Source organism: Arachis ipaensis, chromosome B5, assembly GCF_059453495.1.
Source record: "Arachis ipaensis isolate K30076 ecotype BB chromosome B5, ASM5945349v1, whole genome shotgun sequence".
NCBI lineage: Eukaryota > Viridiplantae > Streptophyta > Magnoliopsida > Fabales > Fabaceae > Arachis > Arachis ipaensis.
The window spans coordinates 18253317-18324652 of NC_142440.1; the positions used below are offsets into that span (position 1 = coordinate 18253317).

Here is a 71336-nt window from a genome sequence, read left to right on the forward strand (position 1 = left end):
ATTAAGAGGAGACACTTGAGTTGGAATGCTCAAGTGATTAGTTAAATTGGAAATTGTTGGCTAATTCTATATTTACTAACGCTAGACCTTCCCACGGGAGAGGACTAGAATTTGCGAATAAGAGTTAGCTCAATCACTTGACTTTTCATTATTTAGTAAGGGTTAACTAAGTGAAAACAACAACCTCTTTATACTACACTTGAGAGAATTCCAACAAGGACAGAACTTCCAATTAATCATTCCCCCAGTCAAGGCTTTTTAATTAGAATATATTTCTTTTTTTAAATTACAATTATTTATTTTCTGTTACTCAACTCTCAAAATTCTCGGAAAACTCCTGATTAATAAATTAGCACCCTTTCTAGCAACTCGTTGGGAGACGACCTGGGACTCATACTCCCAGTATTTTTATTCTAAACTTTTGTGACAACCTTTTCTAAATTGGTGAGGTGGATTTTTGCTGGTTAAGAGCTATACTCGCAACGCTGTTCTTATATTATAATCTCTTAATTGGTCTAATTTCTGCCACGCATCATGGAGCTTGACATCGGTGGAGCGCAACAGAGAGCAAGACAACAACGAGACGGTAAGCGGCAACACGACGGTGAGCAGCTCGAACAGAAAAGCCGCAGGAGGATGGACACCGAGCAGAGCTAGAACAGAGGGTTTGGTCTCAGAAACTTGGCAAAGAGGGAAGCCGTGGAGGTGCCTACAACCACGGACGGCGGCGGTGGAACCGTTGAAGAAGCTAGGGTTTTGGTTTTGGGTTTTTGTCTTTTTGAACTTTGAAAAAGGAGGGTTCTTTGCTGAGTGAGAGTGACAAACGCACGAATGAGGGGGTTAGGGAAGGGGCGTGACTCATGTGTTGTTTTTTTTTTAAATATTCAAAACGACGTAGTTTAGAAAGAATCGGCTGGTTTTTGGGCCGGTTTGACAATTTTTTAGCGGTTCCTCTAATTAGCTGTTTTACTTATAGGACCGGACTGTTTTCATCGCCAGTTTCTGGTTGGACCGGCTGGTTCGGTCTAGTTTTCAGAATCATGCTCCTATGCTTGTCGTTTTTCTGGCTTGATCTCCGATATGAACTTCTTCAGTCTTTCCCTTAAGTTGTGGCCTCAATTCTTCTCGTGTTCGGACACCAACCGAGCACGATGGTATTGACTTCTTTTTCTTTTGTACATCCACGTAGGTTCATGCTTTCATTGTAGTATTTTCTTACCAATTTTTGATCTCCTCTAACGGTGGCTATTCCTGAGGTTAGAAATTTTATACAAAGATGAGGGATGGAGACGACCGCAGCAAGTCGGTTTAATGTTGTCCGACCTACGTTAACTACAATGTAGTCTATACTCAAAGTTCTGGACTTCATACCTTTACCAAAAGTGGTGTGTAATGGAATGAAGCCAAAAGGTCGGATGGGCGTATATCACTATATCCCAACCCAAAAAGAGTGTCGGGGTATGCCATAAGTTCCTTTTTTTCCAACCCTAGCTTGTCGAAGGCAGGTTTAAACAAGATATCAGCCGAGCTTCCTTGGTCCACCAAAGTCCTATGGAGATTTTATATTAGCAAGTATCATTGTGATCACGACAGGATCATCATGCCCCAGTATTATCCCTTGCGCATCTTCTTTCATGGAGGAAATAGTGGGCAAATCGGGGGGGCTTCGACCTCCTCCCCGACTTGATAGACTTCTTTCAAATGCCTTTTGTGAGAAGACTTAGTTATTCCGTCTCTTGCAAATCCTCCAGCTATCATGTGGATGTGTCTATTAGGAGTTTGTGGTGGTCGATCTCGTCGACCCTTATCTTCCTCCTCTCTTTTCCTTTTCCCTGCTCGTCCAATCTTTCTACCAAGTATCTTTCTAACTGACCTTCTCTAACCAGTTTTTCTATCATATTTATCAAGTCGTAGCAATCGTTGGTAGAAATATCCATATATTTTGTGATATTTGTAGTATTCCGTCTGACTTCCACCATTCTTTTTTTTGATGGGCTGAGGAGGTGGAAGCTTTTCGGTATGTGATGAGCAAATAATTTATACGCTTTTTGGCATTGTTTTTAAGTAGTTTTTAGTATAATTTGATTAGTTCTTAGTATATTTTTATTAGTTTTTAAATAAAAATCACATTTCTGGACTTTACTACGAGTTTGTGTGTTTTTCTGTGATTTCAGGTAATTTCTGGCTGAAATTGAGGGACTTGAGCAAAAATCTGATTCAGAGGCTGAAGAAGGACTGCATATGCTGTTGGATTCTGACCTCCCTGCACTCGAAATGGATTTTATGGAGCTACAGAAACCCAATTGGAGCACTCTCAATTGCGTTGGAAATTAGACATCCAGAGCTTTCCAGAAATATATAATAGTCCATACTTTGCCCGAGTTTTGACGACGCAAACTGGCGTTCAAACGCCAACTTCCTGCCCTATTCTGAAGTTAAACACCAGAAACAGGTTGCAAATCAGAGTTAAACGCCAGAAACAGGCTACAACCTGGCGTTTAACTCCAAAAAGAGTCTCTACACATGAAAGCTCAATGCTCAGCCCAAGCACACACCAAGTGGGCCCGAAAGTGGATTTTTACATCAATTACTTATTTTCTATAACCCTAGCTACTAGTTTAGTATAAAAACTACTTTCAGTGATTTATTTCGAATCTTTGGATCATTTTTGAGACTATCTTTGTATCACTTTTGATCATTGATCACGTTTAGGGGGCTGGCCATTCGGCCATGCCTGGACCATTATCACTTATGTAATTTTCAACGGTGGAGTTTCTACACACCATAGATTAAGGTGTGGAGCTCTGCTGCTCCTCATGAATTAATGCAAAGTACTATTGTTTTTCTATTCAATTCAAGCTTATTCCTATTCTAAGATATTCGCTTGCACTTCAACATGATGAATATGATGATCCGTGACACTCATCACTATTCTCAACCTATGAACGCGTGCCTGACAACCACTTCCGTTCTACCTTAGATCGAGTGTGTATCTCTTAGCCTCCAGTCCGAAAGATCGGAGTCTTCGTGGTATAAGCTAGAATTATTGGCGGCCATTCCGGAGATTCGAAAAGTCTAAACCTTGTCTGTGGTATTCCGAGTAGGATCTGGGAAGGGATGACTGTGACGAACTTCAAACTCGCGAGTGTTGGGCGTAGTGACAGACGCAAAAGGATCAATGGATCCTATTCCAACATGTTCGAGAACCGATAGATGATTAGCCGTGCGGTGACAGCGCATTTGGACCATTTTCACTAAGAGGATGGAAAGTAGCCATTGACAACAGTGATGCCCAATATACAACTTGCCATGGAAAATAGTATGAATGATTGAATGAAGGCAGTAGAAAATCAGAGATTCAGAAGGAGCAAAGCATCTCCATACGCTTATCTGAAATTCTCACCAATGAATTACATAAGTATCTCTATCTTATTTTATATTCTATTTATATTTTAATTATCAAATCTCCATAACCATTTGAATCTGTCTGACTGAGATTTACAAGATGACCATAGCTTGCTTCAGCCGACAATCTCCGTGGGATCGACCCTTACTCACGTAAGATTTATTACTTGGACGACCCAATGCACTTGCTGGTTAGTTGTGCGGAGTTGTGAAAAAGAATTTAGATTATGAACGTGCGTACCAAGTTTTTGGCGCCGTTGCTGGGGAATGAACAATCACGATTTCGTGCACCAAGTTTTTGGCGCCGTTGCCGAGGATTGTTCGAGTTTGGACAACTGACGGTTCATCTTCTTGCTCAGATTAGGTAACTTTATTTTAATTTTAAGCTTTTTTTTTGTTATTTTATTTTCGAAAAAAAAATATTTTTATTCTGTTCTTCAAAATTTTTAAGAATGAATTCTAGAGTTTCATGATGATTTGTTGAAGTCTGGCTGGCTCTGAAGCCATGTCTAATTCCTGGACCGGAGCTTTAGACTAACATTGCATGATTCCTGGAATTCTTATTAAAAATTTTGAAATCCTTATTTCTCTTTTTCCAATTAATTTTCGAAAAATACAAAAAAATTTAACAAAATCATAAAAACCAAAAATTATTTTCTGTTTCTTGTGAGTCTTGTGTCAAATTTTAAGTTTGGTGTCAATTGCATCTTTTTTATTTCTTTAAATTTTATAAAACCCATGCATGATGTTCTTCATGATCTTCAAGTTGTTCTTGATGAACTTCTTTGTTTGATCTTTGCATTTTCATGTTTTGTGTCTTTTCTTGTTTTTCTTATGCATTTTCAATTTGTTAGTGTCTAAAGTTTGAAAATTTCTAAGTTTGGTGCCTTGCATGTTTTTCTTTTCTTAAAAATTTTCAAAAATAAGTTCTTGGTGTTCATCTTGACATTCAAAGTGTTCTTGCATGCATCATGTGTTTTGATCTTGAATTTTTATGTTTTGTGTCAATTTTGTGTTTTTCTCTCTCCTCATTAAAAATTCAAAAATAAAAAAAAATATCTTTCTCTTATTCTTCTCATAAATTTCGAAAATTTGAATTGATTTAGTTATAAAGTTTTAAAATTTAATTGTTTCTTATGAATCAAGTCAAATTTTCAATTTAAAAATTCTATCTTTTTTAAATCTTTCTCAAAAATCAAATCTTTTTTATTTTTTCTTTCATATTTTTGAAAATTTCAAATTGATTTTCAAAAATCTTTTTCTTATTTTGTTTCATATTTTTGAATTCATTACTAGCATTTAATATTTTGATTCAAAAAATTTTTAAGTTGTTACTTGCCTATTAAGAAATGTTCAATATTTGAATTTTAAAATCATATCTTTTAGTTTCTTGTTAGTCAAGTAATCAACTTTAATTTCAAAATCAAATCTCTTTAAATTTCCTTTTCAAATATTTTTCAAATTAAATTGCAAATCATATCTTTTTCAAAATCAATTTCAAAATCTTTTCTAACTTCTTATCTTTTCAAAATTGATTTTCAAATCCTTTTCAATTAACTAATTGAATTTTTGTTTGATTTTAAAAGCTTTTTATTTCAATCATATCTTTTTCAAAACCACCTAACTAATTTTCTCTCTCTAATTTTCGAAAGCTCCTCCCTACTTTTTCAAATTTCCTTTTAATTAACTAATTGTTTTAAATTCTAATTTAATTTTATTTCTATTTTTAATTTTCGAATTCTAACTAATATTTAAAATAAAAACAAAAATATTTTTTTTTATTTTACGTAATTTTTGAATTCTTCTCTCTCTCATCTCCTTCTATTTATTTATTTATCTACTAATATTCCTCTTTTACTCATCATTCGAACCACCTCTTCTCCTCTGTGTTCGAGTTCTTCTCTTCTCCTTCTTCTATTCTTCTCTTCTTCTACTCACATAAAGGAATCTCTATACTGTGACATAGAAAATTCCTCTTCTTTTCTGTTCTCTTCTTTTTCATATGAGCAGGAACAAGGATAAGAACATTCTTGTTGAAGCCGACCCTGAACCTGAAAGGACTCTGAAGAGGAAGCTAAGGGAAGCTAAGGCACAACCCTCTGGAGAGGATCTGACAGAAATTTTCGAAAAAGAAAGAGACATGGCCGAACCCAATAACAATGCTAACAATGCAAGGAAGATGCTTTGTGACTTTATTACACCTTCTTCTGACTTCTGTGGAAGAAGCATCTCAATTCCTTCAATTGGAGCAAACAACTTTGAGCTTAAGCCTCAATTAGTTTCTCTAATGCAGCAGAATTGCAAGTTTCATGGACTTCCAATGGAAGATCCTCATTAGTTTTTAGCTGAATTCTTGCAAATTTGTGACATTGTCAAGACCAATGGAGTTGATCCCGAGGTCTACAGGCTTATGCTTTTTCCTTTTGCTGTAAGAGACAGAGCTAGAACATGGTTGGATTCACAACCTAAGGATAGCCTGAACTCTTGGGATAAGCTGGTCAGTGCTTTTCTGGCCAAATTCTTTTCACCTCAAAAGATGAGCAAGCTTAGAGTGGAAATCCAAACCTTCCGACAGAAGGAAGGAGAATCCCTCTATGAAGCTTGGGAAAGATATAAGCAGCTGATAAAAAGGTGTCCTACTAACATGCTTCCAGAATGGAGCATCATATGTATATTCTATGATGGTCTGTCTGAGTTGTCAAAAATGTCATTGGACCATTCTACAGGAGGATCTCTTCATCTGAAAACCCCTACAGAAGCTCAGGAACTCATTGAAATGGTTGCAAATAACCAATTCATGTACACCTCTGAGAGGAATCCTGTGAACAATGGGACGCCTCAGAAGAAGGGAGTTCTTGAAATTGATACTCTGAATGCCATATTGGCTCAGAACAAAATATTAACTCAGCAAGTCAATATGATTTCTCAGAGTCTGAATGGATTGCAAGCTGCATCCAACAGTACTAAAGAAACATCTTCTGAAGAAGAAGCTTATGATCCTGAGAATCCTGCGATGGCAGAAGTGAATTATATGGGAGAACCCTATGGAAACACCTATAATCCTTCATGGAGAAATCATCCAAATCTCTCATGGAAGGATCAAAAGAAGCCTAATCAAGGCTTTAATAATAATAATGGTGGAAGAAATAGGTTTAGCAATAGCAAGCCTTTTCCATCATCTTCTCAACAACAGACAGAGAATTCTGAACAGAGCCATTCTGGCCTGGCAACCATAGTCTCTGATCTATCCAAGACCACACTAAGTTTCATGAATGAAACAAGGTCCTCCATTAGAAATTTGGAGGCACAGGTGGGTCAGCTGAGTAAGAAGATTACTGAAACTCCTCCCAGTACTCTCCCAAGCAATACAGAAGAAAATCCCAAGAGAGAGTGCAAGGCCATAACAATGACCAACATGGCCGAACCTGGAGAGAGTGAGGAGGACGTGAGTCCTAGTGAGAAAAGCCTCATGGGACGTCCTCTGGACAGAAAGGAGTTTCCCTTTGAGGAACTAAAGGAATCTGAGGCTCATACAGAGACCATAGAGATTCCATTGAACTTCCTTCTACCTTTCATGAGCTTTGATGAATATTCTTCCTCTGAAGAGGATGAAGATACCATTGAAGAGCATGTTGCTAAATATCTAGGAGCAATCATGAAACTGAATGCCAAGTTATTTGGTACTGAGACTTGGGAGGATGAACTCCCATTGTTTACCAATGAACTGAGTGCATTAATGAGACAGACATTACCTCAGAAGAAACTAGATCCCGAAAAATTCTTCATATTTTGTACCATAGGCATCATGACCTTTGAAAAAGCTCTGTGTGACCTGGGGTCAGGGATAAACCTCATGCCACTCTCTGTAATGGAAAAACTGGGAATCTTTGAGGTACAAGCTATAAGAATCTCACTAGAGATGGCAGATAAATCCATGAAACAGGCTTATGGACTACTAGAGGAAGTGCTAGTGAAGGTTGAAGACCTTTACATCCCTGTTGATTTCATAATCCTAGACACTAGGAAGGATGAGGATGAATCCATCATCCTTGGCAGACCCTTCCTAGCCACAGCAAAAGCTGTGATTGATGTTGATAGAGGAGAGTTGGTCCTTCAGTTGAATGAGGACTACCTTGTATTCAAGACTCAATGTTTTCCTTCTGTAACCATAGAGAGGAAGCATGAGAAGCTTCTCTCAATACAGAGTCAAACAAAACCCCCACATTCAAACTCTAAGTTTGGTGTTGGGAGGCCACAACCAAACTCTAAGTTTGGTGTTGGGAGGCCACAACCAAACTCTAAGTTTAGTGTTGAGAGGCCCCAAACCTACTCTGATTATCTGTGAGGCTCCATGAGAGCTCATTGTCAAGCTATTGACATTAAAGAAGCGCTTGTTGGGAGGCAACCCAATGTTATTTAATTATATCTATTTATTTTCCATTGCTATTTTATGTTTTCTTTAGGTTGATGATCATATAAAGTCACAAAAATAACTGAAAAATCAAAAACAGAATCAAAAACAACATGAAAAATAGCTCACCCTGGAGGAAGAGCTTACTGGCGTTTAAACGCCAGTAAAAGTAGTAGAATGGGCGTTAAACTCCCAGTCTGGCACCATTTTGGGCGTTTAACGCCAAAAACAGGCACTAGACTGGCGTTTAACGCCAGAACAGAGCATCTACTTGGCATTTAACGCCAAAAATGGGAGAAAAGCTGGCGTTAAACGCCAGAAACAAGCACCAGATTGGCGTTTAACGCCAGGAGTGCACTCAAAGGGCGTTTTGCACGCCTAAAAGGAGCAGGGATGCTAAGTCCTTGACCCCTCAGGATCTGTGGACCCCACAAGATCCCCACCTATCCCACCTCTTCTTCTTTCCTCTTCACACCCTTTCATAACACTCTTCCTCAAATACCCCTCACCAATCACATCCATAACTCTTCCCCAAATACCCTTCACCATTCACATCCATCCACTTTTCCCTAAAAACCTCACCTACCTCCAAATTCAAAATCCTTTCCCTCCCAAAACCCAACCCTAATACACGAAACCTAACCCTTCCCCCATCCCTATAAACCCTCAACTCTACCTCATTTTCACACATTACAAATACTTCTTTCCCCCCTTGGCCGAATACACACTTCCCCTCTATCTCCTCCATTTTCTTCTTCTTCTACTATTTTCCTTCTTTTTTTGCTCGAGGGCGAGCAAACATTTTAAGTTTGGTGTGGTAAAAGTGTTGCTTTTTGTTTTTCCATAACCATTAATGGCACCTAAGGCCAGAGAAACCTCAAGAAAGAGGAAAGGGAAGGCAATTGCTTCCACCTCTGAGTCATGGGAGATGGAGAGATTCATCTCAAAGGTCCATCAAGACCACTTCTATGAAGTTGTGGTCAAGAAGAAGGTGATCCCTGAGGTCCCTTTCAAACTCAAAAGGAGTGAGTATCCAGAGATCCGACATGAGATTAGAAGAAGAGGATGGGAAGTTCTCTCCAATCCTATTCAACAAGTCGGAATCTTAATGGTTCAAGAGTTCTATGCAAACGCATGGATCACTAAGAACCATGATCAAAGTATGAACCCGAATCCAAAAAATTGGCTTACAATGGTTCGGGGAAAATACTTAGATTTCAGTCTGGAAAATGTAAGGTTGGCGTTTAACTTGCCAATGATGCAAGAAAATGCACGCCCCTACACTAGAAGGGTCAACTTTGATCAAAGGTTGGACCAAGTCCTCATAGACATATGTGAGGAAGGAGCTCAATGGAAAATTGACTCAAGAGGCAAGCCAGTTCAACTAAGAAGGCATGACCTCAAGCCAGTGGCTAGGGGATGGTTGGAGTTCATCCAACGCTCAATCATTCTCACTAGAAACCGGTCTGAAGTTACTATAGATCGGGCCATCATGATCCATAGTATCATGATTGGGAAGGAAGTGGAAGTTCATGAGATTATACCTCAAGAACTTTACAAGGTGGCTGACAAGTCCTCCATTTTGGCAAGGTTAGCCTTCCCTCACCTCATTTGTCACCTTTGCAATTCGGCTGGAATTGACATAGAGGGAGACATCCTCATTGAAGAGGACAAGCCCATCACTAAAAAGAGGATGGAGCAAACAAGAGAGCCCACTCATGGACCTCAATAAGAGCATGAGGAAATTCCTCATCATGAAATCCCTGAGATGCCTCAAGGGATGCACTTTCTTCCACAAAACTATTGGGAACAAATCAACACCTCCCTAGGAGAATTAAGTTCCAACATGGGACAACTAAGGGTGGAGCACCAAGAGCACTCCATCATTCTCCATGAGATTAGAGAAGATCAAAGAGCCATGAGGGAGGAGCAACAAAGGCAAGGAAGAGACATAGAGGAGCTCAAGAACACCATTGGTTCTTCAAGAGGAAGAAGACACCACCCTCACTAAGGTGGACCCGTTCCTTAATCTTCTTGTCTATTTAATTTTTCTGTTTTTTTTATTTTTGAGCCTTATGTTTTATTTATGTTCGTGTCTTTACTATACGATCATTAGTGTTTAAGTGTCTATGTCTTAAAGCTATGAATGTCCTATGAATCCATCACCTCTCTTAAATAAAAAAATGTTCTAAAAACAAAAGAACAAGAAGTACATGATTTCGAATTCATCCTTGAAATTAGTTTAATTATTTTGATGTGGTGACAATACTTTTTGTTTTCTGAATGAATGCTTGAACAGTGCATATTTTTGAATTTGTTGTTTATGAATCTTAAAATTGTTGGCTCTTGAAAGAATAATGAAAAAGGAGAAATGTTATTTGATAATCTAAAAAATCAAAAAATTGATTCTTGAAGCAAGAAAAAGCAGTGAAGAACAAAGCTTGCGAAAAAAAATATGGCGAAAATAAAAGAAAAAAAAAGAGAAAGAAAAAGCAAGCAGAAAAAGCCAAGAGCTCTTTAAACCAAAAGGCAAGGGCAAAAAGGATCCAAGGCTTTGAGCATTAATGGATAGGAGGGCCTAAAGAAATAAAATCATGGCCTAAGCGGCTAAACCAAGCTGTCCCTAACCATGTGCTTGTGGCGTGAAGGTGTCAAGTGAAAAGCTTGAGACTGAGGGGTTAAAGTCGTGATCCAAAGCAAAAAGAGTGTGCTTAAGAACCCTGGACACCTCTAATTGGGGACTCTAGCAAAGCTAAGTCACAATCTAAAAAAGGTTCACCCAGTTATGTGTCTGTGGCATTTATGTATCCGATGGTAATACTGGAAAACAAAGTGCTTAGGGCCACGGCCAAGACTCACAAAGTAGCTGTGTTCAAGAATCAACATACTGAACTAGGAGAATCAATAACACTATCTAAATTCTGAGTTCCTATAGATGCCAATCATTCTGAACTTCAAAGGATAAAGTGAGACGCCGAAACTATTCAGAGGCAAAAAGCTACTAGTCCCGCTCATCTAATTGGAGCTAAGTTTCATTGATATTTTGGAATTTATAGTATATTCTCTTATTTTTATCCTATTTGATTTTCAGTTGCTTGGGGACAAGCAACAATTTATGTTTGGTATTGTGCATAGTTTTTAGTATATTTTTATTAGTTTTTAAATAAAAATCACATTTCTGGACTTTACTATGAGTTTGTGTGTTTTTCTATGATTTCAGGTAATTTCTGGCTGAAATTGAGGGACTTGAGCAAAAATCTGATTCAGAGGCTGAAGAAGGACTGCATATGCTGTTGGATTCTGACCTCCCTGCACTCGAAATAGATTTTCTGGAGCTACAGAAACCCAATTGGCGCGCTCTCAATTGCGTTGGAAAGTAGACATCCAGGGCTTTCTAGAAATATATAATAGTCCATACTTTGCCCGAGTTTTGACGATGCAAACTGGCATTCAAACGCCAACTTCCTGCCCTATTCTGAAGTTAAACGCAAGAAACAGGTTGCAAATCAGAGTTAAATGCCAGAAACAGGCTACAACCTGGTGTTTAACTCCAAAAAGAGTCTCTACACATGAAAGCTCAATGCTCAGCCCAAGCACACACCAAGTGGGCCCGAAAGTGAATTTCTGCATCAATTACTTATTTTCTGTAACCCTTGCTACTAGTTTAGTATAAAAACTACTTTCAGTGATTTATTTCGAATCTTTGGATCATTTTTGAGACTATCTTTGTATCACTTTTGATCATTGATCACGTTTAGGGGGCTGGCCATTCGGCCATGCCTGGACCATTATCACTTATGTAATTTTCAACGGTGGAGTTTCTACACACCATAGATTAAGGTGTGGAGCTCTGCTGCTCCTCATGAATTAATGCAAAGTACTATTGTTTTTCTATTCAATTCAAGCTTATTCCTATTCTAAGATATTCGCTTGCACTTCAACATGATGAATATGATGATCCGTGACACTCATCACTATTCTCAACCTATGAACGCGTGCCTGACAACCACTTCCGTTCTACCTTAGATCGAGTGTGTATCTCTTAGCCTCCAGTCCGAAAGATCGGAGTCTTCGTGGTATAAGCTAGAATTATTGGCGGCCATTCCGGAGATTCGAAAAGTCTAAACCTTGTCTGTGGTATTCCGAGTAGGATCTGGGAAGGGATGACTGTGACGAACTTCAAACTCGCGAGTGTTGGGCGTAGTGACAGACGCAAAAGGATCAATGGATCCTATTCCAACATGATCGAGAACCGACAGATGATTAGCCGTGCGGTGACAGCGCATTTGGACCATTTTCACTGAGAGGATGGAAAGTAGCCATTGACAACAGTGATGCCCAATATACAACTTGCCATGGAAAATAGTATGAATGATTGAATGAAGGCAGTAGAAAATCAGAGATTCAGAAGGAGCAAAGCATCTCCATACGCTTATCTGAAATTCTCACCAATGAATTACATAAGTATCTCTATCTTATTTTATATTCTATTTATATTTTAATTATCAAATCTCCATAACCATTTGAATCTGCCTGACTGAGATTTACAAGATGACCATAGCTTGCTTCAGCCGACAATCTCCGTGGGATCGACCCTTACTCACGTAAGGTTTATTACTTGGACGACCCAGTGCACTTGCTGGTTAGTTGTGCGGAGTTGTGAAGAAGAATTCAGGTTATGAACGTGCGTACCAAGTTTTTGGCGTCGTTTCTGGGGAATGAACAATCACGATTTCGTGCACCAGTATGGCAGATCTCTCTGTAAATGTTAACAAGGGATACTCACAAGGGGGTATAGTTATGATACCTTTGAGACTTGTTTGAGCTATACTCATCCTTTTTCTTTGATTCTTTCTCTTTATCCCGAGTCTGGTAAGGAAGATTCTGTCTTGGAGCAAGTTCTCTTAGTCAGGCATTTTTCTCCATGTTGATGTACTTTTCTGCTCGCTCTTGTACCTCATACAAGGAGGTCGGATGTCGCTTTGATATGGATTGAGAGAATGGTCCTTCTTTGAGGCCATTAACTAGCCCAATTATCACTACTTCTGGAGGCAGAGTTTGGATCTCCAAGCAGGCTTTGTTGAATCTTTTCATATAAGCTCGAAGAGTTTCTCCAACCTCCTATTTGACCCCTAGAAGGCTTGAAGCGTGCTTGACTTTGTCTTTCTGGATTGAGAATCGAGTGAGAAACTTTCTTGCAAGATCGTCAAAGCAGGTTATGAACCTGGGTGGTAGACTATCTGTGACAGCTCAGACCATCCGCTAGCACAATATTGTCTGCTTTGGAACAAAAGGCCTCACGGTTTTGCCTTTGACGATAGGGATGATAGCCGAAGCCCCCCACACTTACTCGTCAAAACGCGTCATGCTAGGGAGAGGTATCCACACCCTTATAAGGCGTGCTTCGTTCCCCTCCCCAACCGATGTGGGACCTTACAATCCTCCCCAGACGGCTTTTTATAAGAAGTACTTTCCGGAATCTGCAAGGGAAGCAAAGGAGATGGAACTTATGTAGCTAAAGCAAGGTTCCTTGTCTGTGGCGGACTATACTAGCCGATTTGAGGAGCTCTGTAGGTTCTCTAGGGTGTGTTAGGGTGCCCCGGAGACCTACAAAAGCTGGAAATGCGTTAAGTATCAAAGGGGCTTGAAAGATAACATCATGACTGCTGTGGCTCCTTTGGAGATTCGGATCTTCTCCGATCTTCTCGGATCTTCTCCGATTTTTGAGCTTAATCTTTCATCGGGCTTCTAGAATATATTATTTCTTTCTATATACTATGTATAAGCCTTACAACTGTCGTAACCTTTGCTTTACGACGTGAGATAAGACTTAGGATAATTAGGGGTCTTACATCGGTTGGGGAGGGGAATGAAGCATACCTTATAAGGGTGTGGATACCTCTCCCTAGCATGACGCATTTTGACGAGTGAGTGTGGGGGGCTTCGGCTATCATCCCTATCATCAAAGGCAAAACCGTGAGGCCTTGTGTGCCAAAGTGGACAATATCGTGCTAGCGGGTGGTCTGGGTTATTACAGATGGTATCAGATCCAGAGCTCGGATCGATATGCCAGCGAGGGCGCTGGGCTCCTTTAGGGGGATAGATTGTAAGGTCCCACATCGGTTGGGGAGGAGAACGAAGCATGCCTTATAAGGGTATGGATACCTTTCCCTAGTATGACGTATTTTGACGAGCGAGTGTGGGGGGCTTCGGTTATCATCCCTATCGTCAAAGGCAAAACCGTGAGGCCTTGTGTGCCAAAGCAGACAATATCGTGCTAGCGGGTGGTCTGTGCTGTTTGGTGCGACCGAATTGCAACCAATCATTGCAACTCGAGTACAACTAACCAGCAAGTGCACTAGGTCGTCCAAGTAATACCTTACGTGAGTAAGGGTCGATCCTACGGAGATTGTCGGCTTGAAGCAAGCTATGGTTATCCTGTAAATCTTAGTCAGGTGGATTATAATGGTTATGAGTTTTTGTATTTAAAATGATAAATAAACATAAAATAGAAAAAAACTTATATATTTACTGGTATGAGTCTCAGTTAAGAGTTCAGAGATGCTTTGTTCTTCTGAATCTCTACTTTCTTACTGTCTTCGTCTCCAAACACGAATGGTCTCTTCCACGGCAAGCTGTATGTGATTAAACGCCTTTCGGTCGCCAATCTTCCTCTCAGTGAAAAATAATAGGCACGGGTTAACGTACGTCTAATCAGCAGGCGGTTCTCGCTGTATCGGAATAGAACAAATGGTCATTGTCTTTTGCACACTGTCACTGCGCCCAATACACGGGAGTTTGAAGCCCTTGCAGTCCATCATTTCCTTGATCCTACTTAGAATACCACAGACAAGATTTAGACCTTCCGGATCTCGGGATGCTGCATTCTGATTCTAGCCTCTACCACTTGGTCCCTAATCTCCCTCTTTTAACTGATCCGAGGTTTCTGGGAGTCAGCCTATCAAAAGTTAGGAATTAGGCACCCCAAGAGATATATAATCAAGCTGTCACCCATTGACTACGTTGAGCTCATGTAGACCGCTAGTGGTTGTCAGGCACGCGGATCTTGGTTAAGATAGCAACGAATGTCACAGGTGATTATCACGGGTCACCCCCTTCATTCTGACTTAACTAGATTAAGTACGAGAATATATCTTAGAATGGAATCAAGCGTGGTTTTAATGAAGAATGGTAGTAGTTGTATTAATTCATGAAACACAGCAGAGCTCCTCACCTTAATCTATGAGGTGTACAAACTCCACCGTTGAAAATACATAAATGAAACGTAAATTGGTGTTCCAAGGACTCGGCCAAGAGGCCGGCCAAAAGACTGGACACAAATACAATAGATAAATGTAGTATTTATACTAAACTAGTTACTAAGGATTACAGAAAATGAATAACTAAGGTAGATAATGCAGAAATCCACTTTCGGGGCCCACTTGGTGAGAGTTTGGGCTGAGATTTGAGTGCTTCCACGTGCATATGCCTTTACTGGAGTTAAACGCCAACTTTGGTGAAATTTTGGGCATTTAACGCTAGGTGAGGGTCCAGTTTGGGAGTTTTACGTCAGAAAAAGGTCTCTGGTGGGCGTTTTGAGGCCAGTGTTGGGCCATCAAATCTCAGGCAAAGTATAAACTATTATAGATTGATGGAAAGCTCAAGATGTTAGCTTCCCAAAACAATTGAGAGCGTGCCAATTGAGCTTCTATAGATCCAAAAAAATGCTTCTGAGTGCAGGAGGGTCAAAATCCAACAGCATCTGCAGTCCTTTCTCTGTCTCTGAATTAGACTTTTGCTCAGATCCCTCAATTTCAGCCAGAAAATACCTGAAATTACAAAAATATACACAAACTCAAAGTAGAATCCATAAATGTGATTTTTGCATAAAAACTAATAAAAATATAATAAAAATTAAACAAAACATACTAAAAACTATATAAAAATATTGCTAAAAAGCGTATAAAATATCCGCTCATCAGAACACTAAACTTAAACTGTTTCTTGTCTCCAAGCAACCAAAAAAAACAAAGTAGGATAAAAAGAAGATAAATATACAATAAATTTCAAATTATCAATGAAGCTCAGCTTCAATTAGATCACCGGGACTAGTAGCTTTTTGCCTCTGAATAGTTTTGGCATCTCACTATCCATTGGAGTTCAGAAATGTTAGCATCTTTAGGAACTCAGAAATACAGATAATATTATTGATTTTCCTAGTTAACTTCTTTTTAATTTCTTGAACACAACTACTTTATGAGTCTTGGTCGTGACCCTTAGCATTTTGTTTTCCAGTATTACCATTGGATACATAAATGCCACGGACACTTAACTAGGTGAACCTTTTCAGATTGTGACTCAATTTTGCTAAAGTCCCCAGTTAGAGGTGCCCAGAGTTCTTAAACACACTCTTTTTGCTTTGGATCATGACTTTTACCGCTTAGTCTCAAGCTTTTCACTTGAACCTTCACGACACAAGCACATGGTTAGGGACAGCTTGATTGAGCCGCTTAGGCCAGGATTTTTTTTCCTTTGAGCCCTCCTATCTATTAATGCTCAAAGCCTTGGATCCTTTTACCCTTGCCTTTTAGTTTAAAGGGTTATTGGCTTTTTGCTCTTGCCTTTTGGTTTAAAGAGCTATTGGCTTTTTCTGCTTGCTTTTTATTATTATTATTATTATTATTATTATTATTATTATTATTATTATTATTATTTGTAAGATTTTTTTTATTTTATTACTTTTTACTGCTTTTTCTTGCTTCAAGAATTAATTTTATGATTTTTCATATTACCAATAACATGTCTCCTTTTTCATTATTCTTTCAAGAGCCAACTTTCTTAATTCCAACTTCAAACATGCACTGTTTAATCATATATTCAGAGAAAAAAGTGTTGCCACCACATCAAAATAATGGAACTATTCTTAAGATAGAATTCGAAATTCATGTATTTCTTTTCTTTTTCAAATAAAATTTTTCATTTAAGTAAGGTGAGATATTCATAGAATCATTTATAGCCTTAATACATAGACACTAAACACTAATGATCATGTAATAAAGATAAGACTCAGACAGAAAATAAAACATAAAAACAGACAAATAACAATAAAACAAGGAAAGTAAGGAATGGGTCCACCTTAGTGACGGCGGCTACTTCTTCCTCTTGATGATCCTACGGAGTGCTTGAGCTCCTCTATGTCTCTTCCTTGCCTTTGTTGCTCCTCCCTCATGGATTTTTGATCCTCTCTGATTTCATGGAGGATGATGGAGTGCTCTTGGTGCTCCATCCTTAGTTGCTCCATGTTGGAACTCAATTCTCCTAGAGAAGTATTGAGTTGCTCCCAATAGTTTTGTGGAGGAAAGTGCATCCTTTGAGGCATCTCAGGGATTTCTTGATGAGGAATTTCCTCATGATCTTGTTGAGGTCCGTGTGCCGGCTCTCTAGTTTGCTCCATCCTCTTTCTAATGATGGGCTTGTCCTCTTCTATGAGGATATCTTCCTCTATGATAATTCCAGCTGAATTGCATAGGTGATAAATGAGATGTGAAAAGGCTAATCTTGCCAAAGTGGAGGACTTGTCCGCCATCTTGTACAGCTCTAGAGGAATTATCTCATGAGCTTCCACTTCCTCCCCAAGCATGATACAGTGGATCATGATGGCTCGGTCCACAGTTACTTCGGACCGGTTGCTAGTAGGAATGATAGAATGTTGGATAAACTCCAACGATCCTCTAGCTATGGGCTTAAGATCAGGCCTTCTCAGTTGGACAGGCTTGCCTCTAGAATCTCTCTTTCACTGTGCTCCTTCCACACAAATGTCCGTAAGGATTTGGTCCAACCTCTGATCGAAGTTGACCCTTCTAGTGAAAGGGTGTGAATCTCCTTGCATCATTGCCAAGTTGAGTGCCAACCTCAGAGTTTCCGGACTAAAATCCAAGATTCTCCCTCGGACCATGGTATGCCAATTTCTTGGATTTGGATTCACACTTTGATCATGATTCTTGGTGACCCATGCATTGGCATAGAACTCTTGTACCATTAAGATTCTGACTTGTTGGATAGAGTTGGCTAGAACTTCCCAACCTCTTCTCCGAATCTCACATCGAGTCTCTGGATACTCATTTCTTTTAAGCATAAAAGGGACCTCGGAGATCATCTTTTTCTTTTCCACAACTTCATAGAAGTGGTTTTGATGGACTTTTGTGATGAATCTCTCCATCTCCCATGACTCAGAGGTGGAAGCAATTGCCTTCCCTTTCCTCTTTCTAGAGGTTTCTCTGGCTTTGGGTGCCATTAGTGGTAATGAAAAACAAAAAACAGAGCTTTGTTCCACACCAAACTTAAAAGGTTTGCTCGTCCTCGAGCAAAATAAGAAAGAATGGAGTAGAAGAAGAAAGAAATAGAAGAGATAGAGGGTGTAGAGGTTTCAGCCAAGGGGGTTATAGTGTATGTGTTGGGTGGAAATGAAGGTGGATATGAGAGGTATATATAGAGGTAGGGTAGAGAGGGGTTTCGTGTGAATGGGTTGGGTTTGGGAGGGAAATAGTTTTATAATTGAATGGGTGGGGGTTGGTGGGTTGTATGATGTTTTTTGGAAGAGAAATAGAGGTGATTGGGTGAGGGTATTTGGAGAAGAGTGTATAGAAAAGTGTGAAAAGGAGAGAGAATGAGGTGGGGTAGGTAGGAATTCTGTGGAGCCCACAGATCCTGAGGGGTCAAGGATTTCGAATCCCTGCTCCTCATGGGCGTTTAAACGCCCAAATGTATGCCATTACTGGCATTTAATGCCAGTAATGCTGCCCTTTCTGGCGTTAAACGCCAGCCTGATGCTTCTTTCTGGCATTTAACACCTGTCTTCTTGCCAATTCTGGCGTTAAACGCCAGTCTGTTTGCCTTTCTGGCATTAAACGCCAATCTGTTAGCCTTTTCTGGCATTAAACGCCAATCTGTTAGCCATTTCTGGTATTAAACGCCAGAATGGATGCCTCCATGGGGTTTAACGCCCATCCTGATGCCATTACTAGCGTTTAACGCTAGCTTTGGTCTTACTACAGGGTGTTCTATTTTTATTCTGTTTTATTTATGCAACTATTTTTTTCTGCTTCACATGATCATAAACCTAAAGAAAACATAAAATAACAATAGAAAATAAAATGAAAATGAAAATAAACATAGTTAAATAAAATTGGGTTGTCTCACAATAAGCGCTTCTTTAGTGTCAATAGCTTGACAGTGAATCTCTTAAAGAGCTTCACAGGGGCTCAGAGCTTGATGCTGGCCTCCCAACACCAAACTTAGAGTTTGTGTGGGGGTTTTACTGTGCTCTGTGCTGGGATAAGTGATTGAAGCATTATATGCTTCTTATCCATGGATGCAGGGGAAGATCTTTGAACTTTAAACACAAGGTAGTCCTCATTAACATGAAGGACTAATTCTCCTCTATCCACATCAATCACAACTCTTGTTGTAGCTAGGAAGGGTCTTCCAAGGATGATGGATTCATCCTCATCCTCCCCAGTGTCTAGGATTATGAAGTCAGCAGGGATGTATAGGCCTTCAACCTTCACTAAGACATCCTCTACTAGTCCATAAGCCTTTTTTTATTGACTTGTCTACCATCTCTAGTGAGATTTTTGCAGTTTGCACCTCAAAAATTCCCAGTTTCTCCATTACAGAGAGTGGCATGAGGTTTATGCTTGACCCAAGGTCACACAAAGCCTTCTCAAAGGTCATGGTGCCTATGGTGCAAGGAATTAAGAAGCATCCGGGATCCGGCTTCTTCTGAGGTAATTTCTGCTAAACCAAGGCATTTAGTTCCTTGGTGAGCAATGGAGATTCTTCCTCCAAGGTCTCAATACTAAATAACTTGGCATTCAGCTTCATGATTGCTCCTAGGTACCGAGCAACTTGCTCTTCAACAATATCCTCTTCCTCATCAGAGGAAGAGTATTCATCAGAGCTCATGAATTGCAATAATGCATTCAAGGGAATCTCTATGGTCTCTATATGAGTCTCAGATTTCTTTGGTTCCTCAATAGGGAACTCCTCAGTGGCTATTGAACGTCCAGTCTCTTCTTTCTCACTGGAGTTCAATGCCTTTTCTCCCTCTCCAGATTCGGCCATCACTGTTCTATTTATGGCCTTGTACTCTCTTTTTGTATTCTCTTCTGTATTGCTTGGGTATTAGGAGGGGTTTCAGGTATTCTTTTACTCAACTGACCAACTTGTGCCTCCAGATTTCTGATGGAGGACCTTGTCTCAGTCATAAAACTGTGAGTGGTCTTAGATAGATCAGAGACTATAGTTGCTAAGTTAGAGAGGCTCTGCCTAGAAGTTTCTGTCTGTTGCTGAGAAGATGATGGAAATGGTTTGCTATTGCCAAACTGATTTCTTCCACCTTGATTATTATTGAAGCCTTGCTGAGGCTTCTGCTGATCCTTCCATGAGAAATTAGGATAATTTCTCCATGATGGATTATATGTGTTTCCATAGGATTCTCCCATTAATTCACCTCTTCCATCTCAGGATTTTCAGGATCATAAGCTTCTCCTTCATAGGAGGCTTCCTTAGCACTGCCAGATGCAGCTTACATTCCAGTCAGATTCTGAGAAATCATATTGACTTGTTGAGTCAATATCTTATTCTGGGCTAATATGGCATTCAGATTGTCAACCTCTAGAACTCCTTTCTTCTGAGTCATCCCATTATTCACAGGATTTCTTTCAGAAGTATACATGAACTAGTTATTTGAAACCATTTCAAAGAGTTCTTGAGCTTCTGCAGGTATTTTCTTCAGATGAAGAGATCCATCAGCAGAGTAGTCCAATGACATCTTGGACAGTTCAGACAGACCATCATAGAACACACCTATGATGCTCCATTCTGAAAGCATGTCAGAAGGACATCTTCTGGTCAATTGTTTGTATCTTTCCCAAGCTTCATAGAGGGATTCACCTTTCTTCTGTCTAAAGGTTTGAACTTCCACTCGGAGCTTGCTCATCTTTTGAGGTGGAAAGAACTTGGCCAAGAAAGCATTGACCAACTTTTCCCAAGAGTCTAGGCTTTTTCTAGGTTGAGAGTCCAACATATCCTAGCTCTGTCTCTTACATCAAAGGAGAAAAGCATAAGTCTGTAGACCTCGGGATCAACCCCATTGGTCTTAACAGTATCACAAATTTGCAAGAACTCAGATAAGAACTTATACGGATCTTACAATGGAAGTCCATGAAACTTGCAATTCTGTTGCATTAGAGAAACTAATTGACGCTTGAGCTCAAAGTTGTTTGCTCCAATGGCAGGAATAGAGATGCTTCTTCCATAGAAGTTGGAAGTTGGTGTAGTAAAGTCACCAAGAACCTTCCTTGCATCTCCACCATTGTTGTTTGGTTCGGCTGCCATGTCTATATTCTTTGCTTCTTTTTCAAAAATTTTTGTAAGGTCCTCTCCGGTAGTGTTGTGTTCGAGCTTCTCTTAGCTTCCTCCTTAGAATCCTTTCAGGTTTAGGATCAGCTTCAACAAGAACGTCTTTATCCTTGTTCCTACTCATAAACAAAAAAGAAAGAGAACAAGAAAAGAAGAGGAATTCTCTATGTCACAGTATAGAGATTCCTTTATGTGAGTAGAAGAATAGAAGAAGAATGAGAATAGAGAAAGAAGAAGAGTAATTCGAACAGAGAGGAGAGAGGTTCGAATTAATAAGAAGAAGAGAGGTGTTAGTAATTAAATAAAATAAAAGAAATAAGAAGAGAGAAGGGAGAGAGTATTCAAATTTTAAAAGAGAAGAAAAGGAAAATATTTTTATTTTTATTTTATTTATTTAGTTAGAATTCAAAAATAAGAAAAGAAATAGAAAAAAATTAAAAACTAAGATAATTAATTAATTGAAAAGATTTTTGAAAAATAGTTAGTTGGTTTTCGAAAATGTGAAGGAGAAAAGTAATTAGGAGGTTTTGAAAAAGATAAAAGAAATATTAAACTTTTAAAGTCAAAACAAACTAAACAAGTAATTAATTATGAAAGATTTGAAAATGAATTTAAAAGATATGAAGATAGAAAAGATTTTAAAATTAAATTTTGAAAAAGATATTATTTGAATTTCAATTTGAAAAAGAAATTAAAAAGATTTAATTTTTGAAATTAAAGTTATGACTTGGCTAACAAGAAAGCAAAAGATATGATTCTAGAATTTAAAGATTGAAACTTTCTTAACAAGAAAATAACAAACTTGAAATTTTTGAATCAAAATAATAATTGTTAGTAAATAATTCAAAAATATGAAATAAAGATAAGAAAAAGATTTTGAAAAAAATTTAAGAAAAATTTTGAAAATAATAAGAAAAATAAAAAGAAAGATTTGATTTTGAAAAAGATTTGAAAAGATAAATAATTTTAAAATTAAAATTTTTGACTTAACTAAAAAAAAGATATGATTTTGAAAATTTTTGACTAATTTAATGTAAGATTTCGAAAATGCATGAAAAAATAAAAGAAAATATTTTTTTGATTTTTTTGAATTAATGAGGAGAGAAAAAACAACTAAATGATACAAGACTTAAAAATTTTGGATCAAAACAAAGAAAAAGACCAAGAACATTTTGAATGTTAAGATTAACACCAAAAATACTTTAAAGATCAAGATGAACATCAAGAACAAATTTTTGAAAATTTTTAAGAAAAGAAAGACACAAAGGACACTAAACTTAAAAATTTTTGAATTTTTGACACTTAACTTTCGAAAATGCACAAGAAAAAAACAAAAGACACAAAAATTGAAAAATTAAAGATCAAACAAAGAAAATAAGCAAGAACAACTTAAAGACCAAGAAAGAACACCATGCATATTTCGAAAATTTAAAGAACATAAAGAACATACAATTGACACCAAACTTAAAAATTGACACTAGACTCAAACAAAAGACACAAAATTTTTTGGTTTTTATATATTTATTAAATTTTTTTCGAAAAAAAAAATTTTTAGAAAGAGAAAATAAAGAATTCGAAACTTTAACAAGAACAAGAACAAAAGACTTAAAGAAAAATTAAAGATTGATAAAGAAAAGAAAAATTTTTGAAAGATTTTTGAAAACTTTTTTGAAAAGAAAAGAAAGACTCAAACAAAAAGAAAATTATCTAATCTAAACAACAAGATAAACCGTCAGTTGTCCAACCATTGCAACTCGAGTACAACTAACCAGCAAGTGCACTGGGTCGTCCAAGTAATACCTTACGTGAGTAAGGGTCGATCCCACAGAGATTGTCGACTTAAAGCAAGCTATGGTTATCCTGTAAATCTTAGTCAGGCGGATTATAATGGTTATGAGTTTTTGTATTTAAAAGATAAATAAACATAAAATAGAAAATACTTATATATTTACTGGTATGAGTCTCAGTTAAGAGTTCAGAGATGCTTTGTTCTTCTAAATCTCTACTTTCTTATTGTCTTCGTCTCCAAACACGAATGGTCACTTCCACGGCAAGCTGTATGTGATTAAACGCCTTGCGGTTGCTAATCTTCCTCTCAGTGAAAAATAACAGGCATGGGTTAACGTACGTCTAATCAGCAGGAGGTTCTCGCTGTATCAGAATAGAACAAATGGTCATTGTCTTTTGCACACTGTCACTACTCCCAATACACGGGAGTTTGAAGCCCTTGCAGTCCATTCTTTCCTTGATCCTACTCAGAATACCACAGACAAAATTTAGACCTTCCGAATCTCGGGATGCTGCATTCTGATTCTAGCCTCTACCATTTGGTCCCTAATCTCCCTCTTTTGATTGATCCGATGTTCCTGGGAGTCAGCCTATCAAAAGTTAGGAATTAGGCGCCCTAAGAGATATATAATCAAGCTGTCGCCCAATGACTATGTTGAGCTCATATAGACCGCTAGTGCTTGTCAGGCACGCGGATCTTGGTTAAGATAGCAACGAAGGTCACAGGTGATTGTCACGGATCACCCCCTTCATTCTGACTTAACTGGATTAAGTACGAGAATATATCTTGGAATGGAATCAAACGTGGTTTGAATGAAGAACAGTAGTAGTTGTATTAATTCATGAAACACAGCAGAGCTCCTCACCTTAATCTATGAGGTGTACAAACTCCACCGTTGAAAATACATAAGTGAAACGTAAATTGGTGTTCCAAGGACTTGGCCAAGAGGCCGGCCAAAAGACTGGACACGAATACAATAGATAAATATAGTATTTATACTAAACTAGTTACTAAGAATTACAGAAAATGAATAACTAAGGTAGATAGTGCAGAAATCCACTTTCGAGGCCCACTTGGTGAGGGTTTGGACTGAGCTTTGAGTGCTTCCACGTGCATATGCCTTCAATGGAGTTAAATGCCAACTTTGATGCCATTTTGGGCGTTTAACGCCAGGTGAGAGTCCAGTTTGGGCATTTTATGCCAGAAAAGGGTCTCTAGTGGGCGTTTTGACGCCAGTTTTGGGCCATCAAATCTCGAAAAAAGTATGGACTATTAAATATTGCTAGAAAGCCCAAGATGTTAGCTTTCGAACGCAATTAAGAGCGCGCTAATTGGGTTTCTGTAGCTTCAGAAAAACGCTTCTAAGTGCAGGAGGGTCAGAATCCAACAGTATCTACAGTCCTTTCTCTGTCTCTGAATCATACTTTTACTCAGATCCCTCAATTTCAGCCAGAAAATACCTGAAATTACAGAAAAATACACAAACTCAAAGTAGAATCCAGAAATGTGATTTTTGCATAAAAACTAATAAAAATATAATAAAAAGTAAACAAAACATACTAAAAACTATATAAAAACAATGCCAAAAAACTTATAAAATATCTGCTCATCACTGTTACAGATGGTATCAGAGCCGGAGCCCAGATTGATATGCCAGCGAGGGCGCTAGGCTCCTTTAGGGGGGTGGATTGTAAGGTCCCGCATCGGTTTGGGAGGGGAACGAAGCATGCCTTATAAGGGTATGGATACCTCTCCCTAGCATGACGCGTTTTGACGAGTGAGTGTGAGGGGCTTTAGCTATCATCCCTATCGTCAAAGACAAAACTGTGAAGTCTTGTGTGCCAAAGCGGACAATATCGTGTTAGCGGGTGGTCTGGGCTGTTACATTCCTACTTTTCAAGCAAAGTTCATTGGCCAAGTCATGTAATCATAGAATTAGACAAATTAATATTTAGGATCGACTTCGTGGAGGTATTGTTGGCACAACATGTTCCTATGAACCTGGTTCTTTACCTTAACCAGCTACAAATATGAAGCAATAGAAAAACACAACCCTCCACTCAAATGCAAGTCCAAGGGCAGCTCTAGTGGCATAGTACACGCCAAAGTTAAGTAGAAAACCTCGGACCTGCACAAGCCTCTTCTGTCAACGCTCAACCATAATAGATGCTTCAAATTCAAATAACCATTGAGTTGCTCAAAAGAATCTTGAAAGTAATCATATGAAGTAACTATTTAGTTGAACTTTAAGTACTGTTAGCTCGGCCTAGATAGGGAGAATAGGAGGGTAAACCATACCGTGGCAATAATAAGAAATGCTGCAATAGGAAAACGTTTCATTCTTAATGGAGGAACGGAATGGATGGTGCCGAGAAAAAGGCCAAGCTTGTAAAGTGAAAATATAAAGGGCCCAAAGTTCAATCCAACAATCAACAAGCCAGCAGCAGCAAAAAATGCAACTAATAGCCATGCAGATTGGACTGAAAGATCTCCAATAGCTATAGGTAAATAAGGTTTGTTTACCCTGAAAATGAATATAAAGCTACTTAGATAAATGGTCCAATATACATTTACTTAGGTTGAGCTTTAACCAACAACAGAAACAACTTCAGATCCAAGAATGCGAAAATGACAGTTACATAAGACACAAATTCAAATATATAGGAACTCAGCAAGCAAGCTATGGGAAAAGGCAGAGGAAGTCAGTTTCACGGAGAATTTTATAAATGATTACATCATACTTGTCAATGCTAATGTCATAGATTTGATTGATTCCAACTATATAACCATTCCCACAAATCAGGGCAAAAAGACCAGAGAATGCTTTGAACAGAAGGGACCACTTTATCAGATTTGAGTTTTCAATCAATGCTCTTGCCACCAAAGCACTATAAACCGAACGAGTAACTAGCATTCAGTACAGTAAACTTTCCGAGAGAAAAATAACTGCATTGCTTATTGCAGGCATATGGTAAAGTTAATCAGAAAGAACCTAGTGATGTGTCGTGTATAGTAGGGGTGTGCATAGGCCGGGTGAAACCGGGTTTGATGTGACCCAGACCCGACCCGAAATATATACCGGGTCTATTTATTAGACTTGAACCCGGCCTTAGACTCGATGAAACCTATACACTTTCGGACCACGATTATACCGGGTAAAAACTGGGTGAAAACCAGGCCGTTAACACTACATTACCTTGATACCTTCTTATAAGCTAGCATGTGAAAATATCCAAATTTCCAAGACTCCAACCATTATTTGACATGGTAAAATTCACTTAGAAAAATATAACAAGAACCAACTCTTCTCTAAAATTAAAGCATAATCATAATCAATACTAATATTGTCTAATAACAACAAATATTTAAATCAATATAAATAACACAATATTATACATTAGTCTAAAATCTTATGCATTTTAAACATAAAATATTAACTTATAGTCTTATAATAACTAATAACACAAAATATTAAGTTTTACAATACTTAAATTCTACATAAGAATAGCCGTCATCCATCACTAATAACACAAAATATTAATTGTGTATGATGACCGGGCCACCGGACCGACTTCGGGTGACCCGAGTCATGGCCCGGACCCGACCCAAAATAATGACCGGGTCTATTTTTGAGACTTTTACCCCTAGACCCGGTGAAATCACACCAAAATAAATTTTTCATGCAAACCTTTATGTTATCAATCGTGAACAATGCTATAATTTTATATATTTAGTTAACTAAACATCATATTGTCCATGTCTTTATCTATATGTGGGATACAGGAGTCAATAAAACAAAGTTTCCAGTCCTAGTTACACTATTCAATGAAAATAACAGGTTCAACTTGCACATTCACTAAATTCCATAAGGAGCTATTAATTGTGATGGTTCTAGAAGTTAATTTTGATAATTGGATCTTACATAAATGGTCAAAATTAAAGCATTGCATGACTATTTTAAGTAACCATATGACCTATAAATAACTCATCATTGTGCATAGTTATATTATATGGCCAATATTTGCTCCTTCCCACCCATATATAAATATAATTGGGTCGGTATTGTAAAATCAATCCCAGCCGCTGATTTCAATACAATCAAAGTGATAGAATATCATGAACACCATGGAGTTAAACAAATTAAAGGAAACAAAGCTCATGATATTTTAGTACATGCAAATTTCCCAGGTGATTCTCAATTTGCCACTGATTAATTACCAACAATAGCAAAAATTGAATATCCCAGACTAAAACAAACAAGGTAGCATGCAGATAGAGGAAGCAAAATCGGCATATGAAGGGGAAAAGAAATACACACCGTGATGGAAGTGGGTCTATTCGAGAGTCTTCTATCATGATATCGTAGAGTTGAATGGTTGTTTCTGGAAAATTTTAAGCACAAAGTAGAAGCCTTTGGAGCAAACTTGGTGGTGGGTGTTTTGATGGAGTAGGAGGAGTTGCAATTGGAGGTGGCAATTGAGGGATGAGCACGAAGTGAAGTTGATTGAAATGTTGAGAGCTTCATGGGGAGCTGAGTATGGCAAAGCATAACACTTTTGCAATCACAGATACAATGGGTCACCATCTAGTCAAGCCACCACCTAATCAACATCAATCCAGATAGCTTATTGGAAGAAAGAAAGTTTTATCATTGCATTTTTTGGATTTGTGCATTGTGTACTTCAAGTAAAAGAAATGATATAGAGATTTGTGGCACCATCAACCAATCTCTTTTTTAAAAATAAATAAATAAATAAAAGAATAATATATTTTCTTCATCATTTTAAATATCTAATAATGCTTAAATAAAAAAAATTTCTTTATCATTCTTTTTATATATTTTCAAGATAATAAAGATATTAGATTTTTACCTTGTTTAGAAGTTAAGAGAACTAAGAAAAATAGTAATAAATTCAACATAAACTAAAATCACTTTAAATTATATTTAGAAAAATATTGTTTTGTACATTGTTAACCACTAAACAACATCTATCTATACATTTGGGACATTATACTTGCCTTTTCTTTAAGAATTGAGTTAAAATTACCCCTAAAGACACTTTAAGAAGAGAATAATAAAAAATTATAAAGTTTTATGTTTCTAATGCATTGCAAATATGAAATATTTAATTTTAATAAAAGTTAAATTAATGACTAAGATAATTTAAATTACCTATGCAACCAATGATTAATGATATAAATCATACAAGGATTTTAAAATTGGACAGAACGTTGAACCGGTCATGCTACCGAATCAGGGATATAGAAGTCCAACCATTTTATCTAGAATACATATATACATAGACTTACATTATATATATATATATATACACCAGATGGCCCGAAGCGGATCAAGGAGGGAAAGGGAGAAGAAGGTAACTGGTAAAAGAAAATGTAAGATATATGAATGCAGATGCAAAAACAAGTAAATAAATATGGAGTTAGATGCGGCGGTAGTCCGCACGCATATGGAAGTTAGTATGAAGTTAGATGTGGCGGTAGTCCGCACACATATGCAGATGCAGAAAGCTAAATATGAAAAACACGAAGCTGCAGAATTGGATAAAGATTTATTAGAAAACTGATTGAAAATAAGAAGAGAAAAGAAGAGGAGCTGAAGAGCTTACAAGAGAACACTCAGAGCTTCTCTCTCTAACTTCTCTCTATGATTGTGTAAAATAAAATGGTACCTCACAATGAGAACGAGGCCTCCTTTTATAATTGAGGATTCTACTATTTCTACAGTGTAGGTAAGTGTGACCTGAACTATAGCTACAGTACCGGTAACAGTTCCGAATATTGTCTTGGTGATCATAATTATGTTTTTTGGGATTTAATCATCACCTAGGCAAACTTCGAAACAATCTTCCTCACTTTGTTTGTCTTGATCTTGATCTTGTTCATCACCTGTTCTTTAGATGAGGACGCTTCATCTTCTTGCAGTAAGCGAAGGATTTGTTGAAGCTTTCCTTTGATTGATTCTTTCGATTATGAGGCTGCAAGGGCTGCTTGGATTTGTGCTTTTTGATTGAGAAATGAAGCCGTTTCTGGATCTGAGATCTTCTGATTATTGGGATTAATTTTGAACCATTCTCTGACTTTTTCTGGATAGGCCATTGATGAATCAAATTGGGACCACCATTTGACATAACCATGCTTTGTAAGATTGGAAATGATTTAGGGTGGTCTGATTTTGTATATTTGTACTGCCACGAGAATACCCAGGCTAGTGAAAAGATTGAGAAAAATTTTAACATTACAGGAACACATATTTCCTGAATGTCATATTTTGATTGAAAAAGTTTATACCCTTCATCGGTAGGTGAGGGTAGGATTTCTGGGATTGGCCCAAAGAAGTCCCACCATTGGTAGAACCAATTTGGAAAAACATAATTTGATTTTCTTTTAAAATAGATTAACCATGAATGTTTGTACTGAGTATTTTGAAACCAAAATACTTTAGTCCAGGCTTCCATGTAATCCCAATAATTAAAACTTATTGGGTCATAGTTTTGAGAAAACTTTTAGGTTTTGTTTAGATTGTTCCCAAGTTGCTTTGGGGTCAAGACTTTGAGGATTTGAATTGTTGAATGGGTTATGAGATCAGGATTGGTTTTGTCTTTGTAGTGTTTAATAGATACTGAGTCAGTATCTACTAAAATGAATTCATAAAATTGGCGAGTTTTATTTTGTGCAAATGGCTTGAAATGGAATCCAGTAGGAAAGATTTTTGGGATGACTTTGTTTGGTGAATTATCCTAAAATTCAGGCTCCAGTTGGATAATGTTTGCATATTTGTTTGTGGATATGTAATTAGTTTGGGCTTTTTGTGTTTTAGTAGTGATTGAGGATGTTTGTGGTGTTAGGACTATAGCCTTTTCTCTTGGTTTTTGTACGATTATTTTTTGGTTGGCTACTTGGGATATCAGCTGAGGTAGGTCAATTTCTTCATCTGATTCATTGCAAATGTCAGCCCAAGATTTTTTGTTAAATTTAGTGAGACCTTGATCTTGTAAGGTCAAGAGGGTTTCGATTGGGAAGGCGTAATCTGCCTTAGTCTGTTTGGCTTGGTTAATTGTTGGTTCATTAGATTGTTGGGCTGGATTTTGGGAAGGTTGTTGGGTAGGTGACCCAGATTCATAGTTAGATTGGGAGTGTTTGGATGGCCCTGGAAGGGCTAGTCGAATACATTTGCCTCTGCCTCTTGAAGAGGCGATAATTGCCTTTTTAGGCATCTTGTCCTTGCTTGTCTCCCTGCAAATATTCACATGTGAGAAAGTCAGGGAGAGAGTTTGAGTTACCCTTGATGTGCTCAATATCGAAATCAAAAATGCTTAAGATAGCTTGCCATCTGGCAAAAGTTTGTTTTGATGCAAGGTTTTTAACATCCTTTTGTAAGACTTCTTTAGCCGACTTGCAATCAACTCGGACTAAAAATTTCTGATTGAGTAAGTCAAATTGAAATTTTGTGATGCACAAAACTATGGCTAAAATCTCTTTTTTGATGGTGGAATAGACTTGTTGAGTACTATTCCAATGCTTTGATGTGAATGCAATGATACACTCTTTATCATGCAATTTTTGTTTTAAGATACCACCATATCCTAAATCAGATGCATCTGTTTCAATGATTTTAAATGTATGAGGAACAGGTAGGTAAAGACAAGGAAGATTGCGAACTTTGGTTTTAAGGAATCTGATGATTTCAGAGTGTTTGTCTGTCCATGGTGGAGGATTTTTCTTAAGTCTATCATGAAGAGGCTTAATAAGATTGCTAAGATTTGGGATGAACTCCAAGACATAATTAAGACATCCTAGGAACCTCTGGAGCTGAGGTTTGTCAAGGATATAGTCTGGGAACTTTTCAGCAAACAAAATTGATCTTTCAATTGGGGTTATTGTCCCTTGGGAAATCATATGACCAAGAAAACGGATTTTTGTTTGAAAAAGGACAATTTTTTATTTGAAAATAGCAAGTCCGTTTTTCTGGATGATGTACATAAAAGTTTTAACATGTTTGAAATGTTCTCCTAAAGTTTGAGAGAAGATTAAGACATCATCTATATAAACGATTGCAAAGTTTGAATATGGATTAAAAATATCGTCCATGATTTTTTGAAATTCAGATGGGGCATTTTTCAGACCAAACGGCATTACATTCTATTCATATTGACCGAACGGAACTGTAAATGCAGTTTTATATCTGTCAAATTCTTTGATTTGGATTTGCCAAAAACCAGATTTCATATCAAATTTTGAAAAGATATTTGCTGATTTTAGCCTATTTAGCAAATCTTTTTTGTTTGGGATAGGATAACGAATCCACTGTAAAGCTTGATTCAAAGGTTTGTAATTGATGACAAGCCTTGGGGTTCCTCTTTCTATCTCAGCTTGCTTATTGACATAAAAAGCTGAGCAGGACCAAGGACTCTTACTTGGACGAATTAATCCTTTGTCCAAAAGATCTTTAATTTCCTTTTGACAATGCTGCAAAAGCTGCTCATTCATTTGAATGGGGCGGGCTTTTATAGGGATTTGTGATTCTTTGAAACTTTTTTCATAGGGAAGATCAACAATGTGTTCTTTCCTTTTCCAGAAGGCATGAGGCAAATCAGAATAGATAGACTTTTCAATTTGGTTTGAAAGATTTTTTATTTTATCTTGAATCCTTGCTTGGGAAAGTTGGAATTCAAGGGTTTTGAAAGAGATTTCTTCTTTCAAAAAATAAATCTGTTTGGTTTTGGATTCAATTAAGTTCAGAGATTTCTGGATTGGTGAGTCTAGAAATTCAAAGAAAGTTTCCTGTCCACCCACATAAGAGGTAATTCCAGGAAAATTTGCTAGGTATGGATACAAAAGGATTATAAAAGGTGTCCCTAAGACTACATCATTTTTGATATCCTTTGCTATGATGAAATTGGTCGGAATCCTAAGATTACCCTTTTCAACAAAAGCATTGGATAATTTGAATTTGATGTTTAGTCTTTCACCCGTTATCGAGCTAAGACGTTCAGTAGTCTTTTCAAAATACTTTGTGGGGATCAGACCTTCTTTAATACAATTTGAATCTGCACCTGAGTCAAAAAGTGCTATGGTTTTAAGAACAAAATCTTTAACGACAATCCGGATATTAATACGGCATTTCATAAAAGAAAATATGTTTATTATTCTCAAGATTTCTTTTCCATCATTGTCGTTAGAAATTTCATTTTCTTGTTTTTCAGAAAACTCAGGTGGGTTTATAAGAGAATCAGGTTCTCCATCATCAGATTCTTCCTCTTGCATTAACTGCGAGAGAATGAGTTGATGATTGTCTTGATTTCTTTTGACCTATCGGATTTCCTTTTTAAGGTTATTGACCTCAGTATGAAGATCCTGAATGGTTATAGGACGAATAACTTGTTTTTCTAATTTTTTAAAAATGGGTTTGACATCATATTTATTACTAAAGACAAGATTTTTGGGTTTCTTTTTCTTTTGTAAAGATTTTTTTAATTTCAAAAGAAAGTCTTTCTTTTGTTCCGGATCCTCAATAGCCTCTATAGCATCAAATAAGAGATCTTAATCTTTGGATAAAACATTAATTTGCTTGACATCGTAATCTGAGGATGATTCAATGTCATCAACTTGGATATTATTGATATCATCCGAGGATTCTGGTCCAGAATCATCATCTGAACTTTCGATTAAAAGATGGTTAATCTTTTCCTCAATCTGAGGATCAAGGTTCAGATTATTAATCTTTACTTTCAACCTACAGTATTTACTAACATGTCCTGGTTTTTTACATGTATAGCAAATAATGGGGTTTTTCTGGGGATTCTTTGGAAATTCTGTTGAAAATTTTTTTCATTCTTGGGTTTTTGAAAATGTTTTCTAGGTTTTCTGAAATTCTTTTCAGGATTAGGTTTAAAAACTGTTCGAGTAAATGGCCTTCTAGATTTCCTTGGATGATAAACAGGAAGACTAAATTGTTCACAAAAGGTTCCCAGATCGATACGATTTTGTGCTTTCTCATGAGCAAGTTGTTGTTGGATTTTATCATCTAGGCAGATCTTTAGAGCAACTTTTTGGATGAAAGAAATAATTTGACCATAACTTAACGCATTATAGGGAATTATCCCATCTGGGGTTAAACTGCGAATTTTGTCCCTTACTTTATCTCCTAGGAATTTGGGAAGTCCGGCTAGGAACTTTTTCCTTCCAAAAAGGTTGTTGACTGTCTTCTCTGGTATAAACCCTAGTAAGAAAGGTATCCTTGTACCATCTGAAGTCAGACAAAGTTTTGCATCTGAGATTGAAAAGTAATTCAGCAGAACGATCTTTCCAAAGAGATGGATCACCGATGAAATGGCTTGCTATTGTAAAGATTAAGGTGTTAACTGCTGATGAGCGGATAATTTATACGCTTTTTGGCATTGTTTTTAGTATGTTTTTAGTAGGATCTAGTTACTTTTAGGGATGTTTTCATTAGTTTTTATGTTAAATTCACATTTCTGGACTTTACTATGAGTTTGTGTGTTTTTCTATGATTTCAGGTATTTTCTGGCTGAAATTGAGGGACTTGAGCAAAAATCAGATTCAGAGGTTGAAGAAGAACTGCTGATGCTGTTGGATTCTGACCTCCCTGCACTCAAAGTGGATTTTCTGGAGCTACAGAACTCAAAATGGCGCGCTTCCAATTGCGTTGGAAAGTAGACATCCAGGGCTTTCCAGCAATATATAATAGTCCATACTTTGGCCAAGAATAGACGACGTAAACTGGCGTTCAACGCCAGCCTTCTGCCCAAATTTGGCGTCCAGCGCCAGAAAAGGATCCAAAACCAGAGTTGAACGCCCAAACTGGCACAGAAACTGGCGTTCAACTCCACAAATGGCCTCTACACGTGCAACACTCAGGCTCAGCCCAAACACACACCAAGTGGGCCCAGGAAGTGGATTTATACATCAATTACTTACTCATGTAAACCCTAGTAGCTAGTTTATTATAAATAGGACATTTTACTATTGTATTAGGCATCTTTGGTCTCGGTTTTAATCCATTATTCATCTTAGGAGACTATTGATCACGTTTTAGGGGGCTGGCCATCTCGGCCATGCCTGGACCTTTCACTTATGTATTTTCAACGGCAGAGTTTCTACACTCCATAGATTAAGGTGTAGAGCTTTGCTGTTCCTCAAAGATTAATGCAAAGTACTACTGTTTTCTATTCAATTCTTCTTATTTCGCTTCTAAGATATCCATTCGCACCCAAGAACGTGATGAAGGTGATGATTATGTGTGACGCTCATCACCATTCTCCCCTATGAACGCGTGCCTGACAAACACTTATGTTCTACATGAAATAAGCTAGAATGAATATCTCTTAACCAGAATCTTCGTGGCGTAAGCTAGAATGATGGCGGCATTCAAGAGAATCCGGAAAGTCTAAACCTTGTTTGTGGTATTCTGAGTAGGATTCAATGATTGAATGACTGTGACGAGCTTCAAACTCGCGATTGCTGGGCATTAGTGACAAACGCAAAAGGAGGGTGAATCCTATTCCAGCATGATCGGGAACCGACAGATGAATAGCCGTGCTGTGACAGGGTGCGTGAGCATATTATTCACTGAGAGGAGGGGATGTAGCCACTGACAACGGTGATGCCCTTGCATAAAGCCAGCCATGGAAAGGAGTAAGACTGATTGGATGAAGATAGCAGGAAAGCAGAGGTTCAGAGGAACGAAAAGCATCTCCATTCGCTTATCTGAAATTCCTACCAATGATTTACATAAGTATCTCTATCCCTATTTTATTATATAATATTCGAAAACACCATTATCACTTTATATCCGCCTGACTGAGATTTGCAAGGTGACCATAGTTTGCTTCATACCAACAATCTCCGTGGGATTCGACCCTTACTCACGTAAGGTATTACTTGGACGACCCAGTGCACTTGCTAGTTAGTTGTATCGAAGTTGTGAACCATGGTATTGGCACCATGTTCTTGGCGCCATTGCCAGGGAAAGAAAGAGCCATGAATTTTACATCATTAAAGTGTAATCACGATTACGCGTACCAAGTTGCTCACGTTGCCAGGGATTGTTCGAGCCTGGACATCACAATTTCGTGCACCAAGTTTTTGGCGCCGTTGCCGGGGATTGTTCGAGTTTGGACAACTGACGGTTCATCTTGTTGCTCAGATTAGGTAATTTTCTTTTTATTTTATTTTCAAAAATTTTTCAAAAATATTTCTAAAATTTTCTCATCTGTTTTCGAAAAAAATAAAAATGTTTTCAAAAATTTATTCAAAATTTTTAAAGAATGAATTCTAGTGTTTCATGAAGCATGTGAAGCCTGGCTGGCTGTAAAGCCATGTCTAAATTCTTTTGGACTGAGGCTTCCAACCATCAGCTCTTATACGACTGTAGGGTATGTCAGGCATGTCATGTCTGAATTACATGCTAAAGCTTGGCTGGCCATTGGCCATGTCTAGTGTTTTGGACTGGAGCTTTCATTGAAAGCTTGGCTGGCTAGTGAGCCATGTCTAATTCGTGGACTGAAGCTTTAGACTAAGAATGCAAGATTCCTGGAATTCATGTTAAAAATTTTGGAATCCTTATTTCTTCTTTTTCATATAATTTTCGAAAAAAAAATCCAAAAAAATTAGAAAATCATAAAAATCAAAAATATTTTTGTGTTTCTTGTTTGAGTCTTGAGTCATGTTATAAGTTTGGTGTCAATTGCATATGCATCTTGCATTTTTCGAAAATTCTCATGCATTCATAGTGTTCTTCATGATCTTCAAGTTGTTCTTGGTAAGTCTTCTTGTTTGATCTTGATGATTTTTTGTTTTGTGTCTTTTCATGTTTATCATATGCATTCTTGAATTCTTAGTGTCTAAGCATTAAAGAATTCTAAGTTTGGTGTCTTGCATGTTTTCTTTGCATTAAAAATTTTTCAAAATTGTGTCTATGATGTTCATCTTGACATTCAAAGTGTTCTTGGTGTTCATCTTGACATTCATAGCATTTTTGCATGCATCACATGTTTTGATCTAAAATTTTCATGCATTGAGTCTTTTTGTTATTTTTCTCTCTCATCATAAAAATTCAAAAAATCAAAAAAATATCTTTCCCTTTTTCTCTCATCAAATTCGAAAATTTGGATTGACTTTTTCAAAATTTTTTAAAATCAAATTGTTTCTCATGAGTCAAATCAAATTTTCAATTTGAAAATCTTATCTTTTTCAAAATTCTTAGTTATTTTCGAAAATTCTAAAAATATTTTTCAAAAATCTTTTTCTTATTTTTATACTAAATTTTCGAAAATAACAATAACAATTAATATTTTGATTCAAAAATTTCAAGTTTGTTACTTGCTTGTTAAGAAAGTTTCAAACTTTAAGTTCTAGAATCATATCTTGTGATTTCTTGTGAATCAAGTCATTAATTATGATTTTAAAAAATCAAATCTTTTTCAAAAACTAATTTCAATCATATCTTTTCAAAAATATCTTCTTATCTTATCTTTTTCAAAAATATGATTTCAAAATATCTTTTCTAACCTCCTAACTTCTTATCTTTTCAAAATTTGTTCCAACTAACTAACTAACTTTTTGTTTGTTTTCTTAACTTTTTCAAAACTACCTAACTAACTCTCCCTCTCTCTCTAATTTTCGAAAATATCTTCCCTCTTTTTCAAAAATTTCTTTTTTATTAACTAATTATTTTTATTTTTGATTTTAAAAAAAATTTCAAAAAAAATACTAACATTTTTCAAAAACCATTTTCGAAAATCACTAACTCTTTTTCAAAAATATTTTTCGAAAATTATCCCTCCCCCATCTTATTCTATTTATTCATTCATATCCTAACATCTCATCTCACATCTCTGCCATCCTCACAGTTGTGTTTCTTCCATTATATTACATTCTTTGTCTCCCCCTCTTCTTCTACTCACACAGGGATCCCTATACTGTGGTATAAAGGATCTCTATTATTATTATTTTTCTGTGCCCTCTTCTTTGTCATATGAGCAGGAGCAAGGATAAGAACATTCTTGTGGAAGCAGATCCAGAACCTGAAAGGACTCTGAAGAGAAAATTAAGAGAAGCTAAAATACAACAATCCAGAGATAACCTTTCAGAAATTTTCGAACAGGCAGAGAAGATGGCAGCCGAAAATAATAATAATGTAAGGAAGATGCTTGGTGACTTTACTGCACCTAATTCCAATTTACATGGAAGAAGCATCTCCATTCCTGCCATTGGAGCAAACAACTTTGAGCTGAAACCTCAATTAGTTTCTCTGATGCAGCAGAACTGCAAGTTTCATGGACTTCCATCTGAAGATCCTTTTCAGTTCTTAACTGAATTTTTGCAGATATGTGATACTGTTAAGACTAATGGAGTAGATCCTGAAGTCTACAGGCTCATGCTTTTCCCTTTTGCTGTAAGAGACAGAGCTAGATTATGGTTGGATTCTCAACCCAAAGACAGCCTGAACTCTTGGGATAAGCTGGTCACGGCTTTCTTATCCAAGTACTTTCCTCCTCAAAAGCTGAGCAAGCTTAGAGCTGATGTTCAAACCTTCAGACAGAAAGAAGATGAATCCCTCTATGAAGCTTGGGAAAGATACAAACAGTTGACCAAAAAGTGTCCTTCTGACATGCTTTCAGAATGGACCATCCTGGATATATTCTATGATGGTTTATCTGAGCTATCAAAGATGTCACTGGACACTTCTGCAGGTGGATCCATTCACCTAAAGAAAACGCCTGCAGAAGCTCAAGAACTCATTGACATGGTTGCTAATAACCAGTTCATGTACACTTCTGAAAGGAATCCTATGAGTAATGGGACGCCTATGAAGAAGGGAGTTCTTGAAGTTGATACTCTGAATGCCATATTGGCTCAAAATAAAATATTGACTCAGCAAGTCAATATGATCTCTCAGAGTCTGCATGGAATGCAAGCTGCATCCAACAGTACTCAAGAGGCTTCTTATGAAGAAGAAGCTTATGATCCTGAGAACCCTGCAATAGCAGAGGTGAATTACTTAGGTGAACCTTATGGAAACACCTATAACTCATCATGGAGAAATCATCCAAATTTCTCATGGAAGGATCAAAAGCCTCAACAAGGCTTTAATAATGGTGGAAGAAACAGGTTTAGCAATAGCAAGCCTTTTCCATCATCCACTCAGCAACAGACAGAGAACTCTGAACAAAATGCTTCTAATTTAGCAAATCTAGTCTCTGATCTATCTAAGGCCACTGTGAGTTTCATGAATGAAACCAGGTCTTCCATTAGAAATTTGGAAGCACAAGTGGGCCAGCTGAGTAAAAGGATCACTGAAATCCCTCCAAGTACTCTCCCAAGCAATACAGAAGAGAATCCAAAAGGAGAGTGCAAGGCCATTGACATAAGCACCATGGCTGAACCTGTGAGGAGAGGAGAGGACGTGAATCCCAAGGAGGAAGACCTCCTGGGACGTCCAGTGGTCAATAAGGAGCTTCCCTCTGAGGAACCAAAGGATTCTGAGGCTCATCTAGAGACCATAGAGATTCCATTGAACCTCCTTATACCCTTCATGAGCTCTGATGAGTATTCCTCTTCTGAAGAGAATGAGGATGTTACTGAAGAGCAAACTGCCAAGTTTCTTGGTGCAATCATGAAGCTGAATGCCAAATTATTTGGCATTGATACTTGGGAAGTTGAACCTCCCTTATTTATCAATGAACTAAGTGATCTGGATCAACTGACATTGCCTCAGAAGAGACAGGATCCTGGAAAGTTCATAATACCCTGCACCATAGGCACCATGATCTTTAAGGTTCTGTGTGACCTTGGTTCAGGAATAAACCTCATGCCCCTCTCTGTAATAGAGAAACTGGGAATCTATGGGGTGCAAGCTGCTAAAATCTCATTAGAGATGGCAGACAGTTCAAGAAAACAGGCTTATGGACAAGTAGAGGACGTGTTAGTAAAGGTTGAAGGCCTTTACATCCCTGCTGATTTCATAGTCCTGGATACTGGAAAGGAAGAGGATGAATCCATCATCCTAGGAAGACCTTTCCTGGCCACAGCAAGAGCTGTGATTGATGTTGACAGAGGTGAAATAGTCCTTCAATGGAATGAGGACTCCCTTGTGTTTAAAACTCAAGGATCTCCCTCTGCAACCATGGAGAGGAAGCAGAAAAAGCTTCTCTCAAAGCAGAGTCAACCAGAGCCCCCACAGTCAAACTCTAAGTTTGGTGTTGGGAGGCCACAACCAAACTCTAAGTTTGGTGTTGAACTCCCATATCCAAACTCTAAGTTTGGTGTTGGAGAGTCTCAACAAAGCACTGCACATCTGTGAGGCTCCATGAGAGCCCATTGTCAAGCTATTGACATTAAAGAAGCGCTTGTTGGGAGGCAACCCAATGTTTATCTAATTCTTATTTTTATTATTTTTCATGTTTTCTTAGGTTCATGATCATGTGGAGTCACAAAATAAATATAAAAATTGAAAACGGAATCAAAAACAGCAGAAGAAAAAAATCACACCCTGGAGGAGCATCTGTCTGGCGTTCAGCGCCAGAACAGAGCATGGTTCTGGCGCTGAACGCCCAAAATGGGCAGCTTCTGAGCGCTGAACGCCAGAACAGGCATGGTTCTGGCGTTCAACGCCAGAAATGGCACACAAATGGGCGTTGAACGCCCAAAATGGCCACCAACCTGGCGCTGAACGCCCAGAGTTGGGTACAAAGGCATTTTTACATGCCTAATGGGTGCAGGGATGTAAATCCTTGAACACCTCAGGATCTGTGAACCCCACAGGATCTACTCAGGATCTGTGGACCCCACAGGATCCCCACCTACCTCCACTCACTTCTTCTCACCACTCTCTTTCACACAACCCCACAAACACTCTTCCCCAAAAACCCTTCACCAATCACCTCAAACTCTCTTCCCCATCACCTCTTCACCACTCACATCCATCCACTCTTCCCCATAAACCTACCTCATAAACTCCACCTACCTTCAAAATTCAAAACCAATTTCCCACCCAAACCCACCCATATGGCCGAACCTTAACCCCCCCTCCCTTCCCTATATAAAGACCTTCATTCTTCATCAAATTCACACAACACACCTCTCTACACTCCTCTTGGCCGAAACCACATCTCCCTCTCCCTTTCCATATTTCTTCTTCTTCTTCTTCTATTCTTTTGTTTATTGCTCGAGGGCGAGCAATATTCTAAGTTTGGTGTGGTAAAAGCATAGCTTTTTTGTTTTTCCATTACCATTGATGGCACCTAAGACCGGAGAATCCTCTAGAAAGGGGAAGGGGAAGATAAAAGCTTCCACCTCCGAGTCATGGGAGATGGAAAGGTTCATCTCCAAAGCCCATCAAGACCACTTCTATGATGTTGTGGCCAAGAAAAAGGTGATCCCTGAGGTCCCTTTCAAACTCAAAAGAAATGAGTATCCGGAGATCCGACATGAAATTCAAAGAAGAGGTTGGGAAGTTCTAACAAATCCCATCCAACAAGTCGGCATCTTAATGGTTCAAGAGTTCTATGCCAATGCATGGATCACCAAGAACCATGATCAAAGTAAGAACCCGGATCCAAAGAACTATGTTACAATGGTTCGGGGGAAATACTTAGATTTTAGTCCGGAAAATGTGAGGTTGGCGTTCAACTTGCCAAACATGGAAGAGAACGCACGCCCCTACACAAGGAGAGTCAACTTTGATCAAAGGTTGGACCAAGTCCTTATGGACATATGTGTAGAAGGAGCTCAATGGAAGGTTGACTCCAAAGGCAAGCCGGTTCAACTAAGAAGATTGGACCTCAAGCCTATAGCTAGAGGATGGTTGGAGTTCATTCAATGCTCAATCATTCCCACTAGCAACCGGTCTGAAGTTACTACAGACCGGGCCATCATGATCCATAGCATCATGATTGGAGAAGAGGTGGAAGTTCATGAGATTATACCTCAAGAACTCTACAAGGTGGCTGACAAGTCCTCCACTATGGCAAGGTTAGCCTTTCCTCACCTCATTTGCCACCTATGCAATTCAGCTGGGATTGACATAGAGGGAGATATCCTCATCAAAGAGGACAAGCCCATCACTAAGAAAAAGATGGAGCAAGCAAGAGAGCCCACTCATGGAGCTCAAGAGGCGTATGAAGCTCATCACCATGAGATTCCGGAAATGCCTCAAATGCACTTTCCTCCACAAAACTATTGGGAGCACATAAACACCTCCCTAGGAGAATTAAGTTCCAATATGGGACAACTAAGGGTGGAACATCAAGAGCACTCCATCATGCTTCATGAAATAAGAGAAGATCAAAAAGCAATGAGGGAGGAGCAACAAAGACAAGGAAGAGACATAGAAGAGCTCAAGGACATCATTGGTTCCTCAAGGAGGAAACGCCACCATCACTAAGGTGGATTCATTCCTTGTTCTTGCTTTCTCTGTTTTTCGTTTTCTATGTTATGTGCTTATCTATGTTTGTGTCTTCATTACATGATCATTAGTAGTTAGTAACTTTGTCTTAAAGTTATAAATGTCCTATGAATCCATCACCTCTCTTAAATGAAAAATGTTTTAATTCAAAAGAACAAGAAGTACATGAGTTTTGAATTTATCCTTGAACTTAGCTTAATTATATTGATGTGGTGACAATACTTCTTGTTTTCTGAATGAATGCTTGAACAGTGCATATGTCTTTTGAAGTTGTTGTTTAAGAATGTTAAATATGTTGGCTCTTGAAAGAATGATGACTAGGAGACATGTTATTTGATAATCTGAAAAATCATAAAAATGATTCTTGAAGCAAGAAAAAGCAGCAAAGAACAAAGCTTGCAGAAAAAAAAATAGGCGAAAAAAAAAATAATAGAAAGAAAAAGAAAAAGCAAGCAGAAAAAGCCAAAAGCTCTTAAAACCAAGAGGCAAGAGCAAAAAGCCAATAACCCTTAAAACCAAAAGGCAAGGGCAAATAAAAAGGATCCCAAGGCTTTGAGCATCAGTGGATAGGAGGGCCTAAAGGAATAAAATCCTGGTCTAAGCGGCTAAACCAAGCTGTCCCTAACCATGTGCTTGTGGCGTGTAGGTGTCAAGTGAAAACTTGAGACTGAGCGGTTAAAGTCAAGGTCCAAAGCAAAAAAAAAAAAGAGTGTGCTTAAGAACCCTGGACACCTCTAATTGGGGACTCTAGCAAAGCTGGGTCACAATCTGAAAAGGTTCACCCAATTATGTGTCTGTGGCATTTATGTATCGGGTGGTAATACTGAAAAACAAAGTGCTTAGGGCCACGGCCAAGACTCATAAAAAAGCTGTGTTCAAGAATCATCATACTAAACTAGGAGAGTCAATAACACTATTCGAAATTTGAAGTTCTTATAGATGCCAATCATTCTGAACCTCAATGGATAAAGTGAGATGCCAAAACTATTCAAGAGGCAAAAAGCTATAAGTCCCGCTCATATGATTGCAGCTATGTTTCATTGATAGTTTGGAATTTATAGTATATTCTCTTCTTTTTATCCTATTTGATTTTCAGTTGCTTGGGGACAAGTAACAATTTAAGTTTGGTGTTGTGATGAGCGGATAATTTATACGCTTTTTGGCATTGTTTTTAGTAGGATCTAGTTACTTTTAGAGATGTTTTCATTAGTTTTTATGTTAAATTTACATTTCTGGACTTTACTATGAGTTTGTGTGTTTTTCTGTGATTTCAGGTATTTTCTGGCTGAAATTGAGGGACTTGAGCAAAAATTAGATTCAGAGGTTGAAGAAGGACTGCTGATGCTGTTGGATTCTGACCTCCCTGCACTCAAAGTAGATTTTCTGGAGCTACAGAACTCGAAATGGCGCGCTTCCAATTGAGTTGGAAAGTAGACATCCAGGGCTTTCCAGCAATATATAATAGTCCATACTTTGGCCAAGAATAGACGATGTAAACTGGCGTTCAACGCCAGCCTTCTGCCCAAATCTGGCGTCCAGCGCCAGAAAAGGATCCAAAACCAGAGTTGAACGCCCAAACTGGCACAGAAACTGGCGTTCAACTCCACAAATGGCCTCTACACGTGCAACACTCAGGCTCAGCCCAAACACACACCAAGTGGGCCCAGGAAGTGGATTTATACATCAATTACTTACTCATGTAAACCCTAGTAGCTAGTTTATTATAAATAGGACCTTTTACTATTGTATTAGGCATCTTTGGTCTCAGTTTTAATCCATTATTCATCTTAGGAGACTATTGATCACGTTTTAGGGGGCTGGCCATCTCGGCCATGCCTGGACCTTTCACTTATGTATTTTCAACGGCAGAGTTTCTACACTCCATAGATTAAGGTGTGGAGCTCTGCTGTTCCTCAAAGATTAATGCAAAGTACTACTGTTTTCTATTCAATTCTTCTTATTTCGCTTTTAAGATATCCATTCGCACCCAAGAACGTGATGAAGGTGATGATTATGTGTGACGCTCATCACCATTCTCCCCTATGAACGCGTGCCTGACAAACACTTATGTTCTACATGAAATAAGCTAGAATGAATATCTCTTAGATCTCTTAACCAGAATCTTCGTGGCGTAAGCTAGAATGATGGCGGCATTCAAGAGAATCCGGAAAGTCTAAACCTTGTCTGTGGTATTCCGAGTAGGATTCAATGATTGAATGACTGTGACGAGCTTCAAACTCGCGATTGCTGGGCGTTAGTGACAGACGCAAAAGGAGGGTGAATCCTATTCCAGCATGATCAGGAACCGACAGATGAATAGCCGTGCCGTGACAGGGTGCGTGAGCATATTATTCACTGAGAGGAGGGGATGTAGCCACTGACAACGGTGATGCCTTTGCATAAAGCCAGCCATGGAAAGGAGTAAGACTGATTGGATGAAGATAGCAGGAAAGCAGAGGTTCAGAGGAACGAAAAGCATCTCCATTCGCTTATCTGAAATTCCTACCAATGATTTACATAAGTATCTCTATCCCTATTTTATTATATAATATTCGAAAACACCATTATCACTTTATATCCGCCTGACTGAGATTTGCAAGGTGACCATAGTTTGCTTCATACCAACAATCTCCGTGGGATTCGACCCTTACTCACGTAAGGTATTACTTGGACGACCCAGTGCACTTGCTGGTTAGTTGTATCGAAGTTGTGAACCATGGTATTGGCACCATGTTCTTGGCGCCATTGCCAGGGAAAGAAAGAGCCATGAATTTTACATCATTAAAGTGTAATCACGATTACGCGTACCAAGTTGCTCACGTTGCCAGGGATTGTTCGAGCCTGGACATCACAATTTCGTGCACCAACTACATCAGGGATAGGTTTTCCGTCATCACCAACGATGGGTTCATTTTGATCATTAACCTTTATAGCAGAAAAGATTGATTGTTTTTGGTCATCAGAAAGGCAATTATCCCACCAACCTTTGAGTTGACCGGAGAATCCCGAAACAACAACATTAGCTATTGCTTCCTCAGAGGTTTCATGAGCAGCTTGATAGGCTGTGCCTACCATGGTCATATGCTGAAGCATGCTCATGATGTTATATTCAGTTTTGCCATCTATGTTCCATTCATAGACATTGTTGGCATTGAAGCTGACAAAACCTAGTTCCCTTTCTTCGAGAGCTAGATTAGGGGCAGATACGCGATTATAATTATATGCAGAGGGTTTGGTTAAACCCTTCCACTTAGTCATAGAATTGGTCATGATTGGGATAACTCTGAAGGATGATTTGTCAGAATCATCACTTTGGTCCGAAGAAGACTCATTAGAGTCTTGGTTAAGGGAATTAATGGCTTTGGATGCGTGAGTTTGTATCCAAGATGTAGATTCACCAGAATTTGTAGGAGTTTCAGGGACAGTACTAAGACGATTTAAAAGTTGATCGATCTTTTGATGACTTCAGAATCACTAGGTTCTTGTTTCACAATAGAAGTTTTAAGACTCTGTTTAGCCTTGCTACTCATTTGAAAGGTTTAAAAAGGGGTTTTTCAATAGTTTTAGAAGTAGAGGCTTCAGGAACATTTTTCAAAGGCAAAAGAGATCCTGAAGATGAAAGGTTGTCACCCAAACATTGTAAAAACCTATTAGTATAATTTGATTGCTCAATGAGATTTTTAATATCTTTTGGGGCGACAGCTTCATCTACATTTTTTGTTTTAAATGGAGAGGCCATAACCGGGTTATGTCCTTCCGTATTTGAAATAACAAAAGATCCTTTTGGAGGAAACTCAGATCTGATTAAATTTCCATCTTTAACTTTCCAGGTTGAAATAACATTCGCTAATGACGAAAGTTTTTTTAATTTTAAAAGGATAATTGATATTATTTTTAATGGAATAAGCATGAAACCATTCAAAGAAAGGAATATGCATTCTGACCTCATTGAGAAAATTGTAATACTTTTCTTTAAATGATGAGATTTGAGAAGCGGTATATGTACATAAGTACCATTCTCTATGGAGATCATATTCCTTAGAGTAAAGGTTTTTACGTAAAGCTTCTTTGTTTATAACAAATTCTGTGCTATTCATGGGTATCATCATTCAAAGAAGAGTATGTTGGAGATTGTAATTCAACATCATCATCGGTTTGATAAAATGGTTGAGAAATGTTTGAATTATTTTGTACCTCTGAAATATTAATTCCAGAATTTACAGATCTGGGAATTTTACTTGAAAACTGAGATTGTGAAATCACAGAAAAAGATCTTCTTGCTGAAGCAAAGTCATTAGATGTTCCTACTTCCGATCTGGAGGAAAAAGAGTTTCGTCTGTCAAAGAAAATCTCTACTTTTCCTGATTCATCCTGTCTTATCTCTCGTAAGAGAGGTGCTTGTCTAGGTTGCGTTGGAATGGCTCGATCAATTGACCATGACTGGGGAAGATCGATTTCATCCCACTTTATGAGCCTTGGGACCGTGACATTGGCCTTTGTCATGTCTGTGACGAACAAAGTGGTTTCATGATCTTGGGATTTAAGGACTCTGGAATTACAAGTGTTCATGACCTTGTATTGAATCCTATAGATTAAAGCGGCTGGGATGGATCCTTCCTTCATGTTAAGACCATGAATTCGGATGTTTAGGAAAAGGGAGTCAAGGATGTTGACATCTAACAAACTGACTGTTTTGTTTGGGAAACATTTGAAGTAAACCGAACCGTGTCCAAGGCTTGTTTCAACTGTTCCGATTAAAGAGTCTTGGAAATCATTGTGCCTAATGTCTCTAAGGCACATAAGGATGGAAGCATTAAGACCTTCTCTGATGAGAGGTTTGACAGCTACTTGGACATACCCTATATGAAGATATTTGTAGTGACGGGCATGTTCTCTGACAAATTGCTTGGTTAAAAGATGGAATTCTTCACCGGAGTCAGGTCCTAGAGGAATATTGTTTTCAGTGGTTTTGATAATGTAATTCGGTTTTCTTTTGTTGTCATCAGGGACATATAACTCATCTTGAGGGATATTGGGTATTTTCCAATTGTCTATGGCTTGATTGATATCTTCGAAGATGTTGTGTTTGGGAGAAAGTTCCTCAGGCTGAGTTACTTTCTCAGTAAGAAGATTTGAAGAAGAATGGGGTAAAGAAATGCGGGAACAAGGTGAAGAAGATCCCCTAATGGAGAGACGTCTAGAGAGTGAACGGAAGAGATTAGACAATTTTTTGAAATCTAATATCATTGCCCTCCTTTGGTTCAGAAAGAATATATATATTATTACTAAACTATCACTCAAATTTTTGGATCTGGGAATTATAACTTTTTTTTTAATAATCTTTAAATCCATAGCTACCAGGAATCCTTACGTTCGGATCTTATCACTGTCAATAACATCGTCAAATTAGCCTTATTACCCATCAACAAGGGTCTTACTGCTACAGTCCCTTCAAGTGATAAGATTAAACCGCCCGTACTTCCAAATTTAAAGAATAATTTTGTTTGGTATGTACAGAGACCAAGAACATAAACAAAAAATAAGAACATGAACAGTAAACAAAGGATATAACTTCCAGATCTATAAACCTCAGAGATAGTTTAATAATAATAATAATATTCCTACTTTCCCATTAGACCACCTCTTATTTGATCAATATACACTCACCATCCCCTGTATTATGCCAATTACACGTCTAAATAATACACTTAGGCCCCTTGATGTAATGTAACTAACAAATTCTTATACATGTGATTGTCACCAATGTTTTAATGATTTTTTATTTTATTTTGTTTTGTTTTATTCAACTGAAATAACAAAAATACCCTTCATAACAATATTAAAAGAAAAAGTATTTTTGTAATTGTTCTCGGTTTGTATCTGTTTTCTATGCATAGAGATTTTTGGGTTAGAAAAGACTTTTAACAAAATATTTTTAATGGCAGTTTATGTTGGTCAAATAAAGGTGTGTATGTAATTTTGATAAACCTCAAAGTTTGAGTGTAAGGTACATAAATAGTAATTATTCAACCATTAAATTACAAACAAGGAGAAAATAATTAGAAATATTTTTATAACAAATAATGAAACATGGCTTTGGATTTGGTAGCCATCTCTAAAGGAAGGCTACCGATGACCCTCTCTAAAACAATTATGAATTCAACCTATGCTTTTTTTTTTTTTTCTAAAATTATAAAAGTTCTCCTATTTTCTGATTTTCTTTTCATTTTAACTCCATTGTGTTGAATCCCTTCTTGTATCCCCTTTTCTTGTTCAAGGCTTAACCACTCCCTGGATAATTTTCTTAAGAAACTTACTTCAGAATATGCTTTAAAATATGTTTATAAAACAATTGAGTTTGATTTGAATCATAAAAGATTAATCCAAGGAGAAGTTAAAAGAGCAACAACATCCATCCTTTCTTTTATACATATATTAGTACATGAAATGGGTTTCTTTATATAATTATATTAGTACAGGAATTCAACATTGAATGATCTATTCCTTGCTTTGGTTAAGATGCCTGCACCTTGATAGATCGTTCAGTGTGAATGCGGTAACTATGGTAAGCCTTGAACAAGAGAAGGGGATACACTAGGGGTAGGGGGTTTCAACACAATGGGGTTAAAAGAAAAAAAAAAATTAAAAAAAGAAACTTTTACAATTTAACTGTTATAGATGCGGGGTTCAATTCATAACTACTTTAGAGAATGCTACCAGTAACCTTGGCTCAAAGCCATGAAACATAATACAAATCGTCTTCAATAATAAAGAAACGTATGCAAATCAGAAGCAGCATTAAGTGAATAAGCAATATCAGCATGACAGTCAAATCAGAAGAAACAACATCAATCAAGCAACAATTAAGCAATTAAGCAAATCAGAAGCAACGAGAAGCGTAATTCAATTGGAGGATTATATTGAATTGTTCAATAACTCTTGAATAAGAAGAAGTGTAGAACAGGACCTTGAGGCGGCTAAGTAATGAGTGAGTGATGAAAATGTGAGAAGACAACAAAAGAGTGATTGAGTAAGTCACCGAAAACCGAGAAGGGAAGGAAGATGAAGTGACACAGAGAGAACTCAAAAGAAATGAGGGGATGAGACCGCAAAGGAGAAGCGGAGAAAAGTTTAAGACTAAGATTCCGTTTGCAATTTTATTTCATTCTATTTTTCTAATAAGTCTTCAAAACATCTTCATTGTTAGAAAAATTTTGTATGATGACACCAACACACGGATTATGGCAAACATGATTTTTAATTGGCGAGTTAAAAAGATTAATCAAATATTGTATCGCTATATAGTGATTGTATGACATACATTGATGCACTTGACCCATGATAAGCATGGTCAACGCCATCATACCTCACCGACAATATAGTAGCTTTTGTAGTAGGAGGTATGAAAATATTTCAAACATCCTTTTCACTTTCATCACTGGAAGTAGAAATTATTGCAGATGAACTTGCCATGTTTGTACTAATTTTCCAATATCTAAAAGAGGATAATATCAATTTTAATATATTTTCGTTTTAGGAATATAATGAGGATAATCTCTTTATTTTCCACCATCACTCTACATTATATCTATTATTACAAGAAAAATGCCGTCATACTTTATATACAACAATACTAATTACAACAAAAATGACCAGTTGATTTGGCTTGGCCATGAAGATCAATGACTCTCAACGTGTGCATCTCTTCAAAGAAAACTGAAGCGTGGTATCAGCTAGATGAAAGGAAATATGGCGTACTCAGCATAAAATAGATTCCATATAAATCGATAGAACCCTGAAATTGCTTCCTGCATGTTGAGGCAATTGACAAAGAAGTTTAGACCAATGACAGAAAACTGGGTCACTAAAGCTTTATACAAATGTAACCACCAATTTTAATACATCCTAGTGATAAGATCGGTTATATGGAGTGTCACAGAGAGCATTTAACTATTACTTGACTTGCCCTCCACACAAAGTTAAACTACCAAACAAAGCAAAATAAGTACTTTTTTAAAGACCTAATCTCATCCTGATCGAAAATACAATGAAATCAATTTGCTGTAAAAAAGCAAAATTGTCCTCTTTTCTTGGTGCCCAAACTTGAAATTTTAACCAATCATGACCCAAAACTGACATGGAACAAGAAATTAAAAAAAAATTGACAAGTTATACGAAGTTTGTGAAACTCGGCTGGTGTTAAGCATTGTAGCAGGTTCACACCGTCAGTCCCAAAGGGTAATGCTACGGTGAAGAGTTAAATATTTTTGAAGAGTGAAGATTACCTTTTCTTTTAAAGTAAAGAAAAAACCCATAAAAAATATATTTCATTCTTCACCCAATTCTACTCTTCACCAAAGAAATTCCCAGTCCCAAGTCTGACGAAAAGAGGAGAGGTGTGCTCGATAGTTGTTGTTCAAGATATAAAGTTTGGGCAACTGATAGCTGAATTGACTATAAACTAATGCTAAAAAGAAAAAAATTGGTATCCAACTTCTGAGTCTTTTATCAACTTTTTGCCACATTCATTTTTGTAGGTATTGAAAATAAAATAAAGGTAAAGTATATTTTTTTTATCCCTAAGTCCTCGAAAAGTTTTAAAAATATTCCTAATATTTAATTTAATTCAATTTGGTCCCCATTGTTTAAAATAAGTTTCAATTTTATCCCTGGCTTCGTAATAGTCAATCACTAGTCAAAATTCACTTTTCCAATTATACCCCTTGACCACATCATCATCAACATATCTCATCTCTCATATCTCCAGCAATCAACAACACCCCACTTCCATCTCCTACAACCTCCATAAGCATACCATCATTTATCATAATCATCACCTCCACCCCACCTATTCATCTTTTTCTCATTCTCTCCTGTACACTACTGCCACTAACCCCTCCCTCCCCACCCCACCACCAACAACAACTCATCATCCTTAACCTCACTTATTCTTCTTTTTCCCTCCCTCTTGTAACCCACCACCGTCATAAAAACACTCTTTTTCTACATCCAAGACCGCCAACACCCTTCACCTCGCCTATTCTTCCTTTACTTTCCCCTTTTGTAACCCACCACCTTCATAAAACCACTCTTCTTCTACATCCAACACTGCCACTCTTCTCCAAAAACTATCAATACCAAAATCAAATACCCCCTCTTATCAACCACCACCACCCCTCCAAACAACAACAGCAACACAAAATTCCCCTTTTTTTTTTCAGAATTCAGAAAATCAAGTTGGAATTGGTACCATAGCATAGAGATTAGTAAACTCATTGACCAAAGTTTGAGTCTTTGTGAATCGCTATTGAAAAGCATCACTGAGATTGTGAGCTGGGTCAGTGGAGAAAGATGAACTCATTGAGAGAGAGAGAGAGAGAGAGAGAGAGAGAGAGAGAGGAAAGGTGAGCTCAGGTAGTGGTGGTATATGGTGGGTGATTTGGAGAAAGATGAATTCAGCGAGCGACAGTATATGGTGGGGGAGTGGTGGTGGTGGCTGCGATGGTAATTAGGTGAAGGAAAGGTGACAATGATGATGAGAGGATGCTAATAATATTCATGATGTAGAGGTAAGGTGATTTGGCGTTGTAAGAGATGGAGGTAGGGTGACATACTGCTATAGACTGCTGAAGTTATGAGAGAAGATGATGAGATAAATGTTGATGTTGATAATGATGTGGTCAAGGGGTATAATTGGAAAAGTGAATTTTGACTAATAGGTGACTGTTAATAAATTAACATGGGGAATAAAATTGAAATTTATTTTAAACATTAAGGACAAAACCATGGTTCTGAAAACCAAACCAGATCAGCCGGTTCAACCGGAATAATCGGAAACCGGTCACCTAGTCGGTCTGGGTAACGTCAAAAACCGACTGGCAAAGAACCGGTGAAAAAACCGGTCGAACCGGTGGTTAACCGACGAACCGGGAGAACCGTCCGGTTTTTTGGCGGTTTTATGGTTTGCAACCTGAGATGCCAAACGACGTCGTTTTGGCTTTAAAAAAAAAAAAAAAAAAGAGAGAAAGGCGTAACGCGTAACCCAGTGCAGTAACCCACTAACCCTAATCAGTTTCCCCTTTCCCCTTTCCAAGTGCATTGAGCCATTCACCCACCATTGCTACCAAGCTCCAGATTCCAGAAACCACCGAGCCATCCACAGCAGCCGCGACCACCACCACGTTCTGCTTCTCGCTGAGCCCGCCTCCTCGTTGCCGAACGTCGCCGAGCCCGCCTCCTCATTCGCCGTCGCCGAACGTCGCCGACACCGCGTCCTCACTCGCCGCCGGTAAGACTCTGTTCTTGTCTTGATTTATTTGCTGCCTTCTGGGCTTCTGGGTTCTGATTATGATTTATGAGCTCGCCTGCTCTATGCTTGAACTTGCTTCCTTCTGAATTCTGATTATGATTTATGAGTTCTATGCTTCTTGATTTTGATTTTCTGATCTCGCCTCCCTCTGAACTTGCTGCCTTCTGATTATGAGTTCTGTGCTTGAACTTGCTGCCTTCTGAGTTCTGATTATGAGTTATGTGCTTGATTCTTTATTGATTTCGATTAATTTGCTGCCTGCTTGATTTGCTGATTTCGATTTATTTTGCTGCCTTCTTGATTTTGTGATTTCGAATTATCTGCTGCCTGCTTGATTTACTGATTTCGATTTATTTTGCTACTTCATGATTTTTGTTTTTGATTTTCTGAGGTTATTTACTCATGATTTTGAATGTTTGCTGCCTTCATGATTTTTGTTTTTGATTTTCTGAGGTTATTTATTCATGATTTTGAATATGTTTTGCTGCTTCTGAATATGTTTGCTGCCTTCATGATTTTTGTTTGCTGCTTCATGATGAATTATTTATTTGTTCATGGTTTTCTGATTGTTACAGATGGAACAATCACAAAGTAACCCACAGCCACAAAATAATGCTGTTCAAGATTCTCAAACTGGTTCATCCAGAGGTAAATCTGATCCAGCTTGGCAATATTTTACAGTGAAGTATGACAAAAATAACAAGGCTCAATATACATGTATTTTCTGCTTGAATACTTACAATGGAGGGGGGATATATAGAATGAAATATCATCTTGCAAAAATCCCTAGACAAATTAAAGTTTGTAACAAAATAACTGAAGATGTTGAACTTCAATTCAAAAGGCTTTTCGAGGAAAACAAAAAAAATAAGGCAGAAAAAAGAAAATTTACAGCTGATTGTTATGATGTGAAAAGTGAAACACAAGCGGAAGAAGAGGGTGAAGCGCCTAATCCTGTACAACCTCCGGCTCCTGCAACAATGGGAGACAAAGGAAAGAGAAGAGCGATTGCTGCTACTCCAAATGGAAGTTATTTTAAGGAAAGGACTACGCCAGGCTCTCAACCAACTTTGAAAAGTGTCTTGGCCAGTAAACAAGTTGTGCACAAGGTTAAGTTGGGGCTTGCAAGATGGATCATTGATGCACGAATTCCATTCAATGCAATTCAATCGCCTTACTTTCAACCTGCCTTGGACGGCGTTGCTGCAATTGGACCTGGTTTCAAGGGACCGTCATATGATGAAATGAGAGTTCATTTGCTGGCCGATCTTAAGAAGGAGTGTCAGTTGCTTGTTGAAGGTTATAGGAGCTCGTGGAAAAGGACTGGTTGTACACTGATGGCAGATGGCTGGACTGATCAAAGGCAGCGTACGTTAATTAATTTTCTAGTTTATTATCCTGCTGGTATGTCATTTGTTAAGTCTGTTGATGCTTCTGATATGATAAAAACTGCTGATACCTTGTTTAAATTGTTTGCTGAGGTTATTGAGTGGGTTGGGTCTAGTAACATTGTGCATGTGGTTACTGATAATGCTGCGAATTATTTATCAACTGGAAAACTCATTCATGAAAAGTATCCAAACATTTTTTGGTCTCCTTGTGCTGCTCATTGCATCAATCTTATCTTGAAAGACATAGCAAGTCTTCCTCACATAGCTGACCTTGCCTCTCGTGCTTCAAAAGTGACTGTGTTTGTTTACAATCATATGATTTTCTTGTCATGGCTTAGAAAAAGAAAAGAGTGGAAAGAAATTGTTCGACCAGGAGTTACACGTTTTGCTACTGTTTTCATTACTTTGAAAAGTATATATGATCATAAAGAAGACTTGCAATCATTGGTGGTGGACAAATATTTCACTTTTCATAAATTATCCAAGAGTGTCAATGGAAAGATGGTTAGTTCAATTATCTTGGATAGTAAGTTTTGGGAGGATTGTTTTACTACTGTTATGCTTGTTGGTCCTCTTATTAAGTTATTGAGGCTTGTTGATGCTGATGAGAAACCTTCTCTGGGTATCGTGTATGAGGGCATGCAAAGAGCCAAAATTGCTATCAAGACAATGTTTAGAAATAGGAAATCTGCATACACACCTTATACAAGTATCTTGAAAATGCGATGAGATAAGCATTTGAAGCGTAACCTCCATGCAACAGCATACTTTTTGAATCCAGATTTCTTCTATAGTGAGGGGTTTGTTGAGAAGGCAAATATCTTGAGGTCTTTGCTTGATTTATTTGATATTGAAACTCTTTGCGATGACTCAGTTGCCGCAATGCAAGAGACACAGTTATATCGAGATCGAAAAGGAAATTTTGGAAGGGAGAGTGCATTGAAAGCAATTAAGAGACTTGAACCTGGTAAGTTATTATATTTCTATGTTCAATTTACTTTGAATGTTTTTTAAATATTGAATGAGAATTGATGGTTGACTTTCATATCCTGGTAGGTGAATGGTGGAGGCTACACGGTGGGAGTGCTCCTAACTTGCAAAAAATGGCAATTCGTCTTCTTCATCAAACATCTTCATCATCCGGCTGTGAGAGGAACTGGAGCCTCTTTGAACAAATCCATTCAAAGAGGAGGAACCGATTAGAGCATCAAAGGCTAAGTGACATTGTTTATGTCACTTATAATCTACGCCTTCAATCTATAATGCATCGCAAGAAGAATTATGATTCAATTGACATTCAAAGCATTGACACAGTAGATTTTTTGGTAATGCCGGATGAAAATGATCCTGAATTTACTAATGGAGACATCGAAGGCATTGAAAATTTAATTTATACGGATAATGCTATGCCTTCATATCCTAAAGGTGATTGAAATAGCAAAACTTGTTTCATTTCCTCTCAATATCTGATGTAAAGTTGTAACTTTAATTTTTTCTTGGTTTTCTATTTTATTTTATTAGATGGAGGAGACATGGAACTTGATGTGGATTTGCCTAATGTTGCTGATTCTTCAAATACAGCTTCTTTTGGTAGTACTTCTGATGATGGTGGCTTTGGATTACCTGTTTATGATGGAGATGTTGGAACACTTAATGATAATTATGATTTTTGATGAATTGCACCTTTGATTAGTTGAAAACTTGCTAGTAATTGAACCTTTTGAATGTAGAACATTATGGGTTTGTCATTATGTACGTTTTTTTGTTTAGTTATAAACTTTGATGTTTGAAGTTGTTTGTGAACCTCTAATGTTAAGTAATGGATAATTTATTATGTGAAATTTTAAATTTTATTAAGTTAGAAATTATTGAATTTATATACTTAAGATTATTTTAAGTTTTTTAATAATTTTATTTAATATTTAATTAAACCGGTTGAACTCCGGCTGAACCCCGGTCGAACCAGTGAACCATTGAACCAATAATCTCACCGGTTTATTGACCGGTCCGGTTCTCGCAACCTTGGACAAAACTAAATCAAATTAAACGTTAGGAGTATTTTTAAAACTTTTTGAAAGTATACTTTACCCATAAAATAATAAATATGTTAAAAACATGGAAAGAGTAACTACATTATTTTCACACAGAAGGGGTAGTATGTTACCTTGGTATAATTTGCTTTTTCTAATACCCATGCCTGAAATATAATTAGCAAAGTACATTCTGTTCAGAGTGATTGGATCAAAGTAGGAGACAAAGCAAATGCAAGACAAACATACACAAATAAAATAAAATAAAATAAAATGAAAATCATAATAGTTATTAATTCAAGAAGCAAACCTGGAAAATCAAGCAGGATGCAAAAATCATATGAGCTGGTATCAGTAACCATTGCCTGAAAGCCTGTAACATACAACTGGGACTTATGTACAGTCATGTAAGATGAATAAAAAATTTCATTAGTGTGATTGGCAGACCAAGGATGTTTATATTAACCTGTGGCGTATAAATTGCTGCCAATATTGAACCAATATAGTTCATTAGCAAGATTCCACAACCAAGGAAAGCAATGTTCCGTACACCAAGTTTTGTCGCAAAGGTTGATATCTGATACCTGAAGTTAGTCATTACAAGAAAGTCCTTATTAGAATAGAATAAGATAATAGCCCAGTGCAGGAAGCGGGTCAACCTTTGTGCATGTACAATATATAAATGCAGATATAATGAAATACAAGTTCTCCGTATCGGCAACTCGGATAAATAAGCTTAGCACTATGTGACTTACTTGCGATCCCCCTCAACATCTGGAAGATCTTTCGTTATAGCAATTACCAATGCAAACAATGTTACAAACGTAGTGATGAAAACCACAGGTGAGCTGCAGGTAAAGACACAAAAACAAATGTGTTCTCAAATAAGTAAGGTAAACAATATTGGATGAGAACATAATGTTTTATAAAATTATAAGATCGATTCGATTATACAGGGAAGCATAGTCCTACTTTTCAAGCAAAGTTCACTGGCCAAGTCATGTAATCATAGAATTAGACAAATTAATATTTAGGATCGACTTCGTGGAGGTATTGTTGGCACAACATGTTCCTATGAACCTGGTTCTTTACCTTAACCAACTACAAATATGAAGCAACAGAAAAACACAAACCTCCACTCAAATGCAAGTCCAAGGGCAGCTCTAGTGGCATAGTACACGCCAAAGTTAAGTAGAAAACCTCGGACCTGCACAAGCCTCTTCTGTCAACGCTCAACCATAATAGATGCTTCAAATTCAAATAACCATTCAGTTGCTCAAAAGAATCTTGAAAGTAATCATATGAAGTAACTATTTAGTTGAACTTTAAGTACTGTTAGCTCGGCCTAGATAGGGAGAATAGGAGGGTAAACCATACCGTGGCAATAATAAGAAATGCTGCAATAGGAAAACGTTTCATTCTTAATGGAGGAACGGAATAGATGGTGCCGAGAAAAAGGCCAAGCGTGTAAAGTGAAAATATAAAGGGCCCAAAGTTCAATCCAACAATCAACAAGCCAGCAGCAGCAAAAAATGCAACTAATAGCCATGCAGATTGGACTGAAAGATCTCCAGCAGCTATAGGTAAATAAGGTTTGTTTACCCTGAAAATGAATATAAAGCTACTTAGATAAATGACCCAATATACATTTACTTAGGTTGAGCTTTAACCAACAACAGAAACAGCTTCAGATCCAGGGAAAAGAATGCGAAAATGACAGTTACATAAGACACAAATTCAAATATATAGGAACTTAGCAAGCAAGCTATGGGAAAAGGCAGAGGAAGTCAGTTTCACGGAGAATTTTATAAATGATTACATCATACTTGTCAATGCTAATGTCATAGATTTGATTGATTCCAACTATATAACCATTCCCACAAATCAGGGCAAAAAGACCAGAGAATGCTTTGAACAGAAGGGACCACTTTATCAGATTTGAGTTTTCAATCAATGCTCTTGCCACCAAAGCACTGTAAACAGAACGAATAACCGGCATTCAGTACAGTAAACTTTCTGAGAGAAAAATAACTGCATTGCTTATTGCAGGCATATGGTAAAGTTACTCACAAAGAACCTAGTGCTGTGCCGCGTATAGTATGTGGCCTTAAAAATCTCCAACATGCATCTTTGAATTCTGAAACTTTGTCTGCAAATGGACGATCTGATCCAGCAGCTCCAACATGGGTACAAGCCTAGCATAAGGTATTTCACCTTAAACTGATGAATCAGACTAAAATATCATATATTAAAACCAATGCAAAAATGTGAGTACTAACAAACTGAATTAGCTATGAGCATATTCAGAGGTTGCACACCTGCAGTTAGTGCCGAAAAATAAATTTTTCATGCTAACCTTTGTGTTATCAATCGTGAACAAGGCTATAATTTTATATATTTAGTTAACATCATATTGTCCATGTCTTTATCTATATGTGGTATACAGGAGTCAATAAAGCAAACTTTTCAGTCCTAGTTACACTGATTCAATGAAAATAACAGGTTCAACTTGCACATTCACTAAATTCTATAAGGAGCTATTAATTGTGATGGTTCTAGAAGTTAATTTTGATAATTGGATCTTACATAAATGGTCAAAATTAAAGCATTGCATGACTATTTTAAGTAACCATATGACCTATAAATAACTCATCATTGTGCATAGTTATATTATATGGCCAATATTTGCTCCTTCCTACCCATATATAAATATAATTGGGTCGGTATTGCAAAATCAATCCCAGCCACTGATTTCAATACAATCAAAGTGATAGAATATCATGAACACCATGGAGTTAAACAAATTAAAGGAAACAAAGCTCATGATATTTTAGTACATGCAAATTTCCCAGGTGATTCTCCATTTGCCACTGATTAATTACCAACAATAGCAAAAATTGAATATCCCAGACTAAAACAAACAAGGTAGCATGCAGATAGAGGAAGCAAAATCGGCATATGAAGGGGAAAAGAAATACACACCGTGATGGAAGTGGGTCTATTCGAGAGTCTTCTGTCATGATATCGTAGAGTTGAATGGTTGTTTCTGGAAAATTTTAAGCACAAAGTAGAAGCCTTTGGAGCAAACTTGGTGGTGGGTGTTTTGATGGAGTAGGAGGAGTTGCAGTTGGAGGTGGCAATTGAGGGATGAGCATGAAGTGAAGTTGATTGAAATGTTGAGAGCTTCATGGGGAGCTGAGTATGGCAAAGCATAACACTTTTGCAATCACAGATACAATGGGTCACCATCTAGTCAAGCCACCACCTAATCAACATCAATCCAGATAGCTTATTGGAAGAAAGAAAGTTTTATCATTGCATTTTTTGGATTTGTGCATTGTGTACTTCAAGTAAAAGAAATGATATAGAGATTTGTGGCACCATCAACCAAGGTTGCAAGAACCGGACCGGTCAATGAACCGATAAGACAACTGGTTCACTGGTTTAATGGTCCAACCGGGGTTTAACCAGGGTTCAACCGGTTAAATAAATATTAAATGAAATTATTAAAAATTAATATACGTAATGCTTGATCACTATCTAGTTGTTCTATCTTCAAAAATAAAAATTTTTAATTAGTAACAACTACAATTTACAAACACAAATTTACACAAATTAAATACCGTTATAGCCAATGACTAAATATTGATTGTTGAACAGATTTACAGAAAATTTCTAAAGAAGCCAACAATACATGCAGCACCAAAAGTTCAAAACAGAAAATTATCAATTACATACGGCATCAAATGTTCAGAAAACAAATTCAGAAGTCAGAATCCATACAATTAGACAATTAAATGAATTAACAATCAACAAAATTAATAAGTACCAAAAAAATTAACAGAATTATTTTAAAAGAATTAATTCAAATTGAAAAGAACAGTTAACCTGAAAAAAATCACTAAATGAAGTCAATCAAAATACAATGGTCCTCAACAAGCAACTAGAGAGGGCTACTTCCATAATTTCTAGCCTTGAAGATGCCCACAGCCTCATCAAGAAACTTAGCAGAAAAAGAGAGAACCTGGAGAACAAAGGGAAGAAGCTCGACTGCTCGAGCGTTCCACAGAGGTGAAAGCAAGGTCCCTACGCTCTTTTGTGCAAGAATACGCTGTTGTGAAAGTTAAAAGAACTCCTTCTTTGAAATAAGAACAATTATCCGGCTAACCCGTTCTTGGAGGAAGAACAAAAAGGGCTGGTGCAGAAAATGCCCTGGAGCAGTGGAACAGAGGTGACGATGGAGAGACGTTCGCGGTGAGCAGTGGAACAGAGGTGAGCAGTGGCAAACAATAACCTCAGCAACAAAATCATGAATAGAATAACAAATAAATTAATAACCTCATCAAACAATTACTAAACCAGCAAATAATAACCTCAGCAAAAAACATCATGAACAGAAAATCAGAAATAACAAATAAATCTATAACCTCAGCAAAAATTACTAAACCAGCGAACAATAACCTCAGAAAATCCAGCTAATCAGTAAATCAATTTGAAACAAATAACAAGTATTATCAGAAATCAATTGCTAAACCCTAAACCAGCAAGCAGACGCCGAGGAGATGGCTGTGAAGTGCGAAACTGCGAACAAAGTATTACTTACCGGCGGCGAGGTGGAAGGCGAGCAATGGCGATGACAGAGGACGCGACACCGGCGAACAGAGAGAAGGCGAGCTCGGCGATGACAACGACGCGGTGGGGGCTGCGGTGGTCAAACCCGTCGCTGCGGTGGCTGCGCGATTGGGTGCTGCGGTGGCTTCTATGGTTCTCAGAGAAGTGAAGAGAGGAGATGAGTTTGTGGCTTTGTGAAGAAGAAGCTGCGATGGCTTCTATGGTTCACTCCAGTTTTGCGTTTGGCCGTTTCTCCTCCTTTTTCTTTTTTTTTTTTTTGGGAAAAAACGGCACCGTTTTGGAGGGTTTGTCGAAAACTCTCGAAAAAATCGAACGGTTCTGCCAATTCATCGGTTAATCACCAATTTGACCGGTTTTGTAACCGATTTTTTGCCGGTCAATTTCTAGACCTATTCGGACCAACTTAATGACCAAATTCCGATTAATCCGATTGAATCGATCGGTTCAATTCGATTTTCAAAACTATGCCATCAACCAATCTCTTTTTTAAAATAAATAAATAAATAAAAGAATAATATATTTTCTTCATCATTCTAAATATCTAATAATGCTTAAATAAAAAAATTTCTTTATCATTTTTTTTATATGTTTTCAAGATAATAAAGATATTAGACTTTTACCTTGTTTAGAAGTTAAGAGAACTAAGAAAAATAGTAATAAATTTAATATAAACTTAAATCACTTTAAATTATATTTAGAAAAATATTGTTTTGTACATTGTTAACCACTAAACAACATCTATCTATACATTTGGGATATTATACTTGCCTTTTCTTTAAGACTTGAGCTAAAATTACCCCTAAAGACATTTTAAGAAGAGAATAATAGAAAATTATAAAGTTTTATGTTTCTGATGCATTGCAAATATGAAACATTTAATTTTAATAAAAGTTAAATCAATGACTAAGATAATTTAAATTACTTATGCAACAATTGATTAATGATATAAATCATACAAGGATTTTAAAACTGGACAGAACGTCAAATCGATCATGCTACCAATTTATCTAGAATACATATATACAATGACTCACATTATATATATATATATATATATATATATATATATATATATATATATATATATATATTACACGCATATCCCGTTAGGTTTATCAAAACTACACAAACCACCTCTTATTTGATCAATATACACTCACCATCACCTGTATTATGCCAATTACACGTCTAAATAATACACTTAGGCCCCTTGATGTAATGTAAGTAACAAATTCTTATACATGTGATTGTCACCTATGTTTTAATGATTTTTTTTTTTTATTCAACTGAAATAACAAAAATACCCTTCATAACAATATTAAAAGAAAAAGTATTTTTGTAATTGTTCTCGGTTTGTACCTGTTTTCTATGCATAAAGAGATTTTTGGGTTAGAAATGACTTTTAACAAAATATTTTTAATGGCAGTTTATGTTGGTCAAATAAAGGTGTGTATGTAATTTTGATAAACCTCAAAGTTTGACTGTAAGGTACCTAAATAGTAATTATTCAACCATTAAATTACAAACAAGGAGAAAATAATTAGAAATATTTTCATAACAAATAATGAAACATGGCTTTGGATTTGGTAGCCATCTCTAAAGGAAGGCTACCGATGACCCTCTCTAAAACAATTATGAATTCAACCTATGCTTTTTTTTTCTAAAATTATAAAAGTTCTCCTATTTTCTTATTTTCTTTTCATTTTAACTCCATTGTGTTGAATCCCTTCTTGTATCTCCTTTTCTTGTCCAAGGCTTAACCACTCCCTGGATAATTTTTTTAAGAAACTTACTTCAGAATATGCTTTAAAATATGTTTATAAAACAATTGAGTTTGATTTGTATCATAAAAAGAGCAACAACATCCATCCTTATCCATCCTTTCTTTTATACATATATTAGTACATGAAATGGGTTTCTTTATATAATTATATTAGTACAGGAATTCAACATTGAATGATCTATTCCTTGCTTTGGTTAAGATGCCTGCACCTTGATAGATCGTTCAGTGTGAATGCAGTAACTATGTGTTTTATTCAAATTTTTGTTAATGTTTAAAATAAAAATGTGGGTATTTCAATGTCGTAATTGTAACGTCAAATAAAATTAAAAAGAATAAAAGTAACAAATAAACGTATAAATGCAAGGTGACGGTGGCAAAATAAACTGCAAAAATTGAAACAGGAAATTAAAAAGAAGATGAAGGAAGAAACATGAACGTAAAAGAGAAAGACGTAAAGTAGAGAAATTTTATTAATAAAAACTGAAAGAAAGCAAAGTACAAGTGTTTGAATTCAGAGGAATTACTTAAGATTCCCAATTTTACTCTGTGATGCCAAGGGGCTGAGAGCGTTTGTTGGGTTTCTAAGTGTTTTCCAAGAAGAACTGAACTGCTTACAATATTTTCCTAAAGCTCTATTTATAGACTAACCTAATGTCAGCTAACAATTACCATTTGTACACCACTTGCGAAAAATTTGAATTTCTTGTAACTGTTCCCGCACCTCTTGTAAATTTCAAAAGTTAAATAGATAGTTGTTTTACTCAAATTTTAACGCTCTATGTTGATAACTGCTCCTGCATATAGCACGTCCTATAATTTAGGCTTAATTCAAATTTTGAATAAAAACTGCTTCTTTGCTAGTGAATTAGAAGCTTCCCCTAATATATTGAATCTGGCTTCATAAGTTAATAATAATATTATCTTATATTTATTTACTTAAAACAAATTATTTTTTTCCTAAGTGATAATAATTTTTTGCCTAACAAGATGCCCTCCAAGATTTCTCACTTGAAGATATGCAATGATTGAAAGTGAGAAAACTTAGTTGTTTATTGACATTTTTCTTATTTTTAATATTGATAGTCAATTGACATTTTAGACACATTCGCTTGACAGATTAAATGCCTACTAGTAATAGACTTAACAGAATTTCTAAGTCTATAAAATTTTTTACATTAATAGTTGAACTGTCAATGGGGTCTATTCTTTTGTATGAAATTTTTAAGTATGTCAAATGATATCTGTTCTAATTTTGGCACATTAAATGTGTATCAATTGACCTTTGTTTTGACCTTTAATATTTCAATTAAGAGTTTTTTAACACACACTTTCATTGTTTTAATTGACACAATTTTCCTAACTTCATGAGTAACAAAATCTTAACTTCGTGAAGTCGTTTCTTTCATATGTTAAACTCCAGGTGTCAATTAAATTTGATAAAATTTCTAATCCTATAAAATCTTCACACTAACATTCTAATAATTTTGACTACAAGCGCTAAGAGATTCAACAGAATTTCTAAGTCAATTAGGCTTTGGTATTTATGAAGTACATACCCAAATGTCAATGAGAAATTATTTTTGTCCAAGATTTTAAACTTGATGCTTTTTTTTTAAATAAAACCATTCATATCTATTTTACACATCTCAATACTTTCAGGATTAAATACCTTGGTGTTAACTGTCAGTGGCTTGACTCCAGGATTATATATCCTGAACTCCACATGCATCTCATCATAGTAACATGTACTATTATGAGCAGGAACTTCTTCCACTCCTCCATCTTCGTTCCAGAAAATCAACTTTTGATGTAGAGTGGATGGAATAGCACCCATTCCATGAATCCAATCACGTCCCAAAAGCAAGTTAAAACCAGCTTTAGAAGGAACAACAACAAATAGAGTTGGCCTATTGACAGAACCAATCTCAATTGACAGCAGAACCACACCTCTAACAGAAGAAGTCCTTCCATTAAAATCTGTTACCCCAATGCTACTTTTAATCAGCTCTTTTTCAGTCTTTCCAAGCCTTCTCATCATTCTTTCAGGCATGAGATTGACAGCAGCTCCCCCGTCAACTAAAATCTTATTAACTATCCTTCCATCAACACGAGCCTTGATATGCAATGGACGCAAATGCTCCTTGTCATTTTCAGTAGGTTTCTCAAACAATCCTCCACCACACATATTGTCATCTAGTAACAAGCATTCACTTCCAGGAAAGACATCATAACAATCATCTTCTAATGACTCTACTTTCCGGATTTGACTATACTCCTCAGGCAGTATTGACACCATAGCTATAGGTTGCTTAACACCAAATATTGCTTCTAAGCTGTCATCAAAACCAGTGTCAAAATTATTAGTAATTAAATCTTCATCCTTTTCTCCCTTGTGTTCAACCATTACTTTCTTTCCAACAAGATTCTTCTTTGCATTTTTATTGCATTTAGGGTGATTAGAAGAATTGCCTGTTTCTACAGACTTAGCTATGGTTGGCAAAGGAGAAAAATCTACACCGTGTCCCTTGTATGGATCTAAAGGAACATACTCAGGTATATTCTCTTTTTGCCCAAAAATTGTAAAAGGAGAATACTTTAGAACATTTTGACAATTGGGCCAAGGAGAATAATTAGGAACCTGTTGCATGTTAGAATTATAACAAGAATAAATTGGCTTTGAAGGAACAAGCACATTTTTGGAATATATATACTACCTCCGTCTTGTGCATGATTCATGTTTCATAACTGAGACTCATAGTATCTGGGCTTAAAAGGTCTAGGCTTCACCCATTTGTTTTTTCCTCTCGCAAAAGCAGTAGGTTAATTCTGCACATTTCTCACATTCTGGACCCATTTATTGTTTGAAATTTTGGTGGGAGGAACTCTTGTCTTTTGAGAAAATCCATAAGGTTTTCCATCAATCATGACCACAGTCTTCATCTTCTGGTTGGCGGGTTGTACCCCAATGTTGTTGACGCACTTGTTCAAAGGAGTTTGACCGCCCAACTTTTGTTTTCCCTCGGCTATCTTCCGCTTTAGCTCGTTAGTTTCATTTTCTTTAATCTTCTTTCTCAAGTTAGCCTTTTCTTTCTCTTCAACTTTGTACTTTTCAAACTCTTTTGCAGCTTCCTTGTCAAAAACAGCATTGCACTTTGGGCACATGGCGATGGTGCTGTCAGATTCTTTAATTCTCAATAAAAAATCTAACAGATCCTCACCAGGACGAGGATAAACTGGCTTCTTATCTTACTCAAAGATTCTCATGTCTTTATTTTCATCTTTAGTACTACCCACTGTGGCATCAACTTCTACCATGTTGACTGACAAATTGAATGGCTCAACATAATTTGAATCAACAGCAAATGGTTCAGTGTCCACCTTCATAGTAGTTTTATCCTCAAACTTCAATCTTCCCTCCTCAATTGCTTTTTGTATCAAGTCCCTGAAACGGACGCAATTATTAGTGGTGTGTGAGAATACCTGATGAAACTTACAAAACTTTTTATTCTTTATTTCATCAGCTGAAGGCATCTTTTTTCCTTCTGGTAAAATGAGCTGCTTATCCTTTAATAAAACTTCAAATATTTGATCTGCTTTAGAAATATCGAAAGAATAAGTCTTATTTTCAGTTTTGAAATATGGAGAAACTTTTTCTTTTCCTTTAACAGGCTTCAAAGATTTGCATACATAAGGAGGACCTCCCCGCAATTCAGCAATATAAACATCTTTCTCATATGAATCACTACTATCAGAAAAACAATCAACGTATGCAACCTTTTTAGAACCTTTTTTGAAATTTTCTTTTTCTTTTTTAATTTGTTCTATTTGTCTTACTCTTTCAGCTAACTGAGAAAGATCTAAAGTATGTTGATTAATAAGTTTCTTCCTAACTCCAAATTCTAGCCCATTAGTAGCCATTTTGACAACTTCAGATTCTGGAATCGGAGTAAAATATTTATTCCTCATGTTTCTAAACCGTGCCAAATAGTTGTCAATAGATTCTCCCTCTGCACGTTTAACAGAGAATAAATCTGTAAGACTAACTTTTAATTCACCTCGAAAAAATTGATCATGAAAATTTCTTTCTAACTGTGCCCAAGAATGAATAGAATTTGGTCTCAAGTTGGAGAACCATGTAAATGCATTTTTTGTTAAAGAAGAAGGAAAATATCTCATCTTGAGATATTCATTAGAAGTTGCTTCCCCAATTTCAACAGTATATCGAGCAATATGCTCTACTGTAGACTCATTTTCTTCTCCAGAAAATTTCGTAAGGGATTTTGGAATTTTCCAACCCCTTGGGAGCTCTGCTTGTTGGACACATTCAGGAAAAGCAGACACAAAATATGGCCTATTTAAGCAACCAACATTAAATCCTAAACGGTTTAAAACTTGTTCAACATTTCTTACTAGATTATAATGCCCCCTAAGTTGTTTTGCCTAAGTCTTTCTAACATATCGTTAGCATTTTGACCATGTCTAGGCATATGAACATCATAATTAGGAATTGCTCCACCGTTCTGATTGACATTATCAAATCTTAAACCCAAGTTGTCATTTTCTTCAAAATTTACCACAGTAGCAATCCTATTGACTTACCTATTTAATTGTTCAATTCTAGTGTTTGTGTTTTCTAAAAGAGGGTTTAAAACTGTCACCATTTGATGAGTTAACATGTTTACTAGATCATGGTGGCTTTCATCCATCTATTGCCTAATATTTGCTAAAGATCCCACAGTTTGACTAGGTTGATTAACAGGCATTGCTCTTGACATATCAGGAAATATAGGTCTGGAATTTTCTACCCTAGTGACAGTGGATGTACTAGAATTAGATGCACTGTTATTTCCTGTATTAATAGAATGTGAAAAATTTTGTTGTGATACGTGTGAACTTGACGCCCCAGAAACAGGTACATTTGACATGCCATATGGATTTTGATAAATAGGATTTTGAAAAGTTGAGTAGAGAGGCACAGGCAATCTCTGTGTCACTGACAAACCCCAATTTGACAGTTTATCTTGTATTGAATTTAGGGGATTTTATCACCTTTTACCCACATTTATTCAATGAAATAGCATGGTTTTGTATATTCTCCTTTAATTGTGCTTAAGAGTGAAAACATGCTTTTTAGGTCTTAAAATAGCTAAATTTAATTCTCCTTGATTCCATTAGATGCCTTGATATGTTTGCTAAGTGATTTCAGATTTAGAAGGCAAAGATTGGATCAAGGGAATGAAGAAAGAAGCATGAAAAGGTGGAGAACTCATGAAGAAATGAAAGAACCGGAAAGCTGTCAAGCCGACCTCTTTGCACTTAAATGACCATAACTTGAGCTACAGAGGTCCAATTGATGCGGTTCCAGTTGGGTTGGAAAGCTAACATCCGAGGCTTCGAAACGATATAAGATTTTCCATAGTTGCTACACGTATGGTGGCGCGCACGCGCAAAGTACGCGCACGCGCCGTTGCTGCCACCTAGTTCACTTAAAGCAAAACGTGGCCAACGAATTCTAAAGCCTTGTGGGCCCAATCCAACTCATTTCTGATGCTATTTAACCCAATGAGTGAAGAGGGAAATATATGTTAGTTACCCATTAGTTTAGTTTGGCTTTGTAGTTAGTTTCTAGAGAGAGAAGCTCTCTCTTCTCTCTAGAATTAGGATTAGGAATTAGGGTTAGATTAGGACCTCATAGTTCTAGGTTTAATTCAAGTCTCCTTCTACTTCTACCTTCAATTGATGATTGCTACACCTTGGTTCTTCTCTCTATCCCTATTCTCTTGTTGTAATTTCTCTTATTTTGTTTCTAGGTTTTGTAATTGAGATACTCTTGTTCTCTTTATTTTCTTTCAATAATGCAATTTGAGGTAATTCATGATAATTGTGATTTCCTTGATTGTTGTTGTTAATTCTTTACATTCAATTGTAGTTAGAATTTATTCTTGTTGTGATTGACTATACTTTTCTTTTGTGCCTTCCAAGTGTTTGATTAAATGCTTGGAAGAATGTTAGACTAGAATTTTATGTTCTTGGCTTGAGAAGGTAACTTAGGATTTATTGAGTCACTAGTGTCCAATTGATTGATAGTTGATAGCCATTAACTCTAGCCTTCATTAATCCAATTAGTGGAAAGCTAGGACTTATGGACTAGGATTGATATAACTCACTTGACTTTCCTTTGTTAATCGATTTAAGGATGACTAAGTGGGATTAATCCTTGCAACTACCATACTTGTGGCTAGTGATAATGATGAAGACCCTTGACAACCAAACCTTGCCAAGACCATTTTGTGAATAAAGTTTTCCTACCATTTACTATTCACATTCCTCGCCAAAACCCCAAAATAAACAAGTCCATAACCAATAACAAGAACACTACCCTGCAAGTCCTTTGAGAGACGACCCGAGGTTTGAATACTTCGGTTTATAGATTTTAGGGGTTTGTACTTGTGACAAACAAATTTTTGCATGAAAGGATTATTGTTGGTTTAGAGACTATACTTCAACGAGATTTCATTTGTGAAATTCTAAACCGTCAAAAATCCAATCGTCAGTCACCATGGAGGGGACATACCCCGGTGGCAAGCCATATGGCGGCCACCCCACGGTATTTATGTGAGTTGCATTTAACCATGTATGGGCATGGCCAACGCCATCATGCCTCACTGATATCAAGGTAGGCTCTGCGTTTGAAATCACAGGAGAATTTCCGGATTCATTTCCTCTAATCTCATCACTAGAAGTAGAAGAAGATGCTACAGAAGTATTTGACATGTCAACTGACGCTGATTTTCTTGGCTCTGGACACACGAACTTACCACTGCGCAACCACATGCAAACTCAAAAACTCCTGGTTTTCCTTTTGACAATTACAATCTATTGACAAGGTCCCACCGGGAGTGCCAATTTGTTTTACTCAAATTTTTGTTAATGTTTAAAATAAAAATGTGGGTATCTCAATGTCGCAATTGTAACGTCAAATAAAATTAAAAGAAATAAAAGTAACAAATAAACGTATAAATGCAAGGTGCCGGTGGCAAAGTAAACTGTAGAAATTGAAACAAACAAGAAATTAAAAAGAAGATGAAGGAAGAAACATGAACGTAAAAGAGAAGAAGACGTAAAAGTAGAGGAATTTTATTAATAAAAACTGAAAGAAAACAAAGTACAAGTGTTTGAGTTCAGAGGAATTACTTAAGATTCCCAATTTTACTCTGTGATGCCAAGGGGCTGAGAGCGTTTGTTGGGTTTCTAAGTGTTTTTCAAGAAGAACTGAACTGCTTACAATATTTTCTTAAAGCTCTATTTATAGACTAACCTAATGTCAGCTAACAGTTACCATTTGTACACCACTTGCGAAAAATTTGAATTTCTTGTAACTGTTCTCGCACCTCTTGTAAATTTCAAAAGTTAAATAGATAGCTGTTTTACTCAAATTTTAACGCTCCATATTGATAACTACTCCTGCATATAGCACGTCCTATAATTCAAGCTTAATTCAAATTTTGAATAAAAACGACTTCTTTGCTAGTGAATTAGAAACTTCCCCTAATATATTAAATCTAGCTTCATAAGTTAATAATAATATTATCTTATATTTATTTACTTAAAACAAATTATTTTTTTTCTAAGTGATAATAATTTTTTGCCTAACCCTATGGTAAGCCTTGAACAAGAGAAGGGGATACACTAGGGGTAGGAGGTTTCAACACAATGGGGTTAAAAGAAAAAAATTAAAAAAAGATACTTTTACAATTTAACTGATATAGATGCCGGGTTCAATTCATAACTATTTTAGAGAATGCTACCAATAACCTTGGCTCAAAGCCATGAAACATAATACAAATCGTCCTCAATAATAAAGAAACGTATGCAAATTAGAAATAGCATTAAGTGAATAAGCAATATCAGCATGACAGTCAAATCAGAAGAAACAACATCAATCAAGCAACAATTAAGCAATTAACCAAATCAGAAGCAACGAGAAGCGTAATTCAATTGGAGGATTATATTGAATTGTTCAATAACTCTTGAATGCAAAGAAGTGTAGAACAGGACCTTGAGGCGGCTAAGTAATGAGTGAGTGATGAAAATGTGAGAAGACAGCAGCAGAGTGATTGAGTAAGTCACCGAGAACCAAGAAGGGAAGGAAGATGAAGAGACACAGAGAGAACTCAAAAGAAATGAGGGGATGAGGCCGCGAGGGAGAAGCGGAGAAAAATTAAGGCTAAGATTCCGTTTGCAATTTTATTTCATTCTATTTTCTAATAAGTCTTCAAAACATCTTCATTGTTAGAAAAATTTTGTCGGATACTTGTAAATTAGTAAGAAAAAAATATTAGATAAATATTAAAAAAAATTGTGATAAACTTTAAGTGCTAGAAGTAGAGGAAATTATTATTTTTGCCCTTAATTTTTGAAATACTATAAAACATAGATATTTTGGTAAGAACTAAATCTTTAAAGTAGTTTTTCAAATTCATAATTTTTACTATTTTAGTATTTTAAATTTAAAATTATTTATATTGGTTTTTGAGATTTAGTTCTCGGCACCATATTGATTTTTGGACTCTTTTTAGTATTAAATCAATAAATTAAGTGCTGAATTAGCTCTGACTTGTCACGCTAGACATATGGCTAAACAATGTCGTTTCATTTTGACATTTAAATAAGATAAAAATTAAAAACGAATAAGAGTTTATATGATGTGCAAATTATTATATCTACCTTTATTCTCCTAAACAACCATTTTTTACCTTATTTAAGAGCTAAAGTGAAAAGACGCTATTTAGTTATATATCTAGTGTGTCAAGTCACAATTAGCTCGGCATTTCATTCGTTGATTAAACGTTGGAAAGTGTCCAAGACCAATATGGTGCTTGAAATTGAATCTCGATGACTAGTATAATGAATTTTAAATCCGAATGATTAAAATGGTAAAAATCATAAATATGAAGGACCACTACGAGAATTTAGTCCTTTGATGAGTTATGTGTGTTAAATATATTTTAGACATGACACTTATCGATACTCGTCCGACTCGCGTGTCTAATTGTGTCTTAATAAAAAGTAAAAAAAATTTTTTCAAACACGTTTGGACTTTGGACACACCTAAATATCATCACGTGTCAATATATTCGGTCTTATTCTTAATATGTATTATTGAAATGAGTTTATAGATAGTATATATTATTATTTATTAAAACAAAAGATATTAAAAATAATTAAAAATTAATTTATATTTTAATATCAATGAAATATCAAAATATCATTACGATTCATCTAAAAAAATATTTTATATTTTATATAAATGTGTGTACCCCTTATAAGATTTTAAAATTCGTGTGTCCGCATGTTCCGTCAGTATCCGTGTATCATAGGGGATAAGTATTAAAGTTATTCTTAATGTTTAAATTGTCCTATTTAAGTTTCTAATATTTTAAAATCGTTTCAATTTTGTCTTGTCGTTAGTGATATGTTAATAGAATTGACAGTAGAACAACATTGAGACAATTTTAAAATATTAGTTAAATAAAATGAAAAATATTAGGAATAAAATAATACATTACTCACAGAAGAATTATCAAATTAAGTAAAATGATAATAAATTTTAATAAAATAAATTAAATTAAATTACAAATTCAAAATCTTTACTCATGCTTGTAGAAATAAAATGATAATAAATTTTAGGGTTAAGTTCAATTTTGATCCCCAAC

The 71336-nt window shown here is 36.7% G+C and overlaps 5 protein-coding genes and 2 non-coding genes across 12 annotated transcripts; 3 read left to right on the plus strand and 4 right to left on the minus strand.

The window, feature by feature from the left end:
• Positions 1-20706: 20706 nt before the first annotated feature.
• LOC148563498 (small nucleolar RNA R71) lies at positions 20707-20810 on the plus strand. Its single transcript, XR_015885044.1, has one exon. It is a non-coding gene; the product is annotated as a small nucleolar RNA R71 (small nucleolar RNA).
• A 3024-nt stretch (positions 20811-23834) lies between these two features.
• On the minus strand, positions 23835-26174 carry LOC107640277 (homogentisate solanesyltransferase, chloroplastic-like). 2 transcript variants are annotated; one of them, XM_088487570.1, is made up of 3 exons: positions 25769-26174; positions 25326-25551; positions 23835-24487 (listed from the first exon to the last, which is right to left on the minus strand). In XM_088487570.1, the coding sequence occupies exons 1-3, from the start codon at positions 25939-25941 to the stop codon at positions 24473-24475; spliced, it is 414 nt and encodes a 137-aa protein (XP_088343696.1). In that variant the 5' UTR covers positions 25942-26174; the 3' UTR covers positions 23835-24472. The 2 variants fall into 2 exon arrangements, with proteins under 2 accessions (XP_088343696.1, XP_020978890.1); XM_021123231.2 differs by having other exon boundaries at positions 23835-25155.
• An 11404-nt stretch (positions 26175-37578) lies between these two features.
• LOC148563499 (small nucleolar RNA R71) lies at positions 37579-37686 on the minus strand. The gene has a single exon (XR_015884409.1). It is a non-coding gene; the product is annotated as a small nucleolar RNA R71 (small nucleolar RNA).
• Positions 37687-49000: 11314 nt separating this feature from the next.
• Positions 49001-60149, minus strand: LOC107643163 (homogentisate solanesyltransferase, chloroplastic). Of its 4 annotated transcripts, none has more exons than XM_088487569.1 (12): positions 59809-60149; positions 59094-59499; positions 58188-58470; positions 57276-57400; positions 57032-57178; positions 56583-56808; positions 56339-56412; positions 55961-56053; positions 55672-55789; positions 55516-55578; positions 55340-55372; positions 49001-49283 (listed from the first exon to the last, which is right to left on the minus strand). In XM_088487569.1, exons 3-12 carry the CDS (start codon positions 58452-58454, stop codon positions 49209-49211), a joined length of 1221 nt encoding a protein of 406 aa, XP_088343695.1. In that variant the 5' UTR covers positions 58455-58470; positions 59094-59499; positions 59809-60149; the 3' UTR covers positions 49001-49208. The 4 variants fall into 4 exon arrangements, with proteins under 4 accessions (XP_088343695.1, XP_088343693.1, XP_016202227.2 ...); XM_088487567.1 differs by having other exon boundaries at positions 59230-59499; positions 59809-60138; XM_016346741.3 differs by having other exon boundaries at positions 59230-60063.
• LOC148563500 (uncharacterized) lies at positions 52360-53904 on the plus strand. The gene has a single exon (XM_088488954.1). It carries the CDS (start codon positions 52360-52362, stop codon positions 53902-53904), a length of 1545 nt encoding a protein of 514 aa, XP_088345080.1.
• On the plus strand, positions 54279-54966 carry LOC148563501 (uncharacterized). Its single transcript, XM_088487571.1, has 2 exons — positions 54279-54600; positions 54697-54966. Exons 1-2 carry the CDS (start codon positions 54279-54281, stop codon positions 54846-54848), a joined length of 474 nt encoding a protein of 157 aa, XP_088343697.1. The 3' UTR covers positions 54849-54966.
• A 902-nt stretch (positions 60150-61051) lies between the features above and the next one.
• On the minus strand, positions 61052-69852 carry LOC148563502 (uncharacterized). Of its 2 annotated transcripts, XM_088486260.1 has the most exons (3): positions 69679-69852; positions 64335-65062; positions 61052-63953 (listed from the first exon to the last, which is right to left on the minus strand). In XM_088486260.1, exons 2-3 carry the CDS (start codon positions 64361-64363, stop codon positions 63233-63235), a joined length of 750 nt encoding a protein of 249 aa, XP_088342386.1. In that variant the 5' UTR covers positions 64364-65062; positions 69679-69852; the 3' UTR covers positions 61052-63232. The 2 variants fall into 2 exon arrangements, with proteins under 2 accessions (XP_088342386.1, XP_088342385.1); XM_088486259.1 differs by having other exon boundaries at positions 61052-65062.
• Between the last annotated feature and the right edge of the window lie 1484 nt (positions 69853-71336).

What these genes read in the sequence shown, in the direction of transcription:
- LOC107643163 (XM_088487569.1), bottom strand. Translation starts at nt 58,454, where the DNA reads ATGGTGACCCATTGTATCTGTGATTGCAAAAGTGTTATGCTTTGCCAT. An exon ending in ATAGACCCACTTCCATCACG is followed by an intron (nt 57,401 to 58,187) that starts GTGTGTATTTCT and finishes ACCTTATGCTAG; the next exon opens with GCTTGTACCCATGTTGGAGC. An exon ending in GGACTTGCATTTGAGTGGAG is followed by an intron (nt 56,054 to 56,338) that starts GTTTGTGTTTTT and finishes CTTTACCTGCAG; the next exon opens with CTCACCTGTGGTTTTCATCA.
- LOC148563502 (XM_088486259.1), bottom strand. Translation starts at nt 64,267, where the DNA reads ATGCAACAGGTTCCTAATTATTCTCCTTGGCCCAATTGTCAAAATGTT.
- LOC107640277 (XM_021123231.2), bottom strand. Translation starts at nt 25,941, where the DNA reads ATGCTAGTTACTCGTTCGGTTTATAGTGCTTTGGTGGCAAGAGCATTG. An exon ending in TATGACATTAGCATTGACAA is followed by an intron (nt 25,552 to 25,768) that starts GTATGATGTAAT and finishes ATTCATTTTCAG; the next exon opens with GGTAAACAAACCTTATTTAC. An exon ending in CATTTCTTATTATTGCCACG is followed by an intron (nt 25,156 to 25,325) that starts GTATGGTTTACC and finishes AGGCTTGTGCAG; the next exon opens with GTCCGAGGTTTTCTACTTAA.
- LOC148563501 (XM_088487571.1), top strand. Translation starts at nt 54,279, where the DNA reads ATGGCAATTCGTCTTCTTCATCAAACATCTTCATCATCCGGCTGTGAG. An exon ending in TATGCCTTCATATCCTAAAG is followed by an intron (nt 54,601 to 54,696) that starts GTGATTGAAATA and finishes TTATTTTATTAG; the next exon opens with ATGGAGGAGACATGGAACTT.
- LOC148563500 (XM_088488954.1), top strand. Translation starts at nt 52,360, where the DNA reads ATGGAACAATCACAAAGTAACCCACAGCCACAAAATAATGCTGTTCAA.